This window comes from Neovison vison, chromosome X (genome assembly GCF_020171115.1).
Source record: "Neovison vison isolate M4711 chromosome X, ASM_NN_V1, whole genome shotgun sequence".
Taxonomy (NCBI): Eukaryota; Metazoa; Chordata; class Mammalia; order Carnivora; family Mustelidae; genus Neogale; species Neogale vison.
Genome location: NC_058105.1, coordinates 20211105 through 20265887, shown reverse-complemented (window position 1 = coordinate 20265887; position 54783 = coordinate 20211105). Strand labels below are relative to the sequence as shown.

The 54783-nt window shown below is 38.7% G+C and overlaps 1 protein-coding gene across 3 annotated transcripts; it reads left to right on the top strand.

Moving 5' to 3' along the window:
* Positions 1-22453: 22453 nt before the first annotated feature.
* SLC25A14 (solute carrier family 25 member 14) lies at positions 22454-54433 on the top strand. 3 transcript variants are annotated; one of them, XM_044235570.1, is made up of 11 exons: positions 22454-22494; positions 22656-22809; positions 28167-28260; positions 29563-29710; positions 32617-32711; positions 34165-34250; positions 37445-37540; positions 43714-43838; positions 45571-45706; positions 52955-53035; positions 53989-54433. In XM_044235570.1, the coding sequence occupies exons 2-11, from the start codon at positions 22678-22680 to the stop codon at positions 54028-54030; spliced, it is 1035 nt and encodes a 344-aa protein (XP_044091505.1). In that variant the 5' UTR covers positions 22454-22494; positions 22656-22677; the 3' UTR covers positions 54031-54433. The 3 variants fall into 3 exon arrangements, with proteins under 3 accessions (XP_044091505.1, XP_044091504.1, XP_044091506.1); XM_044235569.1 differs by having other exon boundaries at positions 22482-22560; XM_044235571.1 differs by lacking the exons at positions 22454-22494; positions 22656-22809 and adding an exon at positions 23074-23186.
* The last annotated feature ends 350 nt before the right edge of the window (positions 54434-54783 follow it).

Below are 54783 nucleotides of genomic sequence, written 5' to 3'. Positions count from 1 at the left end.
TTTATACCATATTGTTCCCTCTAGTCCCAAGTGGACAGAGCTATTATAGGAAATCCATTGGTGGGAGTAATAAAATATGTCAATTAAAACATTAACAATGACACATGCAAAGACTGTATTACAGCATAAAAACTATTTCTGTTATAATGTCATGTGATTGATAGTTATCATTCCAGCCCCGATTTCTGAAGTGTCTACTGTGTTGTATCTTTTAGAATGAGGCCTGGCAGCTCAAACCTGGATGGAATTTGCAGTCTAATAAGGAAAAGAAAGTATAAAATAAAATATTATGGGCCATAATAGATATGAAAAACTCCACTATTCAGAGGATCAAAAATGGCACAAAAGTCAGATTTCTTTCTGCCTGTTTTCTTGAGGTCTGCTTTATTTTAGCTTGGCTCTTTGTTATGTTGAGATATGGTTGCCCACAATATCAGGGGCTTCCTGTTTATTTGAGCACAGGTTGTAGAGGCGATTGCCTCTGAAACTCCTCCAGAACATGAAAGAAAAAACTTTTCCCAAATCCCCCAGGAAACTGCTACACTCACTGGCCCCAGCTGGGTCAAGCTCATAGCCAATCAATGACAGGAAATGGGATTATGCTGATTACTTTGGATTTGAATTGTGCTAATTCCCTAGGATTGAAATTACACTTATCAGAAGGGAGTCAGGCAAGGATGTAAGATTCTAGAACAGGAGGTGGCTACCAACAAGGAGAAGAGGATATTGGGGAAGTTACCACAGGGTCTGTCTCAGGGTCTTGGTTTGGCCATTGATATCTTGGAAATCCCCACCCCCAAGCTACAATTGCCTTCCCTTCCAGACACTTTCCTTTGTAAGGAATATATCCATATATTTTCCATTGAATCCACCTCCCTATTTTCATCCAGTTCAGAGTAACAATGACTCCTTCTTGCTATGGTATTGCCCTCAGCTATGACTGTTTCCTTGAATTTATTACTCTGGTGTGTCTTCTTTTTCTGCACTGTTTCTTCTGCTTGAGCCTTAGTAGTTCTATTGCATTCACTGACCAAAAAAGTGACTGGCTGTCAGTGGAGAAGTCTTTACTTCCAACCCCGAACTGAACATAATATAGAGGCTTAGTAATGTTTTCTTTCTCCGTTTGAGGCTTCTTCCTAAAGCCAAGTTCAAAACTTGTGCCAGATAGTGGCTTTGTGACAAGACCTGTCTTGTTCACCTCTGTGACATGAAAAGGATTGGCCTGATCCATTTCCACAGACTGGTTCTGATGAGGGAGCAGGAGGCTGGCTGAGGACAGAGCAAAAGCTGGCACCTTGCACCCCCTCTTCACCCGCTCCCCTCCATATGTGTAGCATTCCTCAGGCACCCCTGACTGCCATAAAACGATAAATAGTTAACTTGCAGGGATCGCAATCCTGCAGAACAGGAATCTCCCTTGCTCTACAGGTGTCCTAGAGATCTAAACAGGGAGGTTACCTTATCAATAGCACAAATTTCCAGAGGCAAATAACTCTCATTTCCTGAAGCCCTAATGTCCCCCTCCCCACTATAAACTGGAGGAGACTGAGGTAGAAGGGAATGTAAATGATAGCAGGGTCATAATACCCCACTAAGAATCTCCCAACTATCTTGATGTTAATGCCTGACCTAAAAACGACATTGATCAAGCCATAAGGGCAAGGACTCCCCCCCCCCACCTTGTAGGCCCACCTTAGCCTGTGAGAGCTCTGTTGAAATCTCCCATCCCTTCACCACCTCCCCCCAACTGCAAGGCCTACCCTCACAACTCCGGGCAGCCGCATCTCTGCCTGCCCACGGGTCCTGTCCCCGCGCTCTAATAAACCACCTTTTTGCACCAGAGACGTCTTAAGAATTCTTTCTTTAGCCGTCGGCTCCGAACCTCAGCCCACCGACCCTCACCTAGGTTCTAGAACTTCATCATTTTCACTGCTCAGTCTTGTGGCCCTGAACAGGATTCGGATGGGAAGGCATGGTTTGTGGGCACGGAAGAGGTTGGGTGATTGTAGCGTTTGGAAGCATGAACCCCTCACTGCTTTGTGGAGTTCAGGGGTGGTTTTGCCCTTTATTGTGCGTTGGGTTCTGCACCGAATTCGACCAACCAAAACTTACTCCAAGAGTGGGCCGAGATGGGCCGCCAGCTCCTGGTTTCCCATCCTCCATGCACGCATCTTCAGCGCTGAGCGCAGCGCAACCTCCCGGGGCGTGAATCTCCAGCATCCAGCGGGGCTTGCTGGGGGACAACAGCCGGCCGTGCCACCGGGAACGGATCCAGATGCGTCTGCAGCTGCTTCTCCTTCGCTCCGTGTCGGGGCGGAGTAAGGAGTGAGAAGAGCGGGAGGCAGGCTGTGCCCACGCCCGCCGCTTTGCGTTCCGCACTGCGAGCCTCTCCCTCCAGCCCCGCCTCCCAACACTGAGGGCTTTGTCCAGGCGCGCACAGCGGTTCCTCCGGGTTCAGGTCCGCTCTTCCCGCGTCCCCCCACCCACCCTACTTCCTTAGCGCAGGTGATGCCAGCGAGCTGGGGACTAATGGGTTAACTATCCCCCCGCCACTCCCCTTTTTTTTCCAGCCATAGAGGGCGCCAGAGCTGGAGCCGAGGCCGATCCCGGGCTAAGACCACCCCAGGGAACAATTGCCCGCCCGAGACCCACCGGTTCAGTTCCCTGGGGAGGGGCACTTCTGCCCGCCCTCCCTCGGACCCAGAGCCCTTTGGCGCGAAGTAGATCCCAGCCAAAAGGAACTTTAATCCCGGTGGTTGGATGCGGCCTGCGGGTGGCAGGCAATTTCAGGCGCGGGGGAGGCCCTGGCACCTCTGCAGGGTGCCGAGCTCGGAGTTGTCTCCACGTTGGCGACAACGCGGCTGAGCGGGGCGGCGACACTCGGTCACGAGCCCTCGGGCGGCGGGACTCGGCTGGGGCGGGTGTCGGGGCTCTGGGGCAAGTGGGAGAGCACGTGGCTTTGGCGTGCTGCGAGCTTCGTGGGCTCTGCAGGTCCAGGGCTGGTCCCTCGGGGACAGGGCAGCAAAAGCAGGAGGCCAGGCGAGAGTGACACTAGTGGTCGGTGGCTGTTTTTTAACAGCGCGCCTTGGACCTGCAGAGGGAAGCTATCAGACTGCAGACCTGCCTGGGGATGTGAGCAGGCAACCCAGACCCAGGGCTGCGGGAAACATGTTCCCTGAAACTTGTCAAATATTTCATTTTGGGGCGAGCGGGTCACTTCTCGTCTGTACTCGCCGTCCAGCTGGCAGGACGCCGAATTGAGCCTTCACCCATACAGGGCTCTCCCGCCTCCTGCTCACGCTGCGTTGGGAAAGAGTAGGGGACATGGGAAGTCAGCCCAGCGCCCCCAAATTTTTTCTTCCTCTTTCCTGACGCCCTGTCTCATCTCCCCACTCTCTACTTTGGGATTTGGTAGTCTCCTACTGAGCCCCTCTTCTCAGCTATTCTCGAAGCGGCCAAAGATGAATCACTGCAGCAGCGCATGGCCGCTCATAAAGATCAATAAGCAGCTCAGCGACCTGCTGGACATCAGCCCCCTACGAGAATTTTCCACGGCATCTTGGAGTTCTGCTGAAGTTTACGAAAAGAAAAATAAAGAAAAAGGCAAAAGGGCGATGTGGAGACTAGGTAGCATGATCTCCCATCTGCTTTGGGTGGTAGTTCTTGGGGCCAGAGTCCAGCTTCCCCAAGTTGGACATCAAAATTTTGATGTAATGTCTAGACTTGCAGATTTTAAATGTGAATGCCAGATGGGTCATTTGATTTAACCAGTTAAAAAGGATAACTGTGTAATTATGAGTCACCCTCTGATCCTGCTGTTTATTAGGAATTTAGGGATAGGGTCTCATATGCCAAAGAAATATTAATTTTTTTCAACATCCCTTTCCATTCTCCTCCTAAGTTCAGATTAATATAGTTTATGATACCTGAAATGTCAGTTATGGGAAAGCCAGTACAGGGCTGGAATTTCCAGCCGTTTCAGCTGGGCACTTTAATTTTAAGACTGCTTCGAAATTTGGGGCAGTTGCGGGGGGGAATAATTTAATGACTTAAAAAACTGTGTCATCTCAAACCAGAGGGCCTGCCCTTACTTTTAATGGGTTGAATTTTGTTGTTAAGTGTGGAGTAGGAGGCAGGACCAACACCTGCTCTATATAGAACTGTGTTAAAATGAATCTTTCCTGAGATAGAGTTCTTGAACACGGCTTTGTCTGCATCTATGTAAATATAAATGTAATGAAATTTACTTTGTTCCAAAGTGAAGACCATAGGGTAAACTTCACCATTTAAACTTAATCTTAAGATCTCTCATCTAAGTGACAGGTTTTCTAGAATAGAACATACCTAATATTTCCAAGTGGTGTTAGCAAATAGTATCAGTATATTTGCCTTATATTTGTGGACTATTATTTAAAATGTTAATGAATGATATAAGTGAACAGAAATTTATATTTAAAGCTAAATTAGATTTTATTCCTGTAGTAGTGCTGTCTTTAAGTTTGCTTTATGTATGACTAATTTCCATCCTTAAACACTTATCTTGTTTGTGTCCCTTTTTTTTAACTTTTAAAACTCATAATTTTTTATAAACATTCCAGAAGCAAGGTCCATTTTATCTCAAAAGGAGGATATGGGAATTATATCCAGGAAGCTTTATAAAGTGTTTATCACAATATCTGGAATTTATTAAGTACTCTATAAGCATTCATTCCTCTTTTTCTTCTCTTCCTGTGAAAAGTTACAAATTGATTTTGATATAAAACCCATATTAGGAACTCTTTTTTTAAAAAGATTTTATTTATTTATTTGACAGACAGAGATCACAAGTAGGCAGAGAAGCAGGCAGAGAGATCGGGGAAGCAGGTTCCCTGCCTGATGTGGGGCTCAATGTGGGGCTCGATGTGGGGCTCGGTCCCAGGACCCTGAGATCATGACCTGAGCTGAAGGCAGAGGCTTTAACCCACTGAGCCAGCCAGGCACCCCATATTAGGAACTCTTAAAAGTCTTGGATGTTCCTTGGAGAGGCAGCTGTTTTGAATTCCTACAGTTTGTTCTGAACAAGATGATGCACCAGTTATCATTTTTAAGTGCTAAACAAGAGGCTATGTGAGTTAGGAAAATTAAACTCTCTTTATAAAATTAAGGTCACTGGAGAAATTCAACACATTCAACAACTTTGGTTTTGGAAATTATTGGGGGGGGGAATTTGGCCAACCCGGATTCTTATGATAATGCAGATTCTTGGAAGAGAAGATTTAGTTCCTCAAATCTTTTTATTTTTTAAATTATTTTTCAAAAAGATTTTATTTCTTTATTTGAGAGAGAGACAGAGAATGAGAGAGCACAAGCAGGGGAGAGAGACAGAGTGAGAGGGAGAAACAGGCTCCCTGCTGAGCAAGGAGCCCAGTGCAGGACTGATCCCAGGATCCTGGGATCCTGACCTGAGCTGAAGGCAGACACTTAACCGACTAAGCCATGTAGGCACCCCTCTTCAAATCTTTTTAAAGTGAACAGGGAAATTTTACATTTTTTGTAAAATGTAGTGGAAGTTTACATTACATGTTTACAGGGTAGTTATTTGACCTAAATGAACTTATGTATGCTAAGAACTTGTTGTGATCAATAATGTTCTTTTTGTGATGTAATTTTGTTTTCATATATCTGATTTTTATTTTGAGAATAACAAGCTTGAAATGATTTCCCTCAACATGTTGAACTGATACTTATGATAGATATTCAGTGCTATCCAACAGAAATGATTATTTATCTGTTTCTTAAAGCACGCTCCATCCCAACGTGGGGCTTGAATTCAGTACCCTGAGACTAAGAATTCCATGTTCTATTGACTGAGCCAGCCAGATGCCCCTGAAATAAATATTTTAATGTGGTTATGTCATAATGTGTTTTTCTTTCAGCATGGAGCAGAGCATTTTCTTGGCATTTAGTCAGCTAATTATTTAGAGATTATGCAATAACACACCAGCTGTCCTGAACCAAATATCTTCTGTGCATTGGTGACACCATTATATCTCATTGGGTCTACTTTCCTGATTCCTTGTTGTAAGAGCACTGTTCTTAATTTTTCTCCAATCCTGTCTCCCTCCCCTATATGACTGTTCCTCCGTATCTTTTTTTCCCCCAGCTTGGAGTCTTGTACTCTTCTCTTAGATATCTGTACTTTTGTTATTGGGCTGTTCACATGGACGTCCTTCCCCAACCCCAAGTCCTTTTATTCATGAAACATTTACTGAGATTCTGCTCTATTCTAGTCATGGAACTAACTGGGCAAAACAAAAATGATCAGTCCACATTCCCTGGGCAGAGGGAGTGCTCAGTCTAATGGGGAAGACAGATTACTGTACTATGTGATGGTAAGTGCTATAATAGGGACAGGCCCTGGAGTAGTGGAAAGACAGAAGTAGAATCAGTACTTGCTTATGAAACCTTCAAGACATAACCCATACCTAATGAAAATGATAATCTGTTGCATAATATAAGGAGCAGAGAATTTGTGCCTGGACACATCATTAGACAAGTGGTCTTGGTTAAGTGAGTTACTGTCTCTGGGTATCAGATTTCTCACAAGTAAAGCAAAAGTGATTAACAAAATCATGGTTTCCAAAGTGTGTTTCACAGACTATTACTAATTTGCAAATAAAGAGCTCCATTATCAAATACATTTGTGTATTCCTGGATTTAACAAAATTAAAGAGATTTGTTTATTGCTGGATTTCTCTGTTCTTTTTAAGGATTTATTTGTTAGAGATAGAGAGAGAGCATGCACCTATTTTCAGATTAAGGAAGATACCTTTTTATTCCTAGTTTGCTAGGAGATTTTATTTAAGATATTTTATGCTAAGATGTTGCCTTTCATCAAGTGATTTCTTGGTGTCTAATGTGATGATGATATGTTTTTTTTTCTTTTTTCTTTTGTTAATGTGGTGAATTACAGTGATTTTGATTGTTCAGCCTCCTTTGCATTCCTCAGATAAACCTTCATTTGGTTATGATGAAGTATCCTTTGTATATATAGTTAGATTCAATTTGCTAAAATTTCACAAAGAATTTTTGCATCTAAGTTTTTGAGCAGTATTGGTCTTTGTTTTCTTTCTTATAATGTCTTTAATTTTGGTATCACAGTAATGTTTATCTCATAGAATGGGTTGGGAAGTACTCTATTATCTTCTATTTTCTAGAAGAGTTTGTATAGAGTTATAATTATTTCTTAAATGCTTGAAGAATTCACCAGTGAAGTCATTTGGGCCCAAAGTTTTCTTTGTGACAAAGTTTTTAACTGAAAATTGCTTTTTAAAAAGATTTATTTATTGCATGGAGCACTGGGTGTGGTGAAAAAATAATGAATACTGTTTTTCTGAAAATAAATAAATTGGAAAAAAAATTAAAAAAAATTAAAAAATTAAAAAAAAATCCAAGGGAAAAAAAAAAGATTTATTTATTAATTTGAGAGAAAGAGAGAGAGTGCAGGTGCATGAGAAGGGAGGTGGGGGGGTCAGAGGGAAAGAATCTTAAGCAGACTCTCTGCTGATCAGGGAGCCCAGCCAATGTCTGGATTCATCTCACAACCCTGAGATCATGACCTGAGCTGACATCAAGAGTCTGACGCTTAACAAGGTGCCCCTATAAATTAATTTTTATAATATTAATGGGAATATTCAGGTTATTGATTTCTTCTTGAATGAGTTTTGATAGTTTGTGTATTTTAAGAAGTTTGTCCATTTTTCCTTTTCATCAAAGTTCACAAATTTATTACCATGAAGTTGTTGATACTATTTCTTTATCTTAACACTTGTATTAGTTATCTATTTCTGCATAACAAATTACTGCAAACTTAGCAGCTTAAAACAACAGGCATTTATTATTTCACAGATTCTGCAGACCCAGAATCCAGTGCATAACTTATTTGGGTCTTCTGTTTAGGGTCTCTCATAAGGCTATAACCCAGGGCCAGAGCCTCATCTAAAGACTTGACTGGGGGGAAGGATTCACTTCCAAACTCACATGGTTGTTGGCAGGATTAAATTCTTTGTGGGTTGTTGGACTGAGGGCCTTGATTTTCTGTTGGCTGTGGGAAAAAGGTTGCCCTCAGTTCCTTGCCATGCTGCCTTTCCAACATGGCAGCTTGCTTTATTAAAGCCAGCAACAGAGAGACTATAATAAGATGGTAGTCATAGTCTGGTCATGGAAGTGATATCCCACTACCTTTATTGTATTTTTGTTGATGAGAAGCAAATCACTACTTCAGATCACACTCAACAGGAGAGGATCACACAGGAGCATGAATACCAGGAGACAAACATAAATAAGGACTCGTTTAGAGTCTACCTGCTATGATATTTGTAGGATGTATAATTTATGTTCTTTCTCTTAATCCATTCTAATATTGGTTAATTGGTTCCTTTTTTTTTCCTGGTCAGTCTGTCTATAGAGGTTTATCTATTTTATTGACATTCTCAAAGAACCAGCTTTTCTTCCTTTCTTTTTCTTTTTTTTTTCCTTCTAATTTTCAGTGTGTTTGATTGCTGTCATCTTTACTTTGGATTTAAGTTTTCTTACTTTAGATTTAATTTGCTCTTTGTCTTCTAGTTTCTTAAGGTGAAAGTTGAGGTCATTGTTTCAAGATCCTTAATGTTTTCTAATACAAGTATTTACTATTATAAAATTTCTTTTAACCATGGGTTTTACTGCATCCCACAATTTTTGCTGTTTTCCTTTACTCTTTAAAAAAGATTTTATTTATTTGACAAGGAGCACAAGCAGGGAGTAGGGGAGCAGCAGGCAGAGGGAGAAGGAGAAGCAGGCTCCCTGTGGAGCACGGAGCCTGATCCCAGGACGCTGGGATCATGACCTGAGCCTAAGTCAGCCACTTAATGACTGAGCCACCCAGTAGCCCCTTTTGCTGTTTTCATATTCATTCAAGATGCTTTATAATTTCCCTTTTTGATTTCTTCCTTGACACGTGTGTTATTTAAAATTTGTTATTCAGGGCACCTGGGTGGCTCAGTCGGTTAAGCATCTGCCTTCAGCTCAGGTCATGATCCCATGGTCCTGGGATGGAGCCCAGCAACAAGGCTCCCTGATCAGCGGGGCGTCCCCCTTCCCACTGCCCAACCCCCGCCCCCATGCTCTCTCTCCTATCTCTCTCCCTCTCTCCCAAATAAATAAAATCTTTTTAAAAAAGTTCGGGGTACCTGGGTGGCTCAGTGCGTTAAAGCCTCTGCTTTCAGCTCAGGTCATGGTCCCAGGGTTCTGGGATCGAGTCCCTGCATCGGGCTTCTGCTCAGCGGGGAGCCTGCTTCCTCCTCTCTCTCTGCCTGCCTCTCTGCCTGGTTGTGATCTCTGTCTGTCAAATAAATAAATAAAATCTTTAAAAAAAAGTTCGTTATTTAGGTTCAAATATTTGGGGATTTTCCAGAAATCTTTGGTATACTGATTTGATTTAATTTAATCCAATAAAATCTCATTTAATTTCATTGGATTCAGAGAACATAAGTTTTATAATTCTAATACTATTTAAATGTGTTGTAAATTGTTTTGTGGCCCAGAATATGGTCTATTTGGGTAAACCTTATCTGGACTTGTGAAAATAATGTATGTTCTATTGTTCATTGAGTGTTCTATAAATTTCTATTAGGCCAAGTTGGTAGATAGTGGTTTTTTTTGTTGTTGTTTATTTGACAGAGAGAGCATAAGTAGGCAGACCTGCAGGCCAAGGGAGTGGGAGAAGCAGGCTACCTGCTGAGCAAAGAGCTTGAGGTGGGGCTCTATTTTAGGACCTTGGGATCATGACTTGAGCCTGGGATCATGACCTAACCGAAGGCAGATGTTTAACCAAGTGAGCCACCCAGGCACCCCAAGTTGGTAGACAGTATCAAGTCTTATATATCCTTAAAGATTTTCTGTCTACTTTACTATCAATTTTTGAAAGGTGTATTAAAATCTCTAAGTGTGTATTTGTTTATTTTTCATTTATATTCTATCAGTTTTTGTTTCATGTATTTTGAAGCTTTCTTATTAGGTATATGAAAGTTTAGAACTGTACGTCCTCTTGCAAAATTTACCTCTCTCCCTTTCATAATCACAGTATATCCATCTCTGCCTGTAATACTCACTTGTATTTATTTATTCTTTTAAAAAAAGATTTATTTAGTGGTGCCCGGGTGGCTCAGTCAGTTAAACATCTAATTTTGGCTCAGGTCATGATCCCAGGGTCCTGGGATCGAGCCCTGCATTGGGCTCCCTGCTCAACGGGAAGCCTGCGTCTCCCTCTCCCACTCTTCCTGCTTGTGCTCCCTCTCTCACTGTGTCTCTCTCTGTCAAATAATAAATAAAACCTTTTTAAAAATATTTATTTATCTGGGGGGGATGGCTGAATTTCAAGTGAAAATCTCAAGCAGATTCTGTGCTCAATGTGGGGCTGGATCTCAGATGAGAACCTGAGTGGAAACCAAGAGTGGGTTGCTCAACTACCTGTGCCACCCAGGTGTCCCTGTAGTACTCACTTTTAATTGGATTAAGTCTTTGTTGAATTATGAAAGTTTTTCATTTTAGATACTAAACTATAATTAGATATATGATTTGCACATATCTTCTCCCTTTCCGTGGGTTCTTTTACCACTTTCTTGGTAGTGTCCATTAAGGTACAAAAAGTGTATTTATTTATTTATTTATTTATTATTATGTTATGTTAGCTGCCATACAGTACATCATTAGTTTTTGATGTAGTGTTCCATGATTCATTATTTGTGTATAACATCCAGTATTCATTACAACACATGCCCTCCCTAATCACTGGGCTCACCCATCCCCACACACTGCATCCCTTCTGAAACCTTCAGATTGTTTCCTGGAGTCCATAGTCTCTCTGGTTCGTCTCCCCCTCTACTTTCCCCCCTTTCAGTTTTCCCTTCCTTCCCCTAATGTCCTCCATGCTATTCATTATGTTCCACATATGAGTGAAACCATATGATAATTGTCTTTCAATGTTTGACTTATTTCACTTAGTATAATCCCCTCCAGTACCATATATTTTGATGCAAATGGTGGGTATTCATCATTTCTGATGGCTGAATAATATTCCATTATATATATGAACCACATCTTAAAAATTTTTAAATTTTTATTTATTTATTTTTAATTTTTTTAGATGTTTATTTATTTGTCAGAGAGAGAAACTAGATGTAAGTTTATAAATTTTGTTGACCTTTTGAAATCACCTGTTTTTGGGTTCATTGATTTTCTCTATTTTTTCATGTTTTCTATTTCATTGGTTTCTGCCCTTATCTTAATAATTCCTTTCTTCTGCTTACTTTTAGTTTAATTTCTTCTAATGTTTCTAGCTCATGAGGATCAAAGCTAGAGTCACTGATCTGAAGCCCTTCTTCTTTTCTTATATAGGAATTTAGTGCTATAAATTCTCTTCTAAAAACAGCTTGGGCTGCATTCCACTGCTTTTGTTATGTTGTTATGTTTTCATTTTCATTGAATTTCTAGTTTCCCTTTTAATGGTTTATAGCAGGGAAATCCAAGGATGTATATAGAATATTTATGCCCAGTAAAGCCCATTTTGAGTCTCAGGGGTTGGGTCACAGATGGGAGGGCTGGTCACGTATGTACATCTTATTGATAACTGGCCAAGAGCAGGAGACTCAGGACCTCAACAGTGTTGACCCCAACAACGAAACCAGGTTTGCATCATCTATCTTTGTGTTTGTGCAAATGTAATCCTAACAAGATGGCATGGCATGGCCTATTACTCTAGGTGCACACAAAGGAATCATCAGTCCATTGGTATTATATCTTTGGGATGCAGCAAAGGTGGTCCTAAGAGGAAAGTATATAGCAATATAAGCCTTTCTCAAGAAACAAGAAAAGTCTCAAATATACAACCTAACACTACACATAAAGGAGCTGGAGAAAGAACAGCAAAGAGAGCCTAAATGCAGCAGTAGAAGAGAAATAATAAAGATCAGAGCAGAAATCAATGAAATAGAAACCAAAAGGATTGTAGACCAGATCAAAAAAAGGGAGCTGGTTCTTTGAAAGAATTAATAATATTGATAAATCCCTGTCCAGACTTATTAAAAAGAAAAGAGAAGGGACCCAAATTAATAAAATCATAAATGAAAGAGGAGAGATCACAACCAACACCAAAGAAATACAAACAATTATAAGAACATATTATGAGCAACTATATGCCATCAAATGAGACAATCTGGAAGAAATGGATGCATTCCTAGAGATGTTTAAACTACCAAAACTGAATCAGGAAGAAATAGAAAACTTGAACAGACCCATAACCAGCAAGGTTGAAGCAGTAATCAAAAATCTCCCAACAAACAAGAGCCCAGGGCCAGATAGTTTCCTAGGGAAATTCCACCAAACATTTACAGAAGAATTAATACCTATTCTCCTGAAACTGTTCTGAAAAACAGAAATGGAAGGAAAACTTCCAAACTCATTTTATGAGGCCAGCATTACCTTGATCCCAAAACCAGACAAAGTCTCATCAAAAAGGAGAATTACAGACCAATATCCCTGATGAACATGGATTCAAAAATTCTCACCCAAATCCTAGCCTATAGGATCCAACAGTACATTAAAATAATTATTCACCATGACCAAGTGGAATTTATTCCTGAGCTGCAAAGTTGTTTTGACATCTGCAAATCAATTAACGTGATACATAACATTAGTAAAAGAAAGGACAAGAACCATATAATACTCTCAATAGATGCAGAAAAAGCATTTGACAAAGTATAGCATCCTTTTTTGGTTAAAACTTTTCACAGTGTAGGGACAGAGGGTACCTACCTCAATATCATAAAAGCCATCTATGAAAAACCCATAGCAAATATCATTCTCAGTGGGGAAAAACTGAGGGCTTTTCCCCTAAGGTCAGGAACATGGCAGGGATGTCCACTATCATCATTGCTATTCAACATAGTACTGGAAGTCCTGGCCTCAGCAATCAGACAATGAAAAGAAATAAAGGGCATCTGAATTGGCAAAGAAGTCAAACTATCACTCTTTGCAGATGATATGATACTTTATGTGGAAAACCCAAAAGACTCCGCCCCAAAGCTGCTAGAACTCATACAGGAGCTCAGTAAAGTGGCAGGATATAAAATCAAAGCACAGAAATCAGTTGCATTTATATACACCAACAAGACAGAAGGAAGAGAAATTAAGGAGTTGATCCCATTTACAATTACACCCCAAACCACAAGATACCTAGGAAGGAATCCAACCAGAGAGGCAAAGAATCTCTACTCAGAAAACGATAAAGTACTCATGAAAGAAATTGAGGAAGACACAGAGAAATGGAAAAACTTTCCTTGCTCATGCATTGGAAGAACAAATATTGTGAAAATGTCTATGCTACTTAGACCAATCTACACATTTAATACAATCCCTATCATAATACCATCAACTTTTTTCACAGAGCTGGAACAAATAATCCTAAAATTTGTATGGAACCAGAAAAGACCCTGAATAGCCAGAGGAATGTTGGAAAAGAAAAGCAAGGCTGGTGGCATCAGAATTCCAGACTTCAAGCTCTATTACAAAGCTGTAATCAACAAAAGAGTATGGTACTGGCACAAAAACAGACACATAGATCAATGGAACAGAATAGCGAACCCAGAAACGGACCCTCAACTCTATGGTCAACTAATCTTCAACAAAGCAGGAAAGAATGTCCAATGGAGAAAAGACAGTCTCTTCAACAAATGGTGTTGGAGGAATTGGACAGCCATATGCAGAAGAATGAAACTGGACCATTTCCTTACACCACACACAAAAATAGACGCAAAATGGATGAAAGACCTAAATGTGAGACAGGAATCCTTTGGTATTATAAAGAACACTTTGACACATACATTCTCATGGCTTGCCTAAGGGTCTATCCTGGTCCTCTTGGAGACACGCAAGGAGAAAACCACCAAACTTGCTATGTTAACTTTTTCCTCCTTTTTCTTAACTTTTTCCTCCTAACCCAAATTCCTATTGCTAACCCTGCCCATTTGAGGTAAAGGTCTCAGGGATGGGGAAGTGAAGGATGATTAGGGATTGGGCACCATTTGGTCTATAATCACATATAACTAGGAATCATTTGTTTTAATGGAAATTACTCTCTTTTTTGTTAAAAAATATAAAGGATAGACACCTTTGCTTTTTGTAGGCTTGCTTTCTCCTTATTATGTCAACCTCCCCAGATTCTTAAATTCCGAAGTTTTTACTGTAATATACACAGCTCCATCTGATCTCTCTTAACCTATGACCTCTCTGCCCTCATCTCCTACTGCTCTTTCCTTTCATCCCTCTGCTCTAGTCACCCTGGTGACCTCAAGATTCATCAAACATACCTCCTGCTTCAGGGCCTTTCCTGTTGTTCTCTTTACCTGGAATGTTCAGAAATCCTCATAGCTTACTCCCTCACTTCTTTCATGCCTCTCCTCAAATACTACCACATTAGATCAGGCCTTCCTGACCATTTGAATAAATTTATATGAATAAATTGCATCTATCTATCTATCTGTCTATTGACATTGAGTGGAGGGGAAGAAGGAAGGTATTTGGAACATGTAAGATTCCTTATTCTCAGCTCCAGAATGTCAGAATGTAGAGGAAATTCTCAACTTTTCTCTCAGGATTTGAGTATGCAAACATTATATTTAATATCATAAAACTTCTCTTGGGGCACCTGGTGGCTCAGTCGCTAAACATCTGCCTTCGGCTCAGGTCATGATCCCAGGGTGCTGGGATGGAGCCCACATTGGGCTCCCTGCTCAGTGGGAGCCTGCTTCTCCTTCTCCCACTCTCCTTGCTTTTGTTCCCTCTCTCACCGTGTCTTTCTTTTGCAAATAAATAAATAAAATATTTTTAAAAAACCCAAAAAACTTCTCTTATAAAGATGATTTTAGTTTCCTCTTGGAGGTTAGCCCTGTCTAATATTTTTTCTTTTTTATTAGAAATAACAGTTGTGGAAGAACAGGCACATAATGCAGAAAGAACTAAACTACAAAGTGAGAGTTCTCTAGACTGGAGATAGAGAGGGAGGGTGAGAGGTGCGACAGTGGAAACCAGTGGCTGTGTCAGCTGTCAGGGCAGCTGTGCCAGGAGGGCTCATCAAAATGTCCCCAGGCATAAATTGGCCACATTGGACTGTCTTGCTTGACTATTTCTATTCTTTATCTACTTTTCCAGGAAAATACCATTGCTTGTATTTTTTGTTGTTGTTGTTGTGAAGCTTGTTGTATATTAAAGACCTTTTTAATCGTCAAATTAGTTAAAAATTTCCCCCTAATTATTGCTTATCTTCTAGCTTTTTGGTGTTTTCTGTCTCTCAGCCATGATTTGTATTATGTGTTCAGTTCTAATAATCCTTTGCTTTGATTACATCTGCCTCTGATAATGCGCTTAGAAGGTCTTGCCCACCCCCCAGATTATAAAAGTGCTCACCTACACTTTCTTCTACTACTGTCATGGTTCAATTTTATTTCGCATGTTTAAATTGTCAGGGAATCTGAAATTTAGTTGGTGAACATTTCTTGGGTGCTGATAAGGAGCCCTCTGTTCCAAGCGCCTTATGTAGATCCCCTCGTTTGAATGCGCAGTAACTCCAGAGGCAGGTGCTAGAAGGTTCTTTGTTTTCACAAATGAGGCAAGGTAGGGACAGGGAGGTTGGGTACTTATTCAAGACCACACAACTGGCAAAACCTGGCCCATCCAGTGGTAAAGCTTACACTGGGTTGTGGTGAGAATTATAGTCAGCATGTGTGAAGTTTCTGGAATATTGTATACATTCACTAGAAGATAAAGCTTATAATTATGATTGCATAGTCCTCACAAACATAATTTCTGATGGCTGCATATTGAAAAATGGTATATTTTTAAGGCAAGTACATTTCTAAAATATTGTTCCTTCAAAAGCATGTTTAGAATTTCATGGAAACAAAGAAAACCTTTATTTATTCATTTATTTATTTTTAAAGATTTTATTTATTTACTCTAGAGTGAGAGAGAACATGTGAGCAGTGGGGAGGAGAAAAGGGAGAGGGAGAGAGAGAAGCAGACTCCCTGCTGAGGAAGGAGCCCCATCGCAGAGCTCCCTCCCAACACCAGGGGTCATGACCTGAACCCAAGACAGATTCTCAACCAACTGAGCCACCCAGGTGCCCCATACAACTTTTATATTAAGGAACAATTGTCATAAAAAGAAATTCTTGAAGAATCTGTATGAACATGTGAAGACTTTCATTGGATAATGGATTACAATTAAAAAAAAAAACTTCTTTCTCTCTATAGTCCAGTTTTCTTAAAACAGCATTAAAAAATTTTCTGATGAGAAAAATTACCACAATGACTCCTATTTTTAAATTTTATTTATTTGTTCATTATTTATTTTAAATTCACTTAACCAACATATAGCACATCATTAGTTTCAGATACAGTGTTCAACGACTCAGTAGTTGCATATAGCACCCAATGCTTATCACATCAAGTGCCCTCCTTAATGTCCATCCCCCAGCTACCCCATCCCCCAACCACCTCCCCTTTAGCAACCCTCAGTTTATTTCCCAGAAACAAAAGTCTCTCATGGTTTGTCTCCCTCTCTGATTTCTTCCCATTCAGTTTTCCCTCCCTTCCCCTATGATCCTCTGCACTATTTCTTATATTCCACATCTGATCACTGCTATTTTTTAAAGGCTAGGATAAAATGATACAGCTGCTGTGGAAAACAGGATGGTGGTTCCTTCAGTTAAATATATAGCATTACCATATGATCCCAGATTCCACTCCTAGGTATTTACCCTGAAGAATTCAGAGCAAGGATTCAAAAGATTCTTGTATACCACTGTTCATAGCAACCTTATTCACAATAGCCTAAAGGTGGGAACAATCCAAATTTCCATCAGTAGATGAATGGATAAACAAAATGTGGTGCATACATACAATGGAATAATTACTGTAAAAAGGAAGGAGATTCTGATACAGTGTACAGCATGGGTGAATGTTGAAAACATGCTAAGTGAAATAAATCAGACACAAAAAGACAGATATTGTATGATTTCACTTATATGAGGTATATGGTGAAGGTTGCACAAATTTACAAATGTAGTTAATGCCACTGAATTGTACACCTAAAATGGTTAACTGGCAGATTTTTATGTTTTGTATATTTTATTGCAATAAATGGTGACAACAACAAAAGGAGTCAAAATTGGCAACCATCTCATAGAGTGTTGGGCTTAAATGAGATAACTGATGTGAAGTTCTTAATGCAATGCCAGGCTTACAGAGAACCCTCAATAAAGGAAGAACAAATGTTTTCCTAATAATTAGAACAATTTAAAGAAGGGAACTAATTTAAAAATTAGGGATGGGATGGGGAGTTTCTTCCTACTGGAAGCCAGAAAGACTTAAGTTTCATGTGTAAACAGTTCACCTGGACATAGTGTGAAAATGCAGATTCAAATTTAGGTAAGTCCTGTGTGGGACCTAAGAGTCTGCATTTCTAACAAGCTCCAGATGATGCTGATGCTAACAATTCGCCACATTTGAGTAGCGGGGTGCTAGATGATTCTTGGTGGGTGTGGGGGATTGGGCAGAGAGGATGCTGGAGAACGGAGCAATGAATTAGATCTCTGCTGCCCAGTATGGTGGCCAACTCACCACATGTGGTTGCTGAGCACTTGAAATGTTAGTCTGAACTGAGTTGGGCTGTGCATGTAAAATACACAAAAATTTATTCTCTAAATAAACTGTGAAATATCTTGGTACTTTTTTACTCATTACATTCCAAAATGATATTATTTTGGATATACTGGGTGGGTTAAGTAAAATATTGTTAAACAAATTTTAAAGGAAAAAAAATTAAGGACTATGAACGGAAGATGATCTGGCGGAATCTGAAGGGTAACACAGGGTTAGAAGATTTTCTCCCTTGCGCTGTACCCTGGGGAGAACATGAAGCTGATAGGAAGGATAAATGGAGGGAGAGGTTGGCTCTCCTAGATGGAACAGGGGGAATGAATAGAGAAGTGAGATTTTGAGAAGCCAGGAGGTAAGGCCAGGTTTATGAGGTATATATACAGTTATGTAAAAGCTGGAAAGACAGGAAGGAAACACATAGAAATGTTAATGGTGTTATCTGAGTAGTGGAGATGACTAGAAGGAAACATATAGAGATGTTAATGGTGTTATCTGGGTGGTGGGCTGATGTTTCCTTTTACTTTTTTTTGCATTTTAGCCTCTTGTTTATGGTTTTCATATTTTCTTTTTCCCTCTATAAAGATAAATAATTTTTTTAAATTGGGGAAATGTAGGAGGACCATAAGAGGTAGCAGGGGACACTGACTTCAGCATAGAGGCCACCCTGTAAGAACATGTGACAGAAACATGTACATCCCAAGAATGATAGTGTAAGTTAATGTGTATGCACTGAGGAAGGACTAGAAGGAGGTTCTCCACACTGTTAAGAGTATTAGCCTTTGTTTGGGTTTTGGGTGATTTTTACCTTCTTTTTTCTACTTCTGTGTACAGTTTAAATGTATTATAATGATTATGTACTTTTTTAAATCAGAAAAAGAAACCATTCTAATTTTGAAAAATTAAGTGTAGACTTCATCACAGAAAAATAATAGTCCCACTATAGTCCATGTTGGTAAAACCACATCTTGGGCTCTCATTCTCCTGCTGGCGTGGAAGAATCAAGTAAGTGGCAGTATTGTGAATGCCCACGAAGAGGGCCATGTTGTAGGAAAGCAGGACAGCTTCGAGTGGCCTCTGGTCAACAACCAGCAAGAAACTGAAGCCCTTAGTGCTACAGCTGCAAGGAAGTGAATTTCACAACAACCTGGGTGTGCTTAGAAGCGAATTCTTCCCTAATCCTCTTGAGATAAACACACCTTGATTGGGTCTCCTGAGACCCAGAGCCCAAGACCCTGTTAAGTCCTGTCTGGATTCCTGATCTGCAGAAACTGGAAGACAATAATTGTGTGGTGTTTTCAGCTGCTAACTTTGTGGCAAAGTTTTTTACGCAGCAATAGAAAACATATATCCTTCCACCAGTGGTGTATGAGAATTTGAGATGCTTTCTGCCAAACCCCTTGTACTGTCAGTCCTTTTAACTTTGGCCATGTTGGTGGGTGTGTATTGTGATTTTAATTTTAATTTTCTAGATGACTAATAATGTTGAACACTTACTCATATGCTTATATGTCATTTGGATATACTCTTTTATGAAGTGACTCTCAAGTATTTTCCCCATTAAAAAAATTGAGTTGTCTTTTTTTTAACATGTATGCAGACTTAAGAAAATCATTATTGGAGTAGAATTGACATACAATGTTATATTAGTTTCAGGTGTACAACATAGGGATTCAACAATTCTGTATGTTCTGCAATGCTCACCATGATAAGTGTATTTACCATCTGTCACCATACAACGTTATGACAAAGTTATTGACTATATTTCCTATGCTGTGCTTTTCATCTCTGTGACTTACTCATATCATAACAGGAAGCTTGTACCTCTTAACATCCTTCACCTATTTCTCCCATTCCCCTCTCCCCTCTCCTCTGGTAACCACCAGTTTTGTTCTCTATATTTATGAGTCTTTGGATTTTTTTTTAACATCCACATATAAGTGAAATCATATGTTAGTTGTCTTTCTCGGATTGTTTCACTTAGCATAAAACCCTTTAGAGCCATCCATATTGTCACAAATGGCAAGATCTCATTCTTTTTTATGGCTGAATAATATTTTACTGTGTGTATTTGTGTATGTATGTGCACACAGACATACATACTGAGTTGCCTATCTTTTTATTGCAAGTTTAGGAGTTCCTTATTTATACAGGATATGAGATTTTGTAGGTTACATGGATTAGAAGTCTGTTTTCCCAACCTGTAGCTTGCCTTTTCACTGTCTTAATTATGTCTTTTACAATAAATAAAAATGTTCTCAATTTTATTTTTTTGCTCTTTTTTACTTTATTGAAATAAAATTGACATACTATTGTATCAGTGATGTAAACTTCACCTTAATAAAAAAGATTTCTTCTGGCTCCAAATACAACATGCTTTTCTTTTTTTTTCTTTTTTAAAAGATTTTATTTATTTATTTGACAGATAGAGATCACAAGTAGGCAGAGAGGCGGGAGGGGTGGGGATTGGGGGTGGGGAGCAGGCTCCCTTCTGAGCAGAGATCCCGATGCAGGGCTCAATGCCACGACCCTGGGATCATGACCTGAGCCAAAGGCAGAGGCTTTAACCCACTGAGCCACCCAGCGGCCCCACAACACTCTTTTCATTCTTTAAGATTAAGTGTTTCTCTTGGGAGAGTAGAAAGAGGAAAACATGTTTTGGTTCAACATAAATGAGAGCTTCCTAACAGTTATCCAGTAGCTTAATGGGCTGACTTGTAATGTTTCCTTGTACTGGAAGTATTCTAGCAGAGCCTGGGTAACTGTACATAATGAATATTATAGAAGATACCTCTAAGTATCTCTCCAACTTGACGATTCCAGGATTCTGTCCTCTTGAATATCTCCTGGAAAGATCAGAATTCAGGAATAACACAAGACAGAGTATAATCAAGTATTGGTCTGTGAGACAGAGACTACAAATAGAAGGTAATCAAAAAGGAAAATGGTCAACTTTGATAATGAGGATTAGATCTTTTTTATGTTTTTTTTTGTTTTAGAAAAATGTTGAAAACAAATTAAGCAATCAAATAGAAAATGTGCTAAGTAAAAGTATGGTATGTGTTTATGTTTCTACTAATACTCCTTTTAATACATCTATTGTAGAACTTTAAAAATAAGTCACCTGGGTGCCTGGGTGGCTCAGTTGGTTAAGCAACTGCCTTCGGCCCAGGTCAGGATCCTTGAGTCCCAGGATTGAGTCACACATCAGGCTCCCAGCTCCATGGGGAGTCTGCTTCTCCCTCTGACCTTCTCCCCTCTCATGCTCTCTCTCACTCTCTCACTCTCAAATAAATAAAGAAAATCTTAAAAAAAATAAGTCATCTGAAAATGAAGTTGCTTTTAACAAAGTTTTCGTGGGTGTTCAGTGAGATTAGCTGGTGGTGGCAATGGCTGAGGAGGCAAAAGTGCAGTCTTGTACAAAAGTTAAGACAGTGATTTGCTCACAGAGAAAGCCTTAATTCTATAAAGTTCAGTGACTTGGATGTGAGGGACAGGACCAGGACACAGCTGGAGGCGTAAAATTCACATGGAGAATACAGTTCTTCCAAGTAAGAAGGACTCTAAGCTACAGCCCTTTTTGGCTGGAAGGGAGTGCTTTGCTGAGATGTAAACTGAAGGGAACTTGCATGTCAGAAGGCATGCACATGTTTTTTATATTATCTATTTTTAGTAAGAAAGTTTCTGAAGGTAACGAGGGTACTATTAAAGTTGAGAGCAGTATAGCATGACAGTTAAGAGCCCAAGCTCTTAAGTGAGACCTAAATTTGAGTCCCAGCCCTGCCAATACTAATTTACTCTTTTAAGACCTCAGTTTTCTTATCTATCAAAGGGGAAAATAATAGTACCTATCTCATGGAGTAGTTGTCTGCACACGAAGCTCTCGACACTGTCCTTGGTAAGCATTCCACATCAGATAATATGTGTGCCGCCTGAAGAAATTTTTTAATGGAAGGAAAAACCTAAGTGTTAACTAAGACGAGAAAAATCTTTTCGGAACAAAGTACTACAAATATTTATTAATTCAACAATAATTTAGGGTCCTTGCCTTGCATTGACCCACTTTTACTTATACTCAATACGCGTACTGTGTTATGTCATATTCTCGCGTGATTATGGAACCTTCGCGTCTCGCGTGATTATGGAACCTTCGCGTGAGCGGCTTAAAAATCAAATGTAGCCCATTGGTCAACAGAATTACCCAGAGTGCTTTGCAAACATTCCTTCCGGTCCCCAGGTGCTGGAGCCAGAAAGTGGACGTCGGGCTTGCTCGTCATTTTCTGGCTGACTGTGAGGTATGGATTTATTTGGACTCCCCCGTTAGCTTTTCTACTCTTTAGATTCGCGATCTCTAAGTTTTTATGGTCTTCCTTTCCAACCTGTTTTTTTCTTCCCCCGTGTGCTTTGAGTACAGGGCCCGAGTCCGATTCCTCAGCCCCAAATACCTGGTGCCCATTCGCTGCCACGGTTTACTTGATCTTCATTTTCTTTCCGCCTTCGAGCACGTCATTAAATACCGTTCACTCCTTTCCCTCGTTTTCCTACTTTTAAGTCCTCTGCCCCGCCCCCTCACTTTCCCTCCTTTTTCGTACTTTGCGCGCAGGCGTCCCGCTCCACCCATTCACTACGTATGCCCCGCCCTTCGCGTCATTCTTAGGTTGGCTGGCGGCTAGCTTCTTAACCCCCGCCCCTTTCCTAGCCCTCTTACGCACGTGGTGGGTGGTGACAAGGTAACCAGGCGACATCTCTGCCCCCGACTGGCAAGTATGTGAGCTGCAGAACCTGCCAAATTCTCACGCCTTAGCTCTCTCTCCCTACACCTCCCAAAAGGTTGCCGTTTCTGTGTCTCTTCATCCGAAGCCGGCTCGACTTCCCCATTAAGACCCCTGTCGTTCCCACCTCTCATGTCGCGCCTTCTTTTTTAGGCTTTGAGGAGGTGGTGTTGGAATGCCTGTGCCACCGTTGCCAGGGCGACGACTTGGTTACTTCCGTTGGTCTCAATGCTTCCGGGTTGGCATTGCGGTGGCGTTTCCGACTGTGGGAGCCTCGGCTTCCCAGTCGTCCGATGAGCCGGAGCAGGTGAGGGGGAGCTCCTGGACTTCCAGGCAGGGGAGCGGGGCTGGGCCGCGCCAGGCCGCGCGGGGCCGGGCTGGCCTGGTTCCCGGCCTGGGAGGGGTTTAACGGTCCTTTGATCTCTCTCTCCCCTCAGCTGAGTCCCTTCCCTGTCTTTCACTCTTCTGGCATCGGTGGTTTTACTTCTTCGATTGAACCCTGCTTCCTCGACCCCCTTGGGAGGCCGCCTTCTTCAGGCGCCTCCCCTCTCTCCACGAACTCGCTCTGACAGCCGAGGAACTGGCAAGATCCTGCTACCCAGAGGGTGAATGGGTATCTTTCCTGGAATAATCCTAATTTTTCTAAGGGTGAAGTTTGCAACGGCGGCCGTGATTATAAGCGGAGTAAGCAAACACCTCCATTGTGTTAGTGTGAGGGATGCTGTTAAAAGATGCTCCCCTTCAGTTTCTACCCCCTGCCACTCCTTGAGGTCAAGGCATTGAAGGCATCTATTAAAATGCAGTTCAGCTAACTAATGGGGATGACAGCCATTATCAGCATGAATTAGATTCTCAGACAAGGTAACGGGCAGGGATGTTTTTAATTCTCTGTTGGTGTTTTCTTGGTTTTTCCAGGCTAAGTATGCTTGGAGTTATTTTGAACTCTTGTCTTCATTCTCTACATCATCAAGTTTCTTTGTGTTTTCATTTTAGAAGTTTATCTCTAACTTTATTGCCAACAAACATGTTGTCTGCTTTTATGTTGTCTGCTTTTACTTTGTCTGCTTTACTTCATACCATCCTAAGCAAGTTTCCTTGCCTCTCATTTGTAATCCACTGCTTGCTGCAGCCCTAGTAGCCTAACTAAAATGTGGATATCCTCATGTCCCGTCCCTGTTCAAAAATTTATAGTATCCTTCTCACCATTTTGGTTTTAAGGTTTTCAGTTGTAACCTTTCCCTTTCCATACTTGTCTGATAATTGTTTCAATCTATTAAGGGAATTCTCTGTTCCCATTAGGTTCCCCTCTTCCTTCTCAGAGCAAACTATACTGATGTCTGCCTCAAAATGCTGTGTTTTTTCTATATTTGTGTCTCTATTCATCCTGTTTTCCTCCTCCACCCTCCCTTATCTACACCTATACCTGATTCTACCTGCACTCTGGGAAGGCCCATTTTAAGCCTCACCTCCAGAAGCCTTATTATTCAGGCGCATGCTGATTGTCTCCTTTCCCATACTCCTGCTCTTGTAGTTTGTACTATATAATTTAGTACTTACTTTTTCTCTAATGAACTACTTTGGTTTCTTCTGCCAGACTATAAGCTCTTGAAAGGCAAGTACTATATTTCATACAACTTTGTCCTCACCCCAGTGTCCTTGATTATCCAGGAAAGATAAATTGAATGATAGATACTGTCCCATGTTAGAATATATGTTTATTTTTTTAACATGACATTTATACCCATAGCATGTTACAGGTTTGGGCATTTAGTATGCCTTCGATAAATATTTGCTTTTCTCTCCATTATTACCTCCCAAGCCTGAGAATCTGTAATGCCCACTCTTTTTTAAAAGAGAAGGTGAGAAAAGTACCCAGATTTATCTGATCAGATATTTGGAATAGCATAGTGCTATGTAACTTGTATTCTAAGACATTCTTCTCACTCTTTAAGCCGTCAGATTTTCCTTAGACTTCAGAACACATGTTTGCATTTTAAAGACATTTTTCATTGGCTGCTTTATGTGATGAATATTTAAAGTAGTATATTTCTGTTTTAAGACAGATGTGACTTCTTTCCTTTTACCCATATCTGGGGATAGCCCCCAGAAGTAAAAATCATTTTTAGCATGCTTGGCGTCTTTCACACAAGTAATTCTCTACAAAAAGGCAAGGGAAGAGAATTAGAGAATCTTTGAGGATGAATCAAAGCAAGATGTTGTGTACAAAGTATGTAGCATTGCTCAGGTCTAGCAAGTTAACTTTCTAATTTGTCACATAATCTTTTACATACACACTGCCTACATAGATAAAGGACATTTCACTAGAATCAACCAAGTATTTACCCAATTCTGTGCAAGACTTATGAAAAGTACTCTGAGGCCGTGATCGTATAGTGGTTAGTACTCTGCGTTGTGAAAAGTACTCTGAGACATGGTGTTTGCCTTCAGGGATCTTACCTAGTTAAGAGAGAAAATAACATGGGGCAACTAGAAGAGAAACCTCATCCTGTGTGCCTGAAATTAAAATATAGAAGGGAGAAAATGAAGGTTCAAAAAACATTGCACAACTGTGGAATAGATATAACATGGCATGCATGCATGTATACGGCCTTATGTAAAAGACTTAGAGGTTTTAGCTGACATTTTAACGATTTCAGTAGTGTGATATGGCCTCCGCAGAAGTGACTGCAATTTTCAGCTGTAGTACATGACATACAATATAGTGAATAATGTGGATGTTTACACTGAGAAAGATAAGATGTAGGAGAACATGATAGCTGTCTTGCTGTCTTTAAATACTTGAAGAACCCCAATAGGGAAAAAGAATAGTTTAATATTACCTCCCCAAATGGGTGAAAATTAGAGCAAAGCAGACTTTTGGCTCAGTATGAGGAATGAATGTCTAAAAACAGACCTAATTAAAGCTATAAAGGACTTTTTCGTAACAAGATTCTTTCCTAACATGGAGGAAAAGGTATTTTACTGACAGATGGGGGAATGGTAGCAGTGTTGAATTTGGCCAGTGGTCTCTACACTTTTGGATTTCATGGACCAATAACATTTAAGTGAAAGTGTGGGGAAGGAGGCACAAATTAAGGTAGGTAGTCTTATTTTGCTAAGAATACTAAAAAATCAACTACCAACTGCATTCCATACAGGAAAGGTGATTTTAAAAAAATCCCCAGGAGGAAGAACATGATTTCCTAATATATAGTCCTTTAAATTAAACACATTCGGCTGAAGAAAAAAGCACTATGTTCTCTTATTTTCTTCATTTCACTTCAATTGTGAAAACTTCATTAAGGAACCACTGGGCTGACTGATCTAAAATTCTGTTCCCTACTATGGCTCTGTCCCTGCCTTTAACTGATTTATTGTTGTTCCCTGAACCCTGGGAACATCCTCCTTAATGAAAGTCTGGGTAGCAGGTAGTAAAGTTCTGATAGAGGCTTTCTCTGTAATGAGATGAGTGGAAAGAAATTGTAAAAAGAAAGCTTTCAGAGAGAAGCATAGCAGCCATTTGAAATGCTTGACTATTTTGGTAAATCTCTAAATTGTCGGGTTGGGGGGATGCCCTCTCCATTGACTAAGAGAGGGGATATGCCCTGTTTCTTGCTTTTCCGTGCTTATCCTCTCACCATGTGTGTTCGTTTTACTATCAATTGTAATAAAATGTGCTCATAACTAAAAATGTTAATGAAATAATATTTAGTACTTAAGACTCATTTCAGACTGCAGCTGGTATTTGAAGTGCCTAGTCCTACTTTGCTTTTTAGAATTTCTTTCAACAACTTTCCTCCAAAAAAGCTATCTATTCCAGACTCTGTATATCAGATGGACTGGCTGATCACACTATGCTTAAAGGAAGTGTCCATAATTATTTTTGTGGCCTCTTACTAAAATATTTGTCTGCGTGTTTACTGTCTTCTTTGGGAAGTTGTTCATGTGTGCTTATTTACAGAGCTTTCCTTTTGTGGAAATAAAGCAAATCTTGTCTTTCCTAAAAAGAGACTGTGACTCAATGGTGCTGACCTCAGATTGGGCAGTGGGGGTGGTGGACAGCAAGTAATATCTGTTAAAATATAAATCTGAGTACTTTTTAAAATGTAGTAATGATAATAGCTAATAGTTGAACTAGAGGGTGCCTGGCTGGCTCAGTTGGAAAACATGCGACCCTTGATCTTGGAATTGTGAGTTTAAACCCATGTTGGGTGTAGAGATTGCTAAAAAAAAAGAAAAGAAAAGAAATAAACTTAAAAAAATAATATTTGCACTGGGTACTAGGTACTTTTCTAGTTATTTTACATGTATCACTTAATTTTCACAACAACCCTATAAGATAGTGTTTATTATCATCCCCATTTTATGGTTCAGAAAACACAGACATGGAATAGTTAAGTGACTTGGTCACAGAGCTAGTAAGTAGTAGTGTCAGGATTTGAACCTAGGAAGTCTGACTTCTGAGTCTTTATTCCTGACCATAAAGCACTTGAGGATGTATTTGAAATTCAGTAGCATACATACTATGAAGTTCTGGAAAAGGAATAATTTAAAAGAAATCTCGGAGTCCATCTTAAAAAAGATTACTTCCAGCTGGACCAGGATTTAGTAGGTGATGCATGGAACAGTAGTAGATCTTAAAGTGTGGAAGCACCAGCATTATTTGGAAATTTGCATATTCTCAGACCAAACCCAGGGCACTAATCAGAAAATCTGAGGGTGAGGCCCAACACTCCATGTTTTAATTCACCTTCTAGATCATTTTGGTGCACCTTAAATTTGAAAACCACTGATCTAAAGGGCAGAGCTATGGAAAAAAAGATCCGAGAGAGAAATAGCAGAGAGTGGCAGGAAAAACAAAAATGGAAAGATTGAAGATGACAGGTGTAATGGGGGTGGGATGGGGAAGAAGGAAAGGGAGCTGGGAGTAGAAATACATTATTAAGGAGTTTGAACATCAAAGAAAAACAATATTTGAATGTATGTGCTTTAAAAGGCCAGGGAAAAAGAAATTTACTAGATGGGTGTATGTTAAATATCAGAGAGAAGAGAGACATTCATATTGTTTTCATTCTTCTGGGAACCAGAAGGAAGATGAAAAAGTACTTAGTCAGCTTGGGCTTTGAGGGGAGAAATTGTGTATAGCTAGAAGTAGTTAGAGGAACTAAAACCCTGACGTTTAGTGGAGAGATGAGAGGGCTAAGAACCTGAGAGGGGAGTGGTGTCAGCCTTTGCTTTGCACCTATTCAAGGTAACAGAATACCATGAACTGCTTTTATGAGATGCCTTAGCCTATATAGTTTGAACACCAGGTTCCTTCATTTGTAATTCTCTAGTTGAATGTTTAAGTTGGTTGCGCTGGATGGACTGAAAACTCTTCTTTGGGTGGGGACATGGATAAAATTAAAGAAACTGGAGAAAATGAAGGGCGCAAGTTGATCTTTGTGGGAATTGCACGCCTACCCATACAGAGTGGCAGTAAAGAACACATTCGTGATCATCCAGCACATAAAACAGGATTCCTCATTTTGTTTCATTCCACTTGGTAGGGCTTTTCCTCTACATCTGTTTTATTTGTCAATTTTGCTGGTATAAATAATGTGATCAGACACTAACAAATGCTCCTCACTCTTGTGCCCTGTTCTGATCTGTGTTTATTTTTAGCACCAGAAAAGTACCACTGTAAGCCATGAGATGTCTGGTCTGAATTGGAAACCCTTTGTATATGGCGGCCTTGCCTCTATTGTTGCTGAGTTTGGTAAGAATGTGAAAACTGACAAATCTGCTTCTATGGTATAGATGGTAGCTTATGGTGACAGTTATTTTTGGTGAAAACTAGAGAAAAAGTGAAAAGAAGCTTATTATATTTGTTTTAAAAACTATCATCTTTAAGCCATCAAGTAATATTTTCTGAGAAAGTACTACAAATGGTATGGTGAATGAAATTAAGAGAACTTGAACTTAAGAAGCTCTTTTGATAGTTTAATGATTTGTTTATTTTCTCTAGACTTAAGTAATATGAAAAGATAAAGGGAGTTAGTTAATACAGGGGTTTCTGCTGTATTTTTGTACTAATGGTCTTTCCTTAATGCTAAGTTGTTTATAACTTTCTTAGTAAGTATTCAAAGTTCTTTTTTCAAACCTCTGTTAGATTTTGGAAGAAAATTGACTAATAAAATCAAACTAGATTCTTTGCTATTTGATTTTAATTTTGAAATATCTATAGATTGTGTTTTCTCATTTTACAAATTTTCTCTCTCTTAAACTATTCTTAAGTCACTCTAATCCATTAATCTTTGTTGACTTCCTTGACAAATACTGTGTTGGTGCAATATCAAGGTCATCAGTGACCAGAGCTACATAATCACCTTGTTAGTTCTAGACTTCGAAATATTCCCTGGAACATATTTTGTCAACATAATCACCAGTTCTGTATGTTGATTTACTAAAAGAAGTTGGTTAAAGAAATTTCCTAAACACTGTGCTGGTTATTAGTCCCAACTTACCTGGAACCAAGATGAGTAGACCAAATAGGACTTTGCCTTATCTTTCATAATACTAAGGAACTATTTGTTTCTTGTAAACAAAACAAAGAAGAAAAAAACCACAAAACTTTCTAATAGTATATAAGGGTGCCTGGAACAACAGTCCCATTTTTTCTTACCTTCATTGTGAAAATTTGGGGAGATTTTATGAAGGAGAAGTAGAGAGATGAGATGGTGGGCAAAGGAAGAGACAAATGCCAAATTGTATGTTACAGATGAATAAAACATCATTTAAATTATTTTGTGTTTATAGTATATTAGGATTATCTTAAAGCAATTTATTATATCATAGTTTCAATTATACTGTGGGTCAGTCCTACTGCCTAGATACAGTACAGTGTATTTCACTTATCACATACAGCTCTTCTGACAGTGATACTCCTAGCAGAGATACCCCAATTGTGTTATAAGGAGGACTTTGTCTTATGTTTTAAAATTGTCATTGATTTAAATTCGGCCAAAATTTTAACTGTGAGTCTTTGGAAAACCTTATCAATCAGTGTGTTCCTTTATAGGAACGTTCCCTGTGGACCTGACCAAAACACGACTTCAAGTTCAAGGCCAAAGCATTGATGTTCGCTTTAAAGAGATAAAATACCGGGGAATGTTTCATGCCTTGTTCCGCATCTATAAAGAAGAAGGTGTATTGGCTCTGTATTCTGGGTGAGAGTGGATTCTTTCCTTCATGAAGGGAAATACTTTTTAAGAAGCCATTTATTTCAGCTGTCTGATAGTGTATGCCCTTCATATTCACCATACCAATTTGTAATTCAATATTGACATGCCAGTTTATATTTCACTTGCTTATAGGTCTTGAGCTTTGGATTTTGTGTTCATCTGGCTTTAAGTGATACGTTTTAAAATGGATATCTCATTGCAGCATTGGCTTTCTCCTGTTTTCCTGAGAGTCATCGATAGCCACTGTGAATAGCAGCTCCAGTTCACTGTATATCTTTCGGTAATATTCTTCCGGAGTTGCCAAATACTCAGTTCTTTAAAAATTTTCCTCTTTAAATAAATACTATTCTGGCAGGTTAAACATGAAATGCAGAATGAGAGAGAGGGAGACCCATCTATTTGTCAACTTTTAATTATCTGTAGGTTTGTGGTTTTCTCTTTTATCTGCTGAATTTCCTAGGTCACTCCTGCATTCAGGTTACCAGTTTATTGCTCAGAGAATGGACATCAATTTTATTATTAACCTGTGTTAGACTTAGTTTTAAAAGAGAATTTTCTTAGGGAAAAAAATCAAGTAATACATTCTGAAGCTAGTGAATCATGGATCAACTGTTTCACCTTGTTCTTTAATCAGCATGGATGATCACAAGATTATTTTTTTCTAATAGCAAGCAATAATGTCAGAAATATGCATATTTAGTCATCATTTTAAAAATCAGAACCATCCAAGCTGCTGTCGTCTTTCTATTTATAACTACCAAAGTGTAGTTCTGCAATTTGGAAGAATCTCAAAGGAGGTATGAGTGAGAATGTCTTCAGTTTATAAGCAGAACTTAAATAGGGTGAAATCTTGGCTCTGGTACCTCCTTGATAGATTAAAGATGTATCTACAACTGTGAGGAAGTAAGGCTGATTTTTAAAAAAAAAACCTCCGTGGGCGCCTGGGTAGCTCAGTGGGTTAAAGCCTCTCCCTTCAGCTCAGGTCATGATCTCAGGGTCCTAGGATCGAGGCCCACATTGGGGCTCTCTGCTTGGTGGGAGCCTGTTCCCCCGCCCCCACCTGCCTCTCTGCCTACTTGTGATCTCTGTCAAATAAAAAAATATCTTTTATAAAACCTCTGTGAGGGGGTTGGGGAGGGGATAGGGTACCTGGATGATGAACATTAAAGAGGGCACATGACATATTGAGGACTGGTTATTATATAACACTGATGAATCACTGAACTCTACCTCTGAAACAACTAATATACTGTGTGTTAATTACTTGAATTTAAATTAAAAAAGAATTTAATAAAAATAAATGGTACCATATAACCCCCCCAAAAAATAAATTAAAAAAAATCTCCATGAGGTGAATAATGGTATATACTTCTTTTTCTACACTGCTAGATTTGGTTTGCTAATATTTTGTTAAGGATTTTTGCATCCAAATATCTGAGAGATACTGACAGTTTTTCTGGTTTTGTATTTTTTGTCTGGTTTTGGTATCAGGGTAATACTAACCTCATAAAATGAATTGGGAACAATGAATACTGTTACGCTGAAAAGAAATTTAAAAAAAAATGAATTGGGAAACATTCTCTTTTTTTTCTGGAAAGATTGTGTAAGACTGGTGTTGATTTTTTTTAAAAGATTTTATTTATTTATTTAATAGAGAGATAGCAAGAGAGGGAATACAAGCAGGGGGAGAGAGAGAGGGAGAAGCAGGCATCCCACTGAGCAGGGAGCCTGATGCAGGGCTTGATCCCAGGACCCTGAGTCAAAGGCAGACACTTAACGACTGACCCACCCAGGAGCCCCTGGTGTTGATTTTTTAAATGCTTGGTAGAATTCCTCAGTGAAATTATCTGGGCCTGGAGATTTCCTTTTTGGGAACTTTTGAATTATGAATTAAAATGTTTCAATGGTTATGAGACTATTCAGTTTATCTATTTCGTCTTTTTTGATGATTCCCGTATTTTTATCTATTTAATTTTGAGTTTTGGTAGTTTGTAGTTTTTGAGGAATTAGTCCATTTCTTCTGAGTTGTTGGAATTCATGAGCATAAAGTCATTTATAGCATTACCTTATTATCCTTTTAATGGCTTCAGAATTTATATTACTGTCCATTTCATTCCCAATATTGATTTTTTCAAAAGAGCTTTTTGTTTTATTGATATTTCTCTCTTTTTATGTTTTTAATTTTATTAATTTATGCTCTTTATTGTTTCCTCCTGTTCTGCTTGGTTTGGGTTTACTTTGCTCTTCTTTTTCTAATTTCTTGAGTTAGGGACTTAGATTATTGATTTGAGACTCTTTCTTTCTCTCTCTCTCTCCTTCTCTATTCTTTTCTTCTTTTTCTTTGGTGGGCAGCAAAGTTTATTGAGTGATAGTAAAATGATGGCACAAATCTCCTAAAGAGGGAAGGGACCCCCAGAGGTTGCCCAAGACTTTCCCTCGTTTCTAATGTAAGCATTTTGTGCCATAAATTTCCCTCTCAGCACTGCTTTGGCTGTATCCTACGTATTTTAATAGGTTGAATTTTCATTTTTGTTTAGTTCTGTTTTAAAATTTCCTTTGAGAGTTCTTATGAACCATGGATTGTTTAGAAATGTGCTGTTTAATTTCCAAGTGTTTGAGGATTTTCCTTATTGATTTCTAGTTTAATTCTGTTACGGTCAGAGAACATACTCTATTTGACTTCACTTCTTTTAAATTTGTTGAGGTTTGTTTTATAATCCAAATGTGCTCTCTCGGTGAATGTTCCATGGGTGCTTGAAAAAAATGCATATTCTGATGTAGTTGGGTGGAATGAGGTGAGTAATGGAAATGAATAAACTATCTAGTTATGTATAATCTATGTATGTACATGTTGAGTATAATTGATTTTTTCTTACTTTCTTTTTTGGCAGAATTGCCCCTGCCTTACTAAGACAGGCATCATATGGCACCATTAAAATTGGCATTTACCAAAGCTTGAAGAGGTTATTTGTAGAACGTTTAGAAGGTCAGTATAGACTCATTCTCTTGTGGGGTAATACTCAGAGGAATTATTGAAATCATGCTTACTGAGAAGCATGCGTCATGGGATGCCTGAGAGTGGGTGACAGTTATTGTAAGGACAAAGCAAGCTCTAATTGATTTGGGATTAATCCTTGCAGAGGTGACAGATGGGTTAGAGAAACCTGCTCTTTAAGTTTTTCCCTTTTCGTATCAAAGAAAAAAAAAAGGCTTCTGCTCATCACAGAGGGAACATAGGTAAGTTTGTCCAGAAAATTAATGCTGTCCTCATCAACGAAAGAACTTTAGCTCTAAGCCATTCTCTAGATGCCCATTTTGATAAGCTTTTATTAGATGGAGGAATTTTAGACTATTCTAGATTCTGTTGCACCTATGGCCACCTTACCCACATTCAGCATTATCATGTCTCTAAGTGGGCTGCTGCAGCTTTTCCAGCTTGATACCATACTGAATGGTATTTTATCACAGGCCTAGGCTTTTGCATAGTTGAGGATAGCTGGAGAGACTTTTGATTAGTAATGTCCTTTGAATTACTTTATTGTCCTAAATTGACTTTTTCTGGAGCCTCTTTGAGGATTCTGAAGGGTTCGCTTCCTAAAATAATTTCCTTTCACAGATGCTTCACTTGGGTTTACCTAGTTTCTATTTGTAGGCTCTTCATGGTAAGGAGGCATGGTGAAGATAGAATTTTCATTTTAGAACATTATGCTCTGTGGTTTCTTTTTTTTCCCCTTTTGGCTGAGCAGATTTAGTTTCAAATGACTTTTTCATATATGTCTACAGAATCTTCTTTAAATAAATAGAAGCTAGTAGATGTCAAAGCCAGTCAAAATTAATATTTAGGTAATATTTTTCTGTTAACACATAAGTTTTTATTTTTTTAACATTTGGTTCCTAAGTCTTTAGAGTTGATGAGTCTCTAGAAAAAGACAAAAGAATTTTCTTTAGGTATTTGAAATGATTGAAGAAGAAATACTACATTCTGAATTTATGTGGGTTACTGGCAGTTGCTGTGTATAGAATAATAGGACATGTTCCAGTGTCTTTTAGAAACACTTTTTAAAAAAATAATGATTTATGTTTCAGTACTGATTTGGGATCTAGAATTTTTTAAAGATTTTATTTATTTATTTCACAGAGAACACAAGCAGGGGGAGCAAGGGAGGGAGAAGCAGGCTCCCTGCTGAGCAGAGAGCCTGATGTGGGGCTTGAGCCCCAGACCCTGGGATCATGACCTGAGCTGAAGGCAGATGCTTAACTGACTGAGCTACCCAGGCACCCTGGGATCTAGAAATATTTGAGTTTCTTTAGTTTTGTAAGCTTTGCGGTTCATTTCCTACAGTCATTTGTCTGCTTGGGGTTCCTTTCGTCTGGTAGATGAGTACTCTGTTCTTCAAAACTGGTACTTGGTACAAACAAACTTTTTTTCCTTTTTACAGATGAAACTCTTCTAATTAATATGATCTGTGGGGTAGTGTCAGGAGTGATATCTTCCACTATAGCCAATCCCACTGATGTACTAAAGGTAAGAAAGGGCTGGTAGCATTAGATGTATGCCAAGTGTTATGGAAAGAGCATGAACTTTGAGTCAGATTTGGGTTTAGGGCTCCACTCTGTCACTGCTATAAAACCTTGGCAAATAACTGCTTTAAGCCTTGGTTTCCTCATTTGTAAGTAATTACTGCATAAGGTTGTTTAGGATTAGAGATAATATATGTAAAGTGCCTATCATACTTGGTAGATAGTAGGTGCTCAGTAAATAGTAGTCAATTCATTATGATATGCATTAATCCATTGGTCTTTAGAGTATGTAAACCCTTATAAGATTGTTTCCAAGGGTGATGCAATTTTAAGGCAATCAGTTTCCAGATCCCTTACTTCCATTTTCTTCTTCTAAAATTGATATGAAAATTTTTGTTTTTAATAGTTCTTTCTCCACTTTACAAAAGAAAGGCATATTCTCCACCCATTTCAAATCTTAGTATGGTATATTGAGCTGTGGTATAATCTGGGGTACCAGACAAAGGGATAAATCAAAATATAGCTTTTGGAGGAGCCTCCTTTAATGGCTAATTGAGGTACCTTAGTCTGTAATGCATCTGTCTTTTCTTGTCTTACGTATAATTCCATTAAGGGTGAGATTTGGCTTTAAAATGGTATAGTTTGGTCTGTGCTGGGATTATTTTGAATTCAGAACTAGAATAGCATAGGTTAATGGTGTTGATTTTTAAAAATGTATTTCAATTTCTTTCAGATTTTTTCTTTTATGATGATGTTGTTGTTATGTTAGTCACCATACAGTCCGTCATTAATTTTTGATGTAGTGTTCCAAGATTCGTTGTTTACATGTAACACCCAATGCTCCATGCAGTATGTGGCCTCCTTTCAGATTTTATCAAAACACAAGATGAAACATTTAATAATATTAGTACTCATTTTATCTCATGGTGCACATTTTCTACATAGTTAATAACTTACTTAAATTTATGATTAAAATCACTAAATATATGATTATAATGTCTGAGAGGATCCTGAGTTTTTGACATTTATTTTAGCAGACATGTGAGAAAAGAGGACATGTGCTGTATTTATTCGAAACCATAGGTGACTAGGTTAGTGAAAGAGAGATCTATTGCAATTCAGAGAATTTTAAGAACCGAGAGAGTGACTTGAAACACAGAACACATGAAAGAAACCAGTGATGGTTGATGGGGAAAAGATATGAAATGATCTTTCTGGGTTAAACTGAGAGTAATGTAGCTACAGAATTTTTATATCACTTTAGATGTACAGAGCAAGTATTTATGAAGAGAACTGATTGTATCCTAAAAGTCCACAACATTTGCAATATAATTACACTTGACCTTTTCAAGAACAATAATACTTAACTCCCTAAAGCTTCTTTTCTTATCTATCTGGATCCTTGATTTAATCACCTAAATGATTTGCTTTAATTTCCTGTCCCTCTGACTTGCCTGGTATGATTATTACCATTGACCAATGCTATAATCTCCCTTTTTCTTTCTTATACCTTGATAGGGCTGAGGGGCTGGGGATGGAGAGAATCACAAACTTAGATGGTGACAGTACCATATAGGATCTATAATCACAGCTGAGCTGTTCAGTCCTCTCACATATCCTTGGGCAACTCTTTCTCTGATATATTATGTGTCACTTCCTTGCCTTTGTTTATGTATCTCTCTTTCTGACTGTAATGTCTTTTCCCCCTTTGTGAATTTATCCTTCAAGTCTGCTCAGGAACAGGGACAGGACTAGGATGAGACAAGTGAGGTATTCCCCTTGGATACAAAATGGAAGGGGACACAAAAAACTCAGTAATCAAGAGAAATAACATTTTATGCAATATTTTTCAAAAACTAAAGTGAATGCAAACTACTCATGATGAATAAAATACCAATATTTTGTATAATTCATCTCACCTCACCTGAATCTCACCCTTTTGGATCCTATCTTTAGTTAACTACAGTTTAATATTTGGTTCATTGTGGGTTTTGTGCATAAATTTTCATGTTGTGAAATATTGTATTATTATTTGTCCAGATTACTGAGGTTTTTTGAGTGCCCCTCCTACATTTTGTGCCAGAGGAAAGTGCCACACCTTACCATAGTCCAGGTCGTGCTCAGGAATCACCTCCTTTACAAAGTCTCCTACTTAGGATATTTGTAGTTTCCATTTTAATTGAGTTTAGGTTTTTATTTCAAAACTCTTAGTAGCAATTGACTTTCCACATAAAAACATGCTGTTTCATGATTTCCCAAAGACATTTTTTGAAAACTAGAGTTGCACATCATGAAAATCAGGCCCACATTAGGGCCACTAGTATTTACTGACTTACTACTATGATTTTATGTGTGCAGTCAGTTGGAAATTGTACCAAATCTTTCAGGGCTTTTTAATGTTAGCTTTATTTTCTTGCACCTCTCAAAGGCTACTTTGCACAATACAGTGATCATGCCTTTTACAAATAGAATTCAATTTAAAGGCTTGTAAGCATGAAATTATATCTTAAAACCTTTTTGCTATTAATAATTACATAATGTGTGTTCAATGTAGAAAAAAGTGGAAGGCAGGCGAAAATCACAAAAGAAGAAAATGTCCGCTTGTCTTGTTACTCAGACTTAAACCACTGTCTGCATTTGGGTGTGTTTATGTTCATCCAGTCTCTTTGCTGTGCATATTTTTAAGTTTACATCATATTTTTTAAAGATTTTATTTTTTTAAAAGATTTTATTTATTTATTTGAGAGAGAGAGAGCCCAAGCAGGGGAACAGCATAGGGAGAAGGAGAAATAGGATCCCTGTTGGGGCTTTATCTCAGGACCCTGGGATCATGACCTGAGCCAAAGGCAGAGGCTTTAACCCACTGAGCCACCCAGGCGCCCCATAAACTGTTATCATTTTAAATGAATTATTTTCTGCCCACATTGGAGTACTTGTTCTTTCTTTCCCGCAAATTTTCTTTCAACTCCAGAATTGATGGACTTAGTATAAGGAATGTGAGGCTGATGAAAATAATTTTTATAAATTATATTTTGACACAAATTACATTTTTAAAATATATAGTTTGTCATTAGTTTCATCATAGTAGCAGGATAATATTTCTGATAATTCCCAAATTCTGTTTTCTTTATTTTAAATGAGTGTAACATCTCATTTTGGTCTCTGTTAAAACAGAGAATAAGAATCTTCTTATTTTAGATTCGAATGCAAGCTCAGGGGAGCTTGTTCCAAGGCAGCATGATTGGCAGCTTCATCGATATATACCAGCAAGAAGGTACCAGGGGTCTGTGGAGGGTGAGTACTCTTTTCCTGGTATTGCCTTATGCTCATTTCCTATACTTTGCAAAGAATACTTCTTACATAAAGCAATAAAATTATGAATTGTCATCTTACACTGTTTAAGATTCTTGGTAACCCAGAAGATATCACCAATGAATCACATCACCAATGAAAGGACCAAAACTTACTAGTTGTCTTTATTTTTGCTTAGTGTTTGGGGGTTGTGTGAGAGAAGGTTATTATATTATTTGAGGTAGTCCTTTGGTTTGTTCAAATTCACAGTGAATTTAGTTCTTAAATATATATTTTGCTAGTTTTGTACTAGCATAGCAGTATATGTTTATGATAGTCTCTGCTTACCCAAAACAACTTTTTTTAACCTTATAAAATAAAAATTGTACTATAAAACTTTCAGGTCTATAAGAGAAAAAAAATCGAGTAGTCTTACTAGCTAGAGATAATTACTGTTAACATTTTGTCATATTATCTTCCAGTCTTTTATCTCTACTCCTTTTTTATTGTTGTTCCTATAACTTTTTATCTTATTTTAATCACCTAGTATTGTAATACTAAGTAAGAGTCCTAGTAGAATATGCAGAGGGAAGTAGAATGGGAAATCCATTAATAGGCTATTAAAGAAGAAAGCTTTGTTTTCTTTCTTCCTTTATATTTTCCCTCAACTTCCTATAAAAATTTTCAGATATAGAAGAATTGAAAGAACAGAACATACCCAGATTGAATGACTGTTACAGTCTGACTGTATTTTCTTTATCTGTGTGTATGTGTATACACAGTAAACACACATATTTGTGTGTTTTGGGGGGGAATTTGCTAAACTATCTGAAAGGAAGTTTCCCACATCATGGTACTCTACTAAATAGTTCATTATGCATTTCCTAAGAATGAGGACATTTTCCTGCATAGTAATACTTAATAACTGTATCATTATCACACCTAAGAAAATTAACAAGTCCCTAATACCTAACACCCAGTTTATATTCACATTTCCCTTATTGATGATACCAGGCCAAGTTTCTTTACAGAATATTTCCCCTGTATTTCCTGCAAACTGGAAGTTAGGTCTGTTGGCTTGATTAGATTCATGTTAAACATTTTGCTAAGAAAACTTCATAGGTGACACTCTATATTTCATATTTCATCACAGAAAGAAGCCCGTGTTAGGTTGTCCCACAATTAATGATGCTGAACTTGATTACTTGGTAAGATAATGTCCACCAGATCTTACCATCGTAAAAGATAAGGTTTTCCTTTTTGTAATTTAGTGGATAATTTGTATGATGACATTCTAGCAACATGCATATATCCTATTATTTAATAACGTTTCACCTAATGCTCTTAGCATCCATTAATGATCCGTGAGGTTTCTTTTTGATAACAGGGTGCACATTTTTGATTAGACTAATTTAAAAAACCAGAAAATGGACCTAACTAGAAATTTTTCATAAACTAATGTTAAGGGAAAGACAAACAGCAATAAATACAACAGGGAGATTTTGTCAGGGCAATATAGCTACTTTGTTTTTAATTAAAATTTTTAATTGTGGTAAAATACATGTAACATAAAACTTACCATCTTAACCATTTTTAAGTATATTGCTCAGCAGTGTTAAGTACATTTACATTGTTGGTCAGCCAGTCTCTGGAACTCTTTTCATCTTGTAAAATGTGAACTCCATACCCATTAAACAACTACGCCCCCTTTCCCCCTATCCCTAGCGACCATCCTTCTATCTATCTTTACAAATTTGGCTTTTCTGGGTACCTCATGTAAGTGGAATCATACAGTATTTGTGGTTTTTGTTACTAACTTATTTTACTTAGTGTAATGTCCTCTAGCTTCATTCTTGTTGTCACATGTATCAGAATATCCTTCCTTTTTTAAGGCTGAATAATTTTCCATTGTATATATATGCCACATTTTATTTATCCATTCATCTGTTAATGGGCAAGTTGATTGTTTCTGTATCATGGCTCTTGTGAATTATGCTACTCTGAATGTGGGTATGCAAATATCTCTTCAAGACTCTGATTTCAGGGGCGCCTGGGTGGCTCAGTGGGTTAAAGCCTCTGCCTTCGGCTCAGGTCATGATCCCAGGGTCCTGGGATCAAGCCCCACATCAGGCTCTCTGCTCTGTGGGGAGCCTGCTTCCTCCTCTCTCTCTCTCTGCCTGCTTGTGATCTCTGTCTGTCAAATATATTAAAAAAAAAGACTCTGATTTCAGTTATTTTTATATATTCCCAGAAGTGGGATTGCTGGATCATATGGTAATTCTGTGTTTAATATTTTGAGGAATGGAGCATAGCTACTTTTATGATCTAGGCTGCTTACCTCATCCAGGTATATAAGATAAAGAAGTGAAGTACATTGTATTATGTGTTCTTTTGACACAGACACATAGGATTTGCATATTAAAATACAGGAATTTTTTTTCATTTCAACAAGGAAATAGGTTTGCCAAACACATGGTCTTCTTTATTAGTGTTTTATTTTTCTGTTTTGATTTTCACGTGGGTAGGTACTGGAAACATTTTATTTTCTAACTCCATTGTAAGAAATAATAGCACAAAAATAGAGCCACCACAAAAATATGACCAAGCAATTGCACTACTGGGTATTTACCCTAAAGATACAAATGTAGTGAAAAGAAGGGCCACATGTTGGGGTGCCTGGGTGGCTCAGTGGGTCAGGTCATGATCCCAGGGTCCTGGGAACAAGCCCCACATCGGGCTCTCTGCTCAGCAGGGAGCCTGTTTCCTCCTCTCTCTCTGCCTGCCTCTCTGCCTACTTGTGATCTCTGTCTACCAAATAAATAAAATCTTTGAAAAAAAAAAAAGAAGGGCCACATGTATCCCAATGTTCATAGCAGCAATGTCCACAATAGCCAAGATGTGGAAGGAGCTGAGATGCTCTTCAACAGACGAATGGATAAAGAAAATGTGGTCCATATATACAATGGAATATTATTCAGTCATCAGGAAGGATGACTACCCACCATTTGCATTGACATGGATGGAACTGGAGGAGATTATGCTGAGTGAAATAAGTTAAGCAGAGAAAGACAGTTATCATATGGTTTCACTTATATGTGGAAGATAAGAGCATGGAGGACATTAGAAGAAGGAAGTGAAAAATGAAGGGAGGGAATCAGAGGGAAAGACAAACCACGAGAGACTATGAACTACAGAAAACAAACAAGGTTTCAGAGGAGAGGGGGCTGGTGGGATGGGTGAGCCCAGTGATGAGTATTAAGGAGGGCACATGTTGCATGGGGCACTGGGCACAGTGAATCGAAAACTAATGATGTACTGTATGATGACTAACATAACATAAAAAAAGAAATAACAGCACAAATGCAGTAATGAGGTGTAACTGGCACTTATATCAGAGTTGGAGAGACTGTAGAGAGTGATGGTAACTGGTGAACTGGAGATCCCCTACCCTGTTCATAGCTGTCATGCGTGATGGGAATCCCGTGTGGCCAAATTTTCTGGGCTTTTAAGAGAAGCTGGACATCTTCATTCCTATGTGAAGTATCCTTTTTTTATACGTTGACAGCTAATTCAGTCTTCTCGAAGTACTATGTAGGCCACATACAACATGTCTGTGGCCTGAATTTGGCCCATGGGATCCTGTTTGGGGCCTTAACTATTCAGCAAGGTTGTCTTCTGTGAAGATCATCTTCTGACACAGTTGAACAGGTGGAAGGGTCAGAGAGAGAGACACTGTTGGGCCAGCCAGCCTGATCAGCAGAGTCAGACGTCTCCTGGTAATAGCATAGCTGTATCACTATATCACTTCCATTTTGTAAATTGGGTTTGGCAATTTATAGATGATTGAGCACTTTAATATAACAGGTATCCAGGAAAGCAGTTGTCTCTGTGGTGTGTTATTTTCAATTTTAAATAACATTTAAACAGTTATAAAAATAAAGCATTCATTGTGAATACTATAAGAAAGGCCTAAAAACAAATATTAACTTATCTGTTACCCTAATTCCAGGTAAAGAAAAATATTTTGGTGTATTTCCTTCGAATCCTTTATAAAAATTTGGTGTTTTGCATATATCCTTTCCCTCAAAGTGAGAATAATACTACATGTCTTGCCTTCTTTAATGTTATCAGCATTTTCTTGTGTCATTAATATTCTTCAAAAATGTTGACTTTTATTGTTCTAGGAGCCCTGTGTTGTAATATGACTTGTGATAGGGGTATTCTGCTAGTGAGTGAAAGACTTGTAAGGAAGTACCCCTTTGCCTTCCCTTCTCCCCGGCTGCATTATACCTTTGCTCTCATCCTGGTGTGTCTTTTCTGCCACATCCTAAAATTCTGTAAATTAAACTTAGAAGCTCTCCTCTTGCCAATGACTTTTGGTTCATGGTCTTATTTTTTTAAATAACATCTTTATTGAGAAAATTTGCATACCATAAAATTCACTATCTTGATGTATTTAATTTTCAAAGATTTATTTATTTATTTTGGAGAGCAAGGTGCATGTACATGCAAGAGAGCAAGCAAGAGTGTGTGAGCATGTGAGCAGGGGGAGGGGCAGAGGGAGAAGGAGAGAGAATCCTAAACAGACTCTTCACTGAGCAGGAAGCCAGACACAGGGCTTGATTTCATGGCCCTGAGATCATGACCTGAGCTGAAATCTAGCTGGACATTCAACTAAGCTAGCAAGGTACCCCTTGAAGTGGTAATTTAATGGTTTTTAGTTTATTCACAGACTTGTCCAACCATCACCAATGTGTAAGTTTAGAACATTTTCATCACCACTAAAAGAAAACCTATATTCATCAATAATCACTTCCATGTCCCCCAACCCTCTCAGCCCTGGACAACTACTAACCTACTTTCTGTTTCTCTAGATTTGCCATTTCTGACATTTCATATACACAGAATCATAAAATATATGGCATTTGTGATTGACTTCTTTCATTTAGCATACTGTTTTCAAGCTTCAACAGTGTTTTAGCATTTATCAGTACTTCGTTTCTTTTTTATGGCTGAATAATAATTGGTGTGAAACTGCTGAGTCATGTAGTAATTCTGTGTTTAACTCCTTGAGGAATTCTCAAAGTGTTTTCCAGTGGCTGCCCTCATGTTACATTTCCACCAGCAGTGTATAAGGGTTTCAGTTTCTCCACATCCTCACCAGTACCTTTTTCAATTATTATTATTATAGTCATCCTACTGGTGTGTAGTAGTATGTCATTGTGATTTTGATTTGCCTTTTCTAATGACTGATGATGTTGAACATCTTTTCTTATGCTTATTGTCCGTTTGTGTATCTTCTTTGGTGCCATGTCTATTTAGATGTTTGCCCTTTTAAAAATTGGGTTGTTTATCTTTTTATTGTTGTGTTGTAAGAGTTCTTTATACATTCTGTCTGCTAGTTCCTTATCAGATATATGACTTGCAAATATTTTCTCCCATTGTGCGGGCTGTCTTTTCACTTTCTTGGTGATATCCTTTGAATCACAAAAGTGTTTAATTGTGATGAAGTCCAGTTTATTTTCATTTCTTTTGTTACTTGTGCTTGGGGTGTCATATCAATGATTTTATTTTATTTCATTATTTTAAAGATTTTATTTGTTTGACAGAGAGAGATATAGCCAGAGAGGAAACACAAGCAGGGGGAGTGGGAGAGGGAGCAGCAGGCTCCTGCTCAGCAGAGAGCCCAATACAGGGCTCGATCCCAGCACCCTGGGACCATGACCTGAGCTGAAGGCAGATGCTTAACGACTGAGCCACCCAGGTGCCCCAGTGATTTTATTTTTAGTACAATAAGTGAATTGGGGTTTTTTTTTTAAAGATTTTTATTTATTTGACAGAGATCACAAGTGGGCTGAGAGGCAGGCAGAGAGAGAGAGAGGAGGAGGCAGGCTCCCTGCTGAGCAGAGAGCCCGATGTGGGGCTCCATCCCAGGACCTTGGGATCATGACCAGAGCCGAAGGCAGAGGCTTTAACCCACTGAGCCACCCCGGTACCCCAGTGAACTGGGATTTTTAAGTGTTACACTGTTAGCCATTGATTTGAAATGATGATCTCTGTACTTGAGATTTGGATTTTTATGTCACTTTGCAACTTCCAACCTATTTTGTTCACTTTTAGACTTATGTCACTTCTAGTATATTTCTTTAGTGTGTAATATGACTTATGTTTTACAGGGTGTCGTCCCAACTGCTCAGCGGGCTGCCATCGTTGTGGGCGTAGAGCTACCAGTCTATGATATTACAAAGAAGCACTTAATCTTGTCAGGGGTGATGGGAGACACGATTTTAACTCACTTTGTGTAAGTGTGATGTATTGTACTTATTCCGTATTTCCATTATTTTGAGCACTAAAAATATCTTACACTGAAGTCCTTATATAGAATCAATATAGGGTGCAGATGGTCTAAATACCTCTGTCTTTCTTTTTTTTTCAGATTTTTTTTTAAATTTTTTATAAACATATATTTTTATGCCCAGGGGTACAGGTCTGTGAATCGCCAGGTTTACACACTTCACAGCACCTCTGTCTTTCTTATCACCAGAACTTGAAAGTCTTCCAGTACTTGTACAGGGATCCCAGATGCTGTGGGTTCTTTGGTACTTGGTAGCAGTGTCTATTACAACCATATCAGATGTCTATAGGATTTGCGTTTGTTCATATATAGTCTCTATATCTAAACTTATCTGTTGCTTTGGTTAATTTTGGATCAGAAAGCAAACTTTTCTCAATGAGAATCAGAAAAAAAGTGAAAATTTATAGGGCCAGTGAAACAAAACCACAGTTTGGGGCTTTAAACTGTTGCTAATCTCATCCTACATTCTCTTCATCTTACAACTTTTGTGACACTTTACTGCTCAAATGCATTTGGTATATGATGCTATGGTATGAAAACTTGATATAACTAATACATGATGTGTGGTACTTTCTGCTTAGGGATCTTGCTGGGCTTAAAAGTTGCCCCCCCCCCCAAAAAAAGGCTCAGTTTTGGATTAAAAAGTGAAGAGGATAACTTTTTTTAAAAAGATTTTATTTATTTGTTTGACAGACAGAGATCACAGGTAGGCAGAAAGGCAGGCAGAGAGGGAGGGGGAAGCAGGTTCCCTGCAGAGCAGAGAGCCTGATGTGGTTTCTCAATCCCAGGACCCTGGGATCATGACCTGAGCTGAAGGCAGAGGCTTTAACCCACTGAGCCACCCAGGTGCCCCCTAGGATAACTTTAAAAAAAAAAAAGATTTATCTATTCATTCCAGAGAAAGAGAGTGAATGAGTGAGTGAGTGAGTGAGAGGAGGGGCAGATAGAGAGAATCACCAAGCAGACTCCCTGCAGTGCATGGAGCCCAGGGCCTTGATTCCATAGCCCATGAGATCATGACCTGAGCCAAAACCAAGAGTCAGAAGCTCAACTAGTTGAGCCACCCAAGTGCCCCTAACTTTTTTTTTGAAGATTTTCTTTTAAGATTTTAAGTAAATATGGGGCTCAAACTTACTGCCTGGAGATCAAGAGTTGCATAATCTACTTGACTGAGCAAGCCAGGCATCCTATGGGGGTTACTTTTGAGTGATGTTTCTCTTTTTTTAAAAAAAATATATAATATATAATATTTGTTTCAGGGGTACAGGTCTGTGATTTATCAGTCTTACACAATTCACAGCTTGAGTGATGTTTCTTTAGAAAATATTTATTTTTATTTTTTAAGATTTTATTTATTTGACAGACAGAGATCACAAGTAGGCAGAGAGGCAGGCAGAGACAGAGGAGGGAGCAGACTCTCCGCTGAGCAGAGAGCCCGATGTGGGGCTCGATCCCAGGACCCTGGGATCATGACCCGAGCCGAAGGCAGAGGCTTTAACCACTGAGCCACCCAGGCGCCCCAAGAAAATGCTTCTTTTTAGATTATAATGAAAGGGCAAGTGCTAGGTTTTATCTGATGAATCTGACTCATTGTACATTTATGCATTTATGTTTGGCTTAATTTCTGTTTAGTCATGGTTGGAAGTGAGGCAGTCTATCTTAAAGTTTTCACCTTTAGTTCCAGCTTTACATGTGGGTTGGCTGGGGCTCTGGCTTCCAATCCCGTTGATGTGGTGCGAACTCGCATGATGAACCAGAGAGCAATTGTGGGACATGTGGACCTCTACAAGGGTACTTTGGATGGAATTTTAAAGGTATGCACACTGTAGACTTGGTTTGCATTTTTAATTTTCTTTGATGTCTCAGACATTCAGTCCTTATTCTTAGTTGCTATGTATACTTTTGAAGATGGAAGAATCATCATGTATATTAAATTTTAAAAATTTTTAATATTATTTTTATTAGCATACAATGTATTATTTGCCCCAGGGGTACAGGTGTGTGAATCATCAGGGCTTACACATTTCACAGCACTCAACCATAGCACATACCTTCCCCAGTCATTATGTATACTTTTAATAGCCTCTCAGAGTAATTTCCAGGGAGAAAACCTATCTCCTTGGCAATCTGCTGATACATATTGATCCTTCATATTATTATTCCAGTTTGAATGCTTGAGATTACATGATAATTTTGCTGATAACACCATGTAGAATTATTGATAGAAGGGACTTAACATATCCTACATTTGCCTGCTTCAGACAAGATGGAAACCTTGTAATAGAAAATCCGGTACTCAGTTTCAGTTTAGTATTGTGCTGTTGTTTACACTTTGCCTTTGAAAAATTTCTGCTGTTATGTTTGTAGGAAGCCAAGTATCATAAATGTATTATGTAATCCCTGGTGATCATTCTACAAAAAGCAAATTTGCAGCTAAAATATGACATTTCCGTATGGTTTCTCTGCTGCTGTCAGTTCAGTTTAACAACCATTTATTGTCTACCAGGCACCATTTTAGTAGATACAGGTGTACTGCAGGTGTACAAACAGATAACTAACACAGCTTGGTAAGTGATAAACTCAAAGACCTATGGGAGGGAATTTTAGTCTAATTTGGAAGTTTAGGATAGGGTCCCTGTAGGTGGTGGCATCTTGAATAATAGTAACTCATGTCCATTCAATGCTTTACTGTATATCAGAAACTGTCCTAGTGAGACTTACATATATTCACTTACTTAATCCTCATCGTTACCTGATGAGGTAGATCCTGAAGCCCTAACCTGCCCAATGTTTCACAGTAGTGGGATTTCCACTTAGCCCATTTGGCTTCAAACCAGCATTTTTAACATTTATACTATAGTGCATTTCTCATGTTAATGGCTAAGGGTTAATTAGGTTATAAAGTATATTGAATGCTATGCTGAGGTGCTTTGGCTTTTTTCTTTTTACTTGATGAGCTATTGAAAGATTTTAATCAAGTCAGATTTGTATTTTAGATCACTTTGGCTTTGTAGATCTGAGACCATGGTTCTCAGTCGTCCATGCACAATTGGAATCACCTAGTGGAAATTTCATAGTTCTGTGTCTACCTTTTAGACCAATGAACTCAGAACTTCTGGGGGTAGGACCTAGGTTGAAAGTATTTTTAAAAACTCCTCAGGTGATTGTAGTGTTCACCTAAGGTGGAAAGTCATTAATATAAGGGGATATGCCTGGAGCAGTGGTTCTTAAGACATTAACATACAACCTTATTACCTGGAGGGATTTTTAAAATGCAGATGGCTGGCTGGGACCCTTCACCAGAGGCCTCATCACCAGATTCTGATTCAGTAGGTCTGGAGTAGGATCTGAGAATTTGCATTTTGAACCAGTTTGCAGGAAATACTGATGCTGCTAATCTGGGTACTACACTTTGAGAAACACTGACTTAGAGACAGGGAAGCCGATTAAAGGGTTTTTATAGTAATCTAAATTAGAGCCAATGAAGCCTGAATTTGAACATTATAGTGGGGATACAGAAAGTGGGATAGATTTGAGAATAATTTAGTTGATAAAGTCAACAAGATTCGATTGACTGGGTGTAGGGGAGTGTGGGAATAAGGAGGTTATAAAGGTTAGAGATAACTTCACAGTTATCAGAGTTGTCAGAGTTCGCAGTTGTCAGAGATAACTTCACAGTTTATTTTTGTTTTCATGAGCATGTGGTGATACTTGTTGACAGAGGCATCGCAGGAAGAGGAGCAGGTTTTTTGGGAGACAGTACAGTTTTGGACACTTAGTTTGAAGGCGTGAGGAATACCCAGTGGATCTATTTGGATATCTTGGTCTTAACTCAGGGGAGATTTTGGGGATATAGATAAGAGCCTGGGGAATCAGTCGTGTACTGATATTACCTACCTGTGTAGGGGAAGACCAAGGAGAAAAGGTAGAAGAGCTCCCAACTTTTTTGCCTTTCTAGCACACTCTAGAGTATTATGAACTCCTATTAATAGTGATTTTAATAGTGATTCACAGAGGAAGTGATTCTTAGACTCTGGGGAGTAGAGTTTGGTAAAAGCCTCTCTTTACTATTTCTGCCACGCTTATCCTTCCACTTGACAATTGGTGGCATAGGGAGAAAGTTAGGGTCAAGGAAATAACTCTGGGGAATACCAATTGCTAAGGGCTTGGCAGGTAGGGAACCTAGGAAAGACACAGAAAGATAACCATCAAAAGATAATGAGGAAACTTAGAAGTCATGGAAGTTAAGGGAGTAATGAGTTTCAAGAAGAGATGAGTACTTATTTAATGCCAACTGGAACAGAGAGATCCAGTATAAGGACTACACAATATCTGTTGGATTTAATATGTTCTAGAGGAGGTTGTTAGGTTGATGTTTGCAAAAAAGCTAGATTGCATTGAAGAGTGTGTTTAATATTCATTGAATACAAAAATGTTTAAGTCATATGTGCCAAGTGCTGTTCAGCTTGGGTGAACAAAAAGTTCCAGCCTTCGTAACACTTCTCATAGAGACACATAAACACAGAGGAATGAAGGGTAAGTAGACAAGTGTAAAATACTCTTTCAGCAGGTTGGTTAAGAATAGATATAAGGCACAATAATAGAGTAGTAGGTAGCATTTAGTGAATGCTTATTACGTGCCACACTGGTATACCCTCTAACTCACAGCAACCCTATGGAGTAGATAGGTTTTCCATTTTTATGAATAAGCAGAGTGGTTAAATGTTTGCCCAAGATTACATACCTAATAAGTGGTAGATCTGGGACTTAAACCAGAGTCTGTTTGATTACAAAGTTTGTACTATAACCACCATGTTGTGTTGTACTGGCAGAAACATATTTTCATATTGGCATTGGCCTTTGCTTATATTTACTCACTCATTCACTTACTTGCTGTTAAAATTGTTTTTAATGATTGTTCGATATTGTCATTATATGTAATCACATAATGCTTTATTTTTTCATCAGTAAGAGTCCCAGAGCACTAGTGAATGGAGTTATGCATTCATCTCTGACATAGAAACAAACAGAAGCAAATCTTATCCTGTCATCTCTATCTTAACACCCTTGAATGGCCTCTGGTTGATTCAAGGCTCTATATGATTTGGCCCATTTTTCCTTCTACAGCTTTATTGCTGCTACCTTTGTTTACATTCCAGATGGCTTGTACAATTTCTACTGGTAGACTTTCTTTCATTCCCAAGTTTTCATCCATGCCACATACTTTGTTAGATGCCTCCACCCTAGCCTAAATATCCTTTTCACTTGGCTAGCTCCTATTCATTCTTCAGATCAGATTACTTTTTCATAAAGGCTTTCCCTGACTGTTGAACTAAGTTATGTGTACATAGTTTCTTGTACTTGCTCTGTCAACATTTATTATATTTTTAAGACATCTTTTTTTGAGAACTAATTTACATATCATGAAATTTACCTATGCAAAGTGGCTTTTGGTATATTCACAGATATGTGGGACCATCATCACCACAGTTGATTTTAGAACATTTCCATGAATTCAAAAAGAAACCTTGTACTCTTTAGTTATCACCCCCCCTTTCACCTCCCTTCCAGTCCTAAGATACCACCAATCTACTTTGTATCTCTGTAGGTTTGCCTATTTTGGATGTCTCATATAAATGGAATAATAGGATATGTGACCTTTTTGACTGGCTCCTTTCACTTACTATGTTTCAAGGTTCATTCACGTTGTAGTGTTTATCATTGTGTTTTTCCTTTTTATGCCTGGATAATCCTCCATTGTATGATTATATCACATTTATTTACACTTGTTACATTTTATTGTAATTGCTTTTAATGTCTGTCTGTCCCCTAGACAATAAGTTCCATGAAGGCAGAGCTGTGTGCATCTTAATCACTTTATCCCCAGCAAATTACTTATTGAATGGATGCAAAACTTTACGAAGTAGTCTGTTGTCTCTGTCATCTACAGAATTTCTTGTTTGTTTTCACACAGCTGCCTGAAACCCAAAAGTGGACCCTCCAGTCCTAATGTTCTAAAGGAGTTGGTCACTGTTTTGGAGCATTTTAAAGATTCGTATGGCTCATGGGAGTGTTAGAGATCCTCACTGAGTTTGTATGTTCATTTACTCAACAAATACTCATTTAGGTATTTATCGGAAATTTTCTTGTGGTAGACAGTGTTAGGTGGTAGGGATATAATGGTGAACAAGACAAATGTAGTTGCTCTTGTCCTGGGGACCATATTCTAGTTGAGGGAGATAGATAATACACACACAAATAATAATATAATTTCAGGAAGAAGTAAATGCTATGAAGACATTAACAGAGCGTGACACAGTGACTTGGTAATGACAGTAGGGAACTTCTTCAGCTAGGCTAGCCAGGAAAAGGCTGGGAGGAGGTGACATTTGAGCAGAGGTCTGAATGATGAGAAGAAGGTGGCCACGTGAAAATCAGAGAGAGAAACATTTCATAAATAGGGAACAGGTACAAAGGCCCTGAGTTGGGAATGAACTGGATATATTCAAGGGTTAAAAAGAAGGCCTGTGTGTCTGAGTGTGGTAAAGGGTTAAAAAGAAGGCTGGTGTGGCTGAGTGTGGTAAATGAAAGAGAGAGGAGCAAGAAATGAAACTGGAGAGACTGGCAGAGGCTGAATCATGTAGGATGCTACAGGTCATCAAAGAAAATGTACAATTAGAATGAAATCCACAGGGAAGCCATTGGAGAGCATCAGGCAGGAAAGTGACACTATTTATTATATAAATTAATTATATTTATTATATTGGATTGTATCTCTAAGGTCCCTTGCCATTTTAGTAGTCTAATTCTAGGTTATCTTCATCTGGGCTTTATTTTGACTGAATTTGACAATTTCCAATGTTAATTTTGGTCTAAGACCTTCAGCATTTGCTGGTAATCCATTGGGGGGAGGCATATTACCACTCTGTTTCTATCAAAAGTGCCCTTATTCTCTTACTGTTGGCTCAAGAAAGTGGTTAATAAAGATGATTATCTTGAGTATTCTTTTTTTTTTTAAGATTTATTTTATTTATTTGACAGAGACCAGAAGTTGGCGAGAGGCAGGCAGAGAGAGAGGAGGAAGCAGGCTTCCCACAGAGCAGAGAGCCCGATGCGGGGCTTGATCCCAGGACCCTGGGATCATGACCCGAGCCGAAGGCAGCGGCTTAATCCACTGAGCCACCCAGGCGCCCCTTGAGTATTCTTAATCTATAGGATGAGATAGGGGATATTTATAAGTTTGGATTCTCATATTATTGTCTTATCCAAATATATCCATTTCTTAGTATAGTGGTAGATTTTACTTCACCAGTGGAAGGGCAGAAAGACATGTTAATGACATAGTGCCTAACATATGGGAGTTACTTAATAGATATTTCAGAATTGTCCACTAAATAGGAACTGTTTCTGTTGGCTGAATAAACCACCAGTTTATGACCTTTGATGTGCATAATTTGTCATTTAATTTTTTTTAATTTTTTACTTTTTATACACATATATTTTTATCCCCAGGGGTACAGGTCTGTGAATCGCCAGGTTTACACACTTCACAGCACTCACCAAAGCACATACCCTCCCCAATGTCTATAACCCCACCCCCCTTCTCCCAACCCCCCTCCCCCCAGCAACCCTCAGTTTGTTTTGTGAGATTAAGAGTCACTTATGGTATGTCTCCCTCCCAATCCCATCTTGTTTCATTTATTCTTCTCCTACCCACTTAAGCCCCCATGTTGCATCACCACTTCCTCATATCAGGGAGATCATATGATAGTTGTCTTTCTCTGCTTGACTTATTTCACTAAGCATGATACGCTCTAGTTCCATCCATGTTGTCGCAAATGGCAAGATTTCATTTCTTTTGATGGCTGCATAGTATTCCATTGTGTATATATACCACATCTTCTTTATCCATTCATTTGTTCATGGACATCTAGGTTCTTTCCATAGTTTGGCTATTGTAATTTGTCATTTAATTTTAACAACCGCTCAGTGGGTATGTGTAGGGCTTCCCACTGTATAAAACAGGAAACCTAAAGTCAAAGCAACTCGCATTGTTCCTCATGTAATCCTGAAAGCATTTACATGAGGTGGTCCATGTTTCTGATGAAACCGAAGGATAGTGACTTGCCCACCTCCCTATTCCCTTACCCTACCTCCGTTTTCCTACTAGCAGTTATCATTTCTGAATATAATATACATCAATCTGTGTATTTGTTTTTCAGCTCTGCTAGACTGTGCACTCCATGAGGTCAGGGGCTGTATAAGTTCTCTCTTCCTGTATACTATATCACTCCAAAAGTGGGTGCCTTAAAATAATAAACACTTATTATCTCACAGTTCTGTGGGTCAGGAATTCAGAAGCAACCTAGCTCAGTGATTTCAGCTTAGATTCTCTCATGAGATGGTAGTCAGATGTCAAGCTAGGGCTGCAGCCATCTGAAGCTGGGATATCTGCTTCAGAGATCCCATGTGGCTATTAGCAGGAAGCCTTATTTTTTCACCATTTGGGCCTCTCCTCATGGCTTTCTCTACTGTGAACAATTTAAGAGAGAAAAAGAAGCAGAAGGCTTTTCGATATGCAACATCTTTTTTACAACACAACATGGAGGTGACAGACTACTGCTGTATTCTCTTGGTGACACAGACCTCTCCTGGGATGTTGTGGGAGGGGGAGCACAGGGGTGTGAATAACTGGTGGTGGTTTCCACTGGAGTCATCTTGGAGGCTGGCTACCACAGGTACTTCTCTGGTTTACTATAATAGTAATAATAATAATAATAGTAATAGTAATAATATTGCTAAAATAGTAATGATAGCAAACCAGAGAAGAGTATATAGTAAACATCAAGAAAGAGGACCTTGTATTTGGAAGGTGCTTAAATCTTTGTTGAATGAGTAGGTAGATTTAGAGTATATATGAATTCAAAATGTATGTCTTTAGAAAAACAGCATTCATGGAGCTATAAGTTGTTGGAGAGGGACATGGAAAGGGAATACTAAAATAAAAGTAATCATCAGATGTAAATAGGGGAATTCACTCTACTTTTTATTATATCCCTCAGATGTGGAAACACGAGGGATTTTTTGCACTCTATAAAGGATTTTGGCCAAACTGGCTTCGACTTGGACCCTGGAACATCATTGTATCCTTTTAGAATATGAGAATGACAGCAGATGCTTCACGTTCCCAGGTAAATTTGATTATTGACACCTTTAGTCAAGTGAGAAGCTCAGGCTTTCTAATGATGGCCATTGAGGGTGGAACTAAGTAGAGAAATGGCTTTCAGCTGGAGTCCAGTACAAACTAAAGGCAGCAGAAAAGATGTACCAAAATTTCCTCTTTAAAACAAAACACATACAACCAAATCTGGAAGGGGGTTAAGTTTTTGGAAGCCCTGTTGGGATTTTCCCAAGGAAAGTACATGCTGAGGTGGTCCATATTTCGTACTCCTAACTATGGGACCAAAATAACTGGGGAAATAATAAGACAGAAAACACTCTTAGAGTGAAGGAATCCAAACCAGCAGGGCTCTTTTACTCATGCGTGGATCTCCTTTCTGTAGTTGTGTTTGAGTGCCTCTTTTGTGCAGAGAGGTGAATTGGATATTGTGTGTAGTTTGTGTGTATAGCAGTGAGTATTGCAGGGTTGAAAAGTAGTTCCTTGCTGTTGTGGAGACTGTAGGTTGAGGGAGATAGTATCTCTTCTCCCTCCTTGGGATTGATCTAATCACCTAAAGTCTGTAACAGTTACTCTTAGCATTGAATTATAGGTTGCCATTAATGTTCTTCGGGTTGGTGGTGGTGGTGGTGGTGGTGGTGTGTGTGTGTATGTTTGTGTGTGTGGCCTGTTTGCCCCTGAAGATGATAAGTATGTTAGTTTTTATCTGTTTTTATTGCTACATGCTAAATCATAATTGGGACATGGTAGAAACTCAGCACCTTCTTGATTTGCCAGGTATTGTTTTTAAAAAGACTTAAGCAAGTGCAACTCAAAAAAGCACAGACTAAATACCTCAATGTAAGAGAATGTAATATACAATTTTAGAACTTAGGTTTTCATTATCAACCCAGTGATCTTCCATGACTTACTCTTCAGTTTTTTATTACATACGAGCAGCTCAAGAGGCTTCAGATCTAAGGACTGAATTAAATGTGAGCCAAGCCCTGCCAGCCTTTCTACTCTTTTCCCTTTTTCTGTGTTCTAATGTATTTTGACAAAGTTGTGTTTACTGAACCACTGGTCTCCTAGGAACCTCCTGGTGGAAGAACTATAGGATGGTTCAGAATTGTTCATGTGTTTGTGTTACCATGTTAACTTTTCCCTGAGAGGAAGTGTTAACATTGAGACTCTGGCCCCAGATTGGTATCTTCTGTGAAGATGGATACTGATGGATGACATTCAACATGGCCTTCTTTTCAAATGTTGGTTAAATGTAGTTGGTTAGCCCCAGACTTGGGCTATAGCAGAAGGCATAGGCCAGGGCAGTTACTGCTATGTATGTTTCAGACCTCGGTTCTCATTAAAGTATTTATTGGCAGAATCACTTTGGCTTTGTTTTCATTTACTTCTTTCTCCTTTGCCAGCTATTTAAGTTACATTCTCTGGAAATTGTTAAAGGTTACTATGAAATTGAGTCTGGACTCTTTAAGCACATTTATGGACAAAGTCCATCGTGTTTTCCCACTGTCACTTGTTGTAATGCTACTTACTTATAAACATTTGGTAAATGGTTCTTTTCTAAGCATGAATAAAGTGGCTCATTTAGAAGTTCCTACAGATAAAGTGTAAAAAGAGGCTTAAAATAGAACCTTGTATGCAAGGTTCTATTTTTCTTATAGGCAAAAACTTTTGGCTACTTTCTTGTACTAGAACAGTGTCTAGCACATTGTA

Bases quoted from the DNA above. Each gene is read 5' to 3' on its own strand.
- SLC25A14 (XM_044235570.1), top strand. From the start codon at position 22,678: ATGCCTGTGCCACCGTTGCCAGGGCGACGACTTGGTTACTTCCGTTGG. The intron at 28,261-29,562 runs GTAAGAATGTGA...GTTCCTTTATAG, and splicing joins CTCTATTGTTGCTGAGTTTG to GAACGTTCCCTGTGGACCTG. The intron at 43,839-45,570 runs GTAAGTGTGATG...TTTCACCTTTAG, and splicing joins ACGATTTTAACTCACTTTGT to TTCCAGCTTTACATGTGGGT.